This window comes from Acyrthosiphon pisum, chromosome A1 (assembly GCF_005508785.2).
Source record: "Acyrthosiphon pisum isolate AL4f chromosome A1, pea_aphid_22Mar2018_4r6ur, whole genome shotgun sequence".
In the NCBI taxonomy this organism is placed as follows: domain Eukaryota; kingdom Metazoa; phylum Arthropoda; class Insecta; order Hemiptera; family Aphididae; genus Acyrthosiphon; species Acyrthosiphon pisum.
In genome coordinates this window covers 144,283,748-144,347,216 of record NC_042494.1, presented here as the reverse complement: position 1 = coordinate 144,347,216, position 63,469 = coordinate 144,283,748, and the positions used below count along the sequence as shown (strand labels likewise).

Here is a 63,469-nt window from a genome sequence, read left to right as displayed (position 1 = left end):
TATATATATATATATATATAAACACAACATATTATATGCGCTTAACTAACTATAAAAATAATTAAATTGTTAATGCTATATCATTAAAATGCTATATACCCTTTTTTCTTTGCCATCATCAAACTACACAAACAGACCATTTTCTTAAAGTTGTTTATATTATGGTCAGTGCGGTTCACCGTCACGACTCTGCGAGGGTGACTATTTCGCCGATATCCAAACCCACTACAAGGGGAGGAGGAGGGGCAGCTTTGTCGTCCAGCACAGTTGGGCAATCTGTAATCGTCATGTTACAGCTTAACCCATAGCGGTCCTGCCTCTAGGGACACAGCTATATATGATATTATGTAATTTAATATAATAATATCCACATGTTATGTGGTTGCTGTAGAAAGGTATGTCAAACATGGTCCATGCGTCAATAGCATAGCTAAAATCCTTGCTAGAGCAAAAATACAAATTGAATATATTACAATTCAGACAAACCCAAAAATTCTAAGATGATTATAACCAATTGATAATAATTAATATTATATTCTTATTTAATATGAAAAATAACTTATTATAATCACTCGTTAAATTTTTAGCAAATGAAGACTGAATACGTTTTGAAAAAATAACGTCTTATCTCTTACCCAAACACCAATTAATAAACTTCACCTTATGCATTTGTGTTTGTGCATCATTAAGTCCCTACATAAATATAAGTAATATCAGTAATAAACCGAGTACAGACGTGTATTATTATCATATTTATAAAATGTAGAGTTTTCCAGAGAAGGGTCGTTCCTACCCATAGGATAAATAGGGATAAATAGGTGCTTTACAATATATAGATTAATGGCGTTGACACCGTATTTAATATTAAATTATTACTATAATTATAGGTCCATACTACAAGTACTATGATAAAATAAAAATATAAATAATCGTGTTCAATTAATTCGTTTGTATTTTTTTCTCGATCGTAAACCATTTTATTTCGTAGTATATATAAACATATTATATTAAACCCACTATTTAACATCTAATAAAAAAAACGTATACTCTTATTTTACACGTTTATAATGTGTTTAACACGCGTCTTTATAGCGTCATAAAGGCGTAGTCGCTCGCGTCGGCTTCCGTATGTATGCAAAGTGCGCGAAGTCGTCCACTACAGTCACAATATGGCCATTATTTGTGTAATATATATGTACATTATATAGTATTATAATACACCTACTAGTTGCTATTTTGCGGCATCTAAATAATAGTTAAAATAATAGCTATATAAACGGTTTTTTGTTTTCCAACAATTCTATATTATAGGTACCTACCTATACTGTTCGTTTCCGGATAGTAGAAGATATTATATATATATATATATATGAGTAGATCAATCCAACAACGCGTAATTAACAAAATAACACATATTATTACTATGATTATTATCATGATTGCTGTTACTATTATAATTATTATTAATAAATATACCTATTGCGTACAATATTATTCGTATTTTTTACGGTTCTTGCGATTCTGATAATTCTGTAGAGAAGCGCCGCGGACTTATACATATTATTATAATAAATAACATACATGAGGTAATATTATAAACCCGCGTGTAGGTACCTGTGTACCTGTATATACCTCTACCTTTTACCTATAGATATATTATTCGTTTGAAAGGTCAGTGCACGTTTTACTCTTCAACCGTAAATGCGTACACGAATGACTGGTAAGAAAAATCTAAAATAAAATATCTAAAAAATGAGAAATCGACCTCATCGCCTGGCACAATACTCGCTATATTATATACGTTGCTGCAGCGAGTTTTATCTAACACGCGCGCGCGAGCATAATATATTATAAATTATAATGGTGTGCGGCTGCAACGGCGGCGTCCTTGAGCCTGAGGCTTTGGAATGTGCAAATGACAGACGCACACACGTTTATAATATTACATATACCTATGTACAGAATAATATAATATGCTATAGATTTATGACGTCATTTTTGTATTTATTTTTTCTAAGAATTTTTTATGCAAATTCAAAATTTTTATTCCATTGATTGGTTCAAATTATTTTTATAATCTATTCAGAAATAAAATACATAGGTACTAATATTTAATTAAGAAATTATAATGTTTTCTATTGACAGTCGGAACGCAGAATTGTAATATTTAGCTATTGGTAGGTACCTATATAACATGCATAATTAATCGTTAGTGCAATTTATTATAATATGGACAGAAAATACCGAATTGTATGATACATAATATTTTCATCTCTCGGGTTTTGCAGCGTTAATTTAGTTAATTTAGGTATAATATATAAATTAATATGTAGACACTAAACGGATTATATGAATACTGAAATAAAAGAACGAACTTATACCTAACTATATATAATATAAAATCTAATGTATTATGTACTCATCTCAGATGTGTAATTTTCTAATCATGTCCTATAACAATATTAAGTGTTTGACGTTTCAAATTTCTAAGTGATATGAATAGACCACACAAATTATTTTCTTAAAAAAATATATATTATGTTTTTTATAATATATTATATATTATGCTATATAATATATAATATGGTCATACATGTACGTACGCGCTTGTGATTCATATTCAGTATGATGTTATATTAAAGCAATATTGTCACAAGCAATAAATAATCAGTCCTGTAAAGTATTTAAGTAAAAATATTTGAGTAAAAGTATTCAAATACTTTTTTAAGTATTGAATACATTTTTAAATACTTTCAGCATGAAGTATTTTGAATGGTATTTTAAATACTTTTTTTTGTATTAAATACTTTTTGGTATTGTATACTTATTGGTTTTTTATTTCGAACATTTTATTTTTATTCGAAATAATTGGTTGGAAAAATATTATTGTCAACTACAATAATAGAATAATAGTTTTATTTAATATTCTGTATTTCTGTGTTAGCCGAAGCCCAAAGGTCTGTGAAAACCAGATTTCTAAAAAAAGTTATTGAATAACAATATTCCCTTTAAAACTATTAGATAACTATTAGATTACCAGCTACTATACTTATGTGTTTATATTACGATAATTAGAAACCCACTTTAAAAACCAAAAGTATTTGAAAAGTATTCCAAATACTTTTTCAAAGTATTTGAGTAATATCTTAAATACTTAAAAAAAAAATTATTTGAGTATTTACTCAAGTACTTTATAAAAGTATTCTTTACAGGACTGTAAATAATATCATTTGATCGTACAACATATCCAAGTATTAGGCATTAGCCATTATAAGTATATATGTAGGTACTATTATAATGTATTATAGTCGTATATTACAATAATATAGATGCTTTACCAGTTATTACTATGTCAATTGATTTGGTTTCTGTTTTTATTTTTTAAATTATTATCGTGGAAGTATATTCTATATAATATATGTATAGGTCTATGGAACTTATACTGTATATATAACTGACCACCATTAGCTTAAATACCTACTATTGAAACTGCACAGTACATGTACTGTAATTAATATTATAATATAATATACAAACATGAAAGTACGAAATATCTAAACATTATCATTTTTATGACATCATATATTTTAGTTCAGTTCCAATATATTGATCAATATCGAGTGCTTAGGTTGAAGTACGCATTTGATTTTGAACTCCATTTTACCAAAACTGTATACAAACATGGCCTCCATGATTTACGTATATTATATGTAATGCATATTCAACACTACTTTATGGATACATATAACATTATATAATATCAATTGTACCTAAAAATAGTATGTTAAACTAATAGATACAATATACATATTAAATAAATATTGTCAAGTTTTGAGTATACATGATTTTTTTTAACGGTGAAAACCATTTAAAGGGTTTTTGGTAACATCAAGTGGAGTGTACATAAACTATTATATAATATTAAATAGGATCAACCAATCTTAACTTATAAAATATATTGGCCTTGTAGATATAAAGAACCTTGGAAGAGGTCAACGGTGTAATTTCTCAATAATTCTCGTTGCATGCACTGACGTGCACTGGCGGAGCTTATTATGCTTTATAATCAGGTTTTTGTATCTGGAAGTCCAAATGATTTGAGATTTTTGACTCTCAACTTAATAATACTGTCTGCATACAACTACAATTTCCATAATTAACAAATAGTTTAAAAATGTTATAAGGAATGTAGGAAGGTATAAGTATAGTCTTGTAAAAAATATTTTTAATGTCCATTGTATAACATATTATAGGAACTTATACCGACTACACCTATGTACAATAAAGTGATATATAAGAAAATCGAAAATAAATAATGTATATAGGTATATTTATACTAAATAAATTATATATATACCTACCGCCGAGCTTATGTCTCCATCAACATTTTTCACTATTTTACTATTTTTTACTCCATGTAAAACTGATCGAAACTTACAGCGTGATTAAATTAAAATATATAATAAAATACACATTCATGAATGTGCGCATCGCTATTTCTAGCTATAATAATACCTGTCGATAAAAAAATACCGCAGATGAATTTGAACCTAATAAATAATATACAGTCCCCTGCAGATTACGCATTACCCATATAAATAAATATTATGTGCCTATACTACCTACCTATAGGTATACATAATATTATATATTACAGATAATGCGATCATATTTTATTGTTATATGCTGTACTTAGGTATACCTATTGTAGGGTTTGTGTCAAAATCAAAAATTGAATTCAAATAAATAGCTAGTAGGATATATATAGGTAGCGATAAGGTTGTAAGGTAGGTATGAGTATAAACAAGATAATATATTATTATAGTGTATAGTATATATTATTATGTATATTAATATCTACACATGGAAAATATAACCACGGATATAGACAATACTGAATAATCTAACTGATTTCCCAAATAAAATTATTGCAATGTGTTATAGTTAATGTAGGTAATATAACAGTATAACAATTCATTAAGAACGATATTTTTAAGAATATATGATACAAATCGATTATGTCACAGGTCTCCCAATATAATATACCTACCGGAACTCGAAATTTGGATGTATATGTCTATAAAATATTATTAGCGAGTATAATATACTAATATTATTAGGTATATCATTATTATATAATAAATTAATACCCAACTATATCATAATATACATTACGCATATTAGGTATAATATTGTATTAGTTTTATGTTATATTAGTTGTTATATATCAGGGGTGGACAAACCGCGTCTCGCGAGCCGCATGCGACTCGCTTCATAGACTTTTGCGGCTCGCATCTTAACGTAACATTAGATTAACGTAAGAGCCAAGATGTAAAAAAAAAAGGTCATATTATTATATATTATATGACCTTTTTTTTTTTTTTTACATCTTGGCTCTTCAATTTTTATTAATATATTTGGTGGCTCGCGAGTCTCTCTTCTCGCTGGCCACCCCTGTTATATATAATGCGTAGGTACCTACAATATATCAGTCTGTAAAGTTTGTTAAAAATAAGCTCCCACCGTAGCCGTGCATATTATATATGCGGGTGAAATCAAATAAAAAACGTTCGACAGACTTGCTTCGTCAAAAATCGGAATTTTTTTAGCGGAAGAACGAAACAAAGTCCGCCGTCTCGACTGTACCATACACCAAATATTATATTATATATTATTATAAAATTTCAGTGTAAAACAAACGTGTAAAAATCGACGGGACGAATGAATAATATAATAATATTATAGTCAAATCGGACGCGCGCGCACACAGCTCAGACAGCGTTCATTGTTGCTGTAATAATAAAAATAATAATAATACACGTTCCCATCATTATTATCATTACTATTGTTATCGTGAACGTTGTAGCATCGATCCGCCTCTGCCCGGGAGGAAACATGGTCGCGCGCGCGTTGCCAGTGGCGACCGGGACCGAACAGCCGCGGAGCCCGACAGACCGGGCGCCCGGCGGTCGGAGGAGTGGCCGTCGCCACGGTTACCGCGGTAATGGCCGCCACGGGTGCGGGTCAGCGCGGGTGGACCAGTGGTATCCAAAATGTGGCGAGTGAGCAGGCCGCTATCGTGGTCCGCGGGCCCCGTGGCGGCGGCGGCGGTCGACGGCCACAGTCGATAATAATATTGTTGTTATTAATATAAATCCAGTCCGCCGGCGGCAACGCGCCCGCCGCGCAGAACCGTCGTCGTGTCCGACAGATACCGCCACCGCCACTACCAGATTCGGATTTTTTACCGTTTCTATCGATTTCCGCCGACCTTTGCCGGGGCGCTGTTTTTCGACGCTAGTAGGAATTCGCACCGCCGTAGTAGGCGGCTCCCGAAGGCAATAGTTCAGTTCTATATGGGTGCGAAATAAAAATCGGAACTTACGTCCCAAAATGTTTATATGGAGATTTTGAATTCTATTGTCATCGAAATAAAAACATTATTCAATTTAGCTACACCATTTACATAATATAATTATTAAAATAGTTATAAACGCCGCAAAAAAAAATATAGATAATATAATACAATATAATTGCGATTATAGCATAAAATATAATGTCTATAAATTGTCATTAAAATTGTCATTGGGTATTTGATAAAAAGTATAAATTGAACTATAATAGTGGTGTACCTACAATGCAGTATAATAGGTAGGTTACCTTCGATTATATTATATTAATCTAGCTGAACCCGTGCACTTCGTTGCCCATTAAGTGTACCAACTATATGTGACTCAAATTTTGTTCAATTCGTTATTTAATATTAGGTGTATGGTTTCAAAATTAATCTTAACTTTTCCGTTGCGCGGAATAAAAATTCTGCTTCGCAGCAGTACATTATCAGGTAGGCAATCTACCTACGGTAGTCACGGACCCCGTGCTGTATGTACGTTAGTGTATGATTTAACTCTAAAGTATCAAAGTTATACCAAGTTTGTCGTATTCTACCTATGGTGGTTGATATAATCAATTAATACAAAATCCTAACCTAACTTAACCGTACTAAAATCAGATGAATAAACGCAAACGCATACAAAAAAATTCAATCAAATAGGAGTTCAGTCACAACACACGTACTACAGTAGAATTATTGCGCTTAGCAACACATTCTGCGATTCATTTTTATATTACATGAAATGAACAAACATGCCCGATTAACAAATAGCAACCAATATAATATAATGCACTGTTGCGCCACTGTTGTAATTTTTACATACAGATTTGAGATTTCCTACCTTTCCGGTGGATTTTCCTAAAATTTTATTTCGTAAAAACCTTCTCCTGGCAGTTACGAACATCTTAAAAAAAATTTGAGCCAAATCGGACCAGCCGTTCTCGATTGATGAATTGTTATACATTTTTGTCTCCATTTTTATATATATATATATATATATAGATTGATAGATGAGCTGTGCCTTATAACATTTTGATAGTCGGAGTTCAATGTGGTTGGTATCTACATGAAATGTTAAATGTCCTATTTAATTAAGATATAGGTAATACTATATTTAGTATAGTATATAATATTAGTTTATTTGATGATTTATGTGGTATAATATATTGTTTAGAGTATGCAAATAATATTATTATATAAACAATTATTTATCATATATTTTAATAGTTAAGAGGTAACAACTAACAACACAATTACGAAATTAAAATTTCAAAAGTTGTAGTTATACACTAACACTATTTTTATATAATGATCATTTACTATAATATATAAAATGTAAACGAACTTATTGATAATTATTATATTAATTGTTATGTGTTAGATTATAGGTACACGCGTGTATGGGGAATTTGAGTACATATCATACGTTGTTCTTATATTATTATCGCCTGTTGATATCCGTTTTGACGTCACTTTTAAATCCTTATGAATAGTAACTACCTTTTATACATATATTATTATACTGTTGTGTTGCCGTTTTGTATACATATATTATAATATATTAACTGACATATACAGCACAAACGACTGTACAATATGTTATAATAAAAAACCAAATCTAATATTTTATTTGTTCACGTATGAATAATACGAATGGCACAGGTACCTACCTATATTCTATGTATCCAGAATCATCCGCAACAAATTTAAAAGTATATTCACGTGTAACCTGCAGGCTACAGGATACACGCATTGACCGTGGGGTAGCCGCCACTGAATTCGTACTTATTTAGTCATCGACAAGTTTGAGTATATAGCGTACTATACTATCATGTGCGTGACTTACTGATGTAACGTCAGTTACACTGACTTATCAAATATAAGTTATATACCTAATACAGTGAGCAAGCTGTATATACATGACACCGATCGCGGACAGACTTCGAACCCAGACATCACAATAACGTCATCGGTGTATATTATTGCTGCCTGCTTGTAGGTACTTAACATGATAACGTATTACACATATTATATATTTATAAGTTATAACGTATAGGTATATGTATAATAACGCCATGGCGGGCAGTTAATATCAGTTATCACGCGATCGACACAACAGCTAGTGGCTGCAGTAGATTATTAGGTATTATAATTATTTTAAAAGGGAAGGTTTTGGAAACGTCTCAATGAAGGTAATAACAATAATAATAATATATTTTTATATAAGTATACATAAACATGTTGAAACGAAAAATGTGTACAACAATATTATCATGCTTATAAATCGTTCGGGTTGTTCGGCGGCGGGCCGCCACGATACACGATAATGTATTGTAATAATTTATTATAGTAAATATCCCATTTATTCCATTTCCATCGTGTCTCTCGAGAAAATAATTTATACTCGTCTCGTTAATGGACGTTTTGGCCCGCACACTTGTGCGTATATATACATACATATATATAGGTATATATATATATGAGTGTACCTACATAATATTTTATACGCATTCGTATGTGCGTTATAATATACAAGACGTCTGCGCGTCGGAGCTGCGAATGTTTACGATAATATGTAATATTATTATGTAAGAAGGAGGATATTCTAAAATTAAAATGCAGCAAATATTCTACCGTCGTGTCGACTACCGACTTTTTTTTTCTGTCCCGCTGCTCTTATTTTATTTTTTTATTTATTTTTATTGCTCGGACCACACACACCTCACGCTGAACCCTGCACGGGGTTGTCTAAAATTAATCTAGGAGACGTGTAATACTGAAATACTCGTTTTGTTTTTCTGTGGTGGGGTGATGGTCGTACAGTTATACACGCGTATATAGTTGGAACTACGAATATTATCTATACGGTTCCTTCCTCACGGCACACAACGACCTCCATGCAAAGTCCATAAACACGTCTGCAATACATAAAATGTTTCATTAGAACGCGATGAGTATCTGTAGGTACTTGTGTCAATACCGTAATAAATGCATTCAAATGGGCCTTCACACTACACAATATTATAATATATGATCGTACGAATTTATACAATATATAATATGTTATATGTCTAATCAACATGTAGGTTACAAACGCGTACATTGAGCACACGCAAAAAGCCCGTCGAACATGATGCCAAGTGACACCTTATAATATATATATTGTATACATATTAACATAGCAACAACGGAGGCAATCGCAGTAAAAAGAACGTATGATGTTACATAACACCCGTAGAAAGTTGGGACTGGAATTTCGGTTCGGATCTTCGAAAAACATTATATTATTTCAATTCCGATTGCGGTACGGTTCTTAAAAATAAACGGAAATTCAGGTTCCACGGATACTTAAAAATTACAAATTGATGTTTCTGTACGGGGTTTACCAGGTCACGGAAGTCCCAATAAATCGAATAAAAAAAAATATCTTAACGATATGCAAGACCATTGAAAGTGAATAATGCCAGGTAGATATACTATGTATAGGTATTTATTAAAATATTTGTTTCAGTCTCTATATAAAATAATTGAATTAAGGGTTCCTATACGAAGTTCCTCTTCCAAAACCTGCCGCAGTTTAGGTGCATCACTGCAACTCGACGGGTCACTTCAGCCGGATGTTATATTATATTATTATACAAAATATAATAAAACACAATAATGAATAATAATGTAACATGCGATGAATGATCCCGCACGTGAAACTAAATTATTCTTTAATCATAATATAATATTATGGCTGACACAAAAGTCGAATCAGATAATATGTTCACACACTGAACCGTACGCATATAATAATATAACATAATATGATAATAGATTGTACAATAAAATGATGTCGACAATCGTTTTATCGGTTTTAAATTGAACTGGATTTTGGAAAAAATAGAAACAAATTATATTATTGTTACATTTTATTATTATTATTATTATCAATTTATTATTAGTCGTACAGATATGCACCGTGTGATTACTGCAGATACACTTACCTTTTTACTGCGTTGACATTAGTTTAATTAAAAGTTTAAAAATTGTGCCATTGAAATAAGTATTGTCGTAAAAGCCTAATAATAATATGTACGGTGGTAAACGATTTTGTTCGTTTTATTTCTATTTATTATATGTATACATATTACATAGTAACTATAGCGAAACATTTTGTTAAAACACAAGTTTTTTATGGTGACTGTAAACATAACTTATAAAAAGTAAAATGTTTGATAAGAATATACATTTTACGAAAACTGTAAAATATTTTATTCTCGATTTTAAGACTCCTGCACGTTTACCTTTACTTATTTAAAGTTTTTGAAGTTTAATTCTAATTATTCGAAAAACGCGTCTGGATTTTTCTTCGGTATATCTATACCTATATACCGTATTTTATCCTAAACATGAAAGTATAAAAACCTTATAAATATAGTACAGGATTATTACGCGTAGTGATGTAGTTTTATACATAATAATATATACCTACTTGCTTTTATGAAATATCACGATGAATATAAGCGTCAGTCACAAATAACAAATATAAGTGGCCATAAATGTTAAGTAACACAATATTATCTTACGATTTCATTATTTTTATAATGGTACGACTCATATTTCCTAAAACAACAGTACAATATTATAATGTCGACGACTGATTGATAAAATAACATTTAAATACACGGGCATGTATAATATTATGATATTATAATAATTATATAATGTAAATGATAGGAATTTTAGAATAAAGTATTTATAATATTTTTACTGCAATATTCAAATTAACTGGGTAGTAATATATTATGATACTTTATACATGTCATCTGAGGGACCTTTCAGTGAATCAAATTAAAAAAAAATACTTCTTTACTAATCTTGCTGGTGGATACATGTTTTAATGTATATTTATATATTTTTTCATGAAGTCGAATTTAGTTTATTTAAGTTTTATATTTTTATGAATAACTATATGGGAATTTTAGAATTTAGTATTTACTATTTTCACTGCAAATTGCAATATTTAAATTAACTAGTAATAAATAATAATATTTATACCTATAGGTATACACGTCATGTCGACTGAAGGAACTGACAGTGAATCAAATTAAAAAAAAACTTTTTTACCCAACCCTGTTAGGTAAACTTACATGTTTTAGTATATATTTCAATCAGTAAATTATTATTGAACAATTTTTATGAAGTGTAGTTTTACACTTTTACGGCATAATATTATAATATGCGCGTTGTATGTGTAATGTTTTTAATAATTCCACATGTAGATTATAATAATTATTATATTATATAGGTAGGTACAAGTTATCGCGATATCATATATAGTCTGGACATGATATCAAATTAAATTATTACGTACCTACCTATTATATTATGTTATGTTATTTTATTATACAATATAAAACATTTTGTTATTTCTTTACACAATTATTCTCCTAAGTACAAATCGTGTATAATACAAAAATATAATTTGGTCGTACTGTCTTACATTATAAATTATAACCAATAGCCTATAGGATATATTAAGTATTTAATATATTTTTTGTGTATAGGTACAAAGAAGTGTCTTTATTGAATCGTTAATATATGAGTGTAATACAATTTAAATTTAATTATATGTTTTCTTCTAGACAAACGATAATTAGCATTGTATGTGATGAATGATGATTTTATAATTTGTACCTATATAAAAAATATTGAGGTAATAAAAATATATAATAAATCTTTTGTGAATAGTAGTATAGCCGAGCATGAACAATAAAAATATAATGACGAATATAAAAAGATATTTACGACTTCATGCGCAATAAAAGAAACGATGACAATTAATTGAACAAAAAAAAAAAACAGCGGAAAAATGATAAATTTGAATGAATAATTAATAACGGGTTTACATGATAAAAGTCAGACTTAAGTAGTCGGCAATCACAAATAAATATAGGTACCTATAGTTGCAACCTGAATGGTAGATAGATATTATAGTTCAAACCTAATCAGCTACCTATCCCGGGAGGATTTATTTCGATACGATTTTTAAATTGTAAAATCTGATCGAATATAAATCGTTATAGTAGTTTAAATATTGTTGCGCGTTTATATAATATTACATTGGTCATATTTTGTTGTGTGCATGTGTGTAGAATATTGTTTCTCGTCTTGCACATAGTCGTATTATTATTATGCTGTTTTAATACGTATATTATGTACACAGACATAAAAATAAAAACGCAGTAAACCGATAAACCTGTCCGTTTAAAATACAATAAAAAATATATAAAAAAATTAGTCGTATTGAAATCATTGTACGCGGGATTTATGGTCGTAGTAGATATAATAATAATAATAATAATAAGTGTATACAACCAATAATAAAAATATAAAAAAAAAAAAAATGGTAATAATCTTAAACGGTACGCTGTAAAGAAAATAATAAAGTCTAGAAATAAAAACACACACACACACGCACCAGCTATTATATACGCGGTGGTGATATATATGTGTAACAATATATTATTATGTTATGTATGTATGGTATACAAAATGGCTCGTAATAACAACCGTTTAAACACTGATAACGCCGTCGTAAACGGGACATTTTAACAGAGCCGTTTGAACCGGTGATATTAATTTTTATTGCTCATTGTGCGCGGCTACATAATACTATTATAATTATTATTATTATTAGTGTAGTGGGAAAGACGCCGTCGCCGCCACCGTCGACTTGCAGCAAATCGGTCGCAATAATAATGATAATAATATAACAATAATAATAATAATTATTATTATATTGTTATTATCTTTTGATGACGTGATTTCCGTGTCGTCGCTGCGGTGGTATCCGCCGTACAGCTGCAGGTCGCGACGTTCGTGCTCCCAACAATCCATGATAATATTATATGATAATTTCCTCATTCCAGTGCGGTTGAGTCCCTGAAATCACATAAATATATTATACATATTTTACATGTGCAGTACGTAGACACTATGGTGAGCTATAAAGTTTTGGCCAAATTCAATCAATAATGCTATAGGTACCTATTGTAAATTAAAAAAAAAAAAACCATAAACAGGTTAATACTTTATAAATTATAATAATATATTACCTACGTAAAAAAATATAAAAAAAAACATTGTATACCGAACCAGTTTTGAATTTTATATAAAAAAAAATAAAATTACAAAAACAATAAAACGTATTGTCAGTAATAACTAATAATATGCATAGACATCATACAATAATGCAATCTCACGTCTGAGACGACCACAGGTAACTAATCGTTTTGGGTTGTAGACAATATTATTATATCTAAATTTAAATGGTCATAATATTATTAAAATATAGATAACACGCTCAATGCATTTACGCAAGACCTTAGGCTACAGCAGTTATTACATAATAATATTTAATATAAATTTAGCTAGGTATACCTATATGGTGTTATTTTTTTTTAATCATCCCGTATACTTATAGTTATTATAATTCCTATAAAGTTGTTCTATACAATATGCAATATACATAATATAGTATAAACATATAATTATTAAGGTATAATTGTCAAATGAGTAATGCAAACATAATTTACGACGTTTTATAATACATGAATTGTTATTTTTTCTATTAAGTATTTTAAAAATCTATACTTGCGATAGAATTTTTAGGCCAGCGGGGGGTGAGTCTGTAACGGGCAACTAGAAAAGTAATATATATATTACACGGCGTGCCCATTACAACTTACAGCTTATAACTTTCTATCGCCAATAAGTATATAAAGCTGCGGGTGCACAGCTATAATATCGTGTGTCGTGTTGTGTCGATCAAATTGTGATTGGACGTTACCATTTTGGTATCATGTGATAACCAAGTTGCAACAGAGTACCTAAATCAATGATTGACTACAGCTCAAATTTGGTAACCCATACCTTTCATAACCATATACCTAGTATTACCACGCGTCCACGGCCCATGCCCACGCTCATATGCGACACGATACACGATGTACCTATAACTAAGTGAAAATGCACCTTAATAAACACAATGACAGTAACCACATAAGCGGTATAATACGGTACAAAAATCGGTCCATGGTACCCATACATATATTATATATCTCGTACGCATCGTTATAAATATAAATATAAATTACTGCAGCACAGGACTACACGACGATTGATAATATACGCGCTGCATAGTTCCGACCGGATGTTCATTTTTTTACATGGTGTTTTTTTCTTTCGACACCTTTCGATCACGAAGAGTGTGAAGAAAAAAACTTTTTTTTTTTTAATAGTAAGCCATAATATTATATTGAAAATCCACAGAGCAACGGCCGAATCAGACGCAGTAGTTTTTGATCACCGCAATAAAATATATCTAAATATTATAATATTCTCTGCATATTTAATATTTTATCTACACTATACCGCGCGTATTTATTTTTATAAATTATTTATTTTAAATTTTTATACAAGCACCTAGATATTTTTATATATTATGTAGGGATACCTGTAAATAACACTCAATTGGGTACCAATATAATATTATATAGATATAAAGGAAGTGGCCGGTGCATTATAAGTACCATGTTAACTCGAGTTTTTTTTTACAACACTAACGATGTACCTACCTATGCGTATCGTGCATTTTTTTTATGGACTTAAATTTATCGTAAACTATTCGAATTATTCTCGTCATATTGCACGCCAGTTTTACGTATATAGTATAACGACGTTCGAATACACCTATATACCAATTATAACATTATATAGAAAAATATCTCATATATTATTATAATTTATAAGATATTTTTCTGTACGGCACGCCGTTCTTAAGTATATCAAAATATTTAATATATTAATATTATTATTTTATTATTCCGCCGGATACCTACGGCCGCGGCTATATAACGACGAATCAAAACTAAAATATCATGTACCTAATATTATAATATATTCGAAAACATAATTTTACATCATCCGTATAACATATTATTATATACCTACGCGGCGCATACCTACTGAGAATAAACACAGTTTGAACAAACTACTATTATATATTATACATTATGTTATATAGGTGTATTAGTAGCACCATTTATTTATATAATAATATGCATGAACCTATATATTATATATATATATATGTATATAAAACAATATATATTATAATACTAGTTTCGTAAAAGAAAAAAAAACAATAACTTATAATATTTTTATTACGCCGTTCGACAGATATATTATCACCGTAAAATACTCGGGATAAAAATATTTAGTATGCGGAGAAATGAAAAATTCGAGATATTATTATATTTATAAACACGCGGACCTCTGCTGCGCTGCAGCGGCAATAATAATGGCCGCTATATGGGTCCCGAGTCCCGCCCCGTATGCAGACACCGATGGTAATCCTATACGCTGTCGCCTCGTTATATACCTATATTAATATAATACACTCGCACGGACACGTCCAAAGAAATATATAATAATCAGACTATTGTTGTGCCGTGCACGGCGCGCATATTATTGTTGTTATTATCGCCCTTTGTGGTCATCGCCTCCCCCCTCCCCCACACCACAAACCAAACAATTTTTGATCCCGGACTTTTTTGTGTACTCGAATTTAGGTCGACTATTGTATACCTACAGCGCGCGGTCGATAGAAAAATAAATTACAAACCGTCCGTATACTATACATATTATTATAATATCGTATACAAAACGTGTTCGAATACCTGCGCGTGTGTGTACGTTCATGTGCGGATCCGATTTAAATAATTATCACTATCGTTACAATAGTTGGTACATACCTATTTCATAAAGTACATAATATATCATATTATCTAATATAATATTGCTAACGAATATGATAATCATAATACATAATGGTATACTGAAAATAATAATATGTAATGTCATTAAGTTCGAGGGACAATATATTATGTTCATCTATATGTATAGAGTGATGCTTATTTGAAAGTATGCGTCTACTAGTTTTCATTATTTTATTGAATATTATGTTAAGGTATATAAACATAATTTATAAATATCTCAATAACTAAATGTTATTACAACAATTTAACATTGCAACCCAACCATAATAATAATGCATATAACGCGCTGCAAAACACATATTATTATGTTCAGTTTACACTTTTTAGACAGAAATTATTTATCGCCAATAGATTATCATAAAGAATTTAATTAACGTGTATAACATTTATATGAATTTATTATATCTGAATAATATAAGTTTGAACGAAAATATGAACTATATGTGTCCTATAAGGGTTTAATAATTTATATATGCATTATATATACATATATATAATTATAGCTGTGCAATTTTGAGTAAAAATAACGCACATGTGCGAACATAATATTATATTTTCGAGCCATACATTTAAAATCAAGATATAGAGTCGATAATATTTTTTCAACTATAGTTTATATTCAATACACGTCACGAAGTACCTAAATTACAAATACTACTGTGTTATTTTATTTTATAGACTTAGGTATATGCAGTTACAATTTTGAAGTTTTAACATTTTCTCGTGGTAATATTTTTGAACAATGTGACATTGTGCGTACAATTTTGTTGACCTCGCTACAACTTAATTTAAAAAAATGTTTATGATATAATATTATTATGATGTGTAGTATAAGTTGTGTAACATAGTAGCTGCCGACATCATTTGGCGTAATAATATATACACATGTTCCGTCGTCGTCGACGCGTGGAAAACCATTTCCATTTATATATATAAATTATACTTAAGGCACGCAGCGTATACAAAAAGCAATTTTCATTATTAAACGTAGCAAATAGTAGTGCGCCGCAGTGGTGTAATAATAATAACCGTGACGAGAATTGTGCGTATATACAGCATGGCATCACCGGTCCTTGCACACACACACACACACACACACATATATATATATATACAGAGTCTGAGCCCGGGGGTGGTAGAGGTCAGAGAACGACCGGCGTCGGTATGGTGGCGGTGGTGAGGATGGGGACCGCGATTTGTGAGCGGCGTCGTGAGTACGGGGTGAGTGGGCACGAACCACTGGTGAAGACGATGGACGGGGGTGCAAACTTTGTTCAATTTCCGACGAGAGCTCTTGGGGGGAAAATCCATTGGCCGGGCGCTCGCGAAAGATACGAGTTAGAGACCGCACATCAGCGTTAAAACCCAACCCGCTGCAGCCTCCTTGCGGGCCGACCGATGGACCATCTGCGTCCCTCTCCCGCTCGCTATATATACCACTGTCTCCCTCTTTATCTCACTCTCTGCTACTCTCTCTCTCTATCTTTCTCTGTCTCTCTCAGTTTCTCTCCCTCGCTTTCCCTCGCTCTCCCTCTCTCAGCTTCTCTCTGCATCTCTCCCTCACTCTGTCTCTCCCATTATCTGCCCGCCCGCGCCGACGTGAGTCCCTCGAATTCATCCCCCGGGAAATACTGCCGCCGCGCCCCCGTGCGCACATTTTCCTGTGATGGAGAGTTTTAATAAATTAAACCGGTCGCGGGTCTGCTATACGACGTATATTATATTATAAGAGACGGATTTTAAACGGAGGCGCGTGACAAACCACAACCACGGACACGACACGTCGCGGAATATTAGATTATATTATTAACCACGCGGTATAATATAGTGCTGAATAATGTATAGGCTATTATAATAAATTGGTATACCTGCACTGCGCAGCTATACTGCGCCAAATGGCACACTACGATGGATAAGTGCTCGTATATACATAGGACACAGGGTAGTACTCTGCCACCGTCGGCTTACCGAAAATCTTGGCCTGGACGGTTTCGTGTAGGGGCGGAGGTGGAATAAAAGGACCGGGCGATAAGACGTTCGTTGTTAACGCGGTCGCCGCTCGCGTGGTATAACTTGCACGACCGTGAGCTGTGGTTAGGTCATACGCCCAAGTTTCGACGCTATAGTCTTACCACGTCCATTTTAATATTGTTGTTGAACAAGATGTCCGAGGGGACGAGTATAATATTAATAATATTGTATCTAGACTAAAAGGAACGGCACATAACATTTTTTCTTCTTCAAAATTAAGTTTTTTTTTATCGTTACCTGAAAAATTGCCTCTAAGTTTTAAAGTCTGTCTTTACATGCAACATAGTCGTCGAAATAAAAAAAGTTATACACTCAAAAGCCCTGCGAGTACAATACACGTTTACGTAGTATCCATACATACATACATAAGAATACACGTGAAACTAAATTTATTTCTATACTCTCCTGTTTACAATTTAGTAAAAGTTATTTGGTGACTTGAATACCCTGCAAATTACCCACAGCCAAACATTTTACCTTATTTCTTATTTCAGGTCATTCGTGGCGTACAAATAATCCATCCAAAGTCATAATAGTGATGCGTATAGGGCGACGTAGGTATATACAGGAAGTTTATTTATATACACATCATAGAGACATTGTTTGTTAGTATATATAATATTTAAATAGTTTTCCAATAATTTGACGACGACATTTTTAAAAATTATAAATTGTAATATTATATACGACATAATACCTATACATTGTATACCGAATGTAGTGCGTATACCTCTTGAGTCTTGTAGAAGAAAACAGAAAACAATTTTGTAGTTTTTATTTTAATTATTATAGGTAGCTGTATTTATTTCAAAGTTGGGCGTGCTTCGTTAAATCCTCAGTACTAGTATACTAGTAAGTATACTTACTATACTTTAACTTGATGGCAATATTATACTTATATTTAATACGTATAAACATTGTACACGTGTCTGTGGCTTGCTATCGTTGAAAGATTTTACGATTTGCGAAGATTCGCGCGACACGAAAATACGAAACAGTATAGGGACATAAAGTGTCAGCATATATAAATACTAAATACATAATATTCTATTATACTATGAAACAACCCATACACGATCGGAACAACTCGGTAATTATAATAATATGCTATTGAACCTATATTTTAATATTGCACTTAATCGATGTGTAATATCATATGGATATGAATAAGTATATTAACAGCGATGGACTGCAAGATGACTTTTAGCAAACAAAAAATATTTATCATTTTTATTATTATACGTTATTATTGTATAGCACAGCGAGCAGCAAGAGCTAATTAGCGCCTTTAAGGTATTGCTTGTTACAAATTTTGTTTTGATAGGTATGCGATTCTTAAAAATAATTTGAAGTTTTTGTTTTAGTTGGTGTTGGTACCGATTTATAACAGTTCTAATATAATGAATAAACGATTGAAAAAAAACATCAAATATCGCTCGGTCTCGGTGTCTGAAATATTTAAGAAAAATGGTTTTTTTTTTATTTCCAAAACAATGCTTATATATACCTTTTTAACTATATTATTGTACATATTGACTTTTAGAAATCATAGCAAGTAACCGTGAAAACGACTAATCGTTGCACGACGACGCACGTCACCAGCAACTGCTGTCAATGTGAGATTTTCAAATATTGTATACCTAATATACCGAAAATAAAACCGTCGTGAACGCGCCGAATAATAATAACAATAATATAGGTACACTCACAATATTATATATCTATCTATAATGTGTGTTTATTTGATTTTTTTTATATACATTTGTTTTCGTTTCCGAGAGAAGGAAACAAAAAACATACAGTTTTTACGCGTTGGCATACGACGTAACCGTATACCATTATTATTGTGGCCCTCGCTGGACTATACGTCCTACCTACAATAATAAATTGTCCGGTAACACGACACTTACGCATATAATAATAAACGTATATTATTATTATAATATAGCCGCACGAAATGTAAACAGCGTTCGTCGTCGGTCCGAAAAGTCGAAAAATCGATTTCGGCCGCACTGCACGCTTCCCTGCTGCAACGGGCAATCGGATTTTTTTTTGTTTTTTTCGTTTTTAATAACCTTAAAACAGTAATCCTGTCAACGTGAATTTATATCCGTGCGGCCGCTCGTGTGGGTAACGGTTGTTTTTTGAAGAAAAAATCTATACGCACGCACTACACCAATAACATATATTATTATAATATATATACTATACCTATTATATTATTATATAACATAGAAGTCTCGGGGCCGTTTCCAAATGTGTTTTCTAGTCACATCGTATAGCAGTGGGAAAAAAAAGTGCGATACCCGATGCTTTCTCGGGAAAAAAAACCTTCGGTGTACACATATTTTCTAATAATATATTATAAACATATTATATGGTTATAGCAGCGAGTGGAACGCGCACGTATTTATATACACACATAATAAATATACATATAGGTGTATATATATAGGTATAATACCTATATATATTATGCTTTATACAGTATTGATCTTCGCGGCGAAGGTCGGCGGTTGAATGTAAGACGAGGGACTTTCTTTATACGCGTTATTGTTATTGTACTCAAGATTCGAAAGCCTAAACTATAATATACATAGAAAGTGTATAAGATGCGCGAGCATATAGGTGTACTAAATACAGTGAAAAATATACTAAAAAGATTTACTTATCATAATATATTCATACCTAGATACTAAATGGTACTACTATACATACATATATATGAACTTTAATAATTGTTAATGTTGTTGTAGAAATATGAAAGCATATTATACCTAATGAGCGCGAATAAGCAACTATCGTGGAAATGTAGAAACTTAATATATAATATTCTGACGTGTCTGAAGAAATTGTTTCAAACTTTTAACCTTGAAACTGAGAAAACTTTAACTGTTTTTACGTTCAAAGTCTACTCATATAATATAAAACTTTATTTTGTATATAAACATAAATATTTGCATAGTATTATTAATTTAAACTGAACAAAATCTATTGTTTTTCACAGTTTTTAACATTATTTTAGCTTTACATAGGATCGACATTTCGGACACCACGTTAGATGTTTTTAAAAATGATGGCTAAACGCGGGATAAGTGTAATTAATTTAAATAATCATATATAGGTAGGTACCAAATATGAAAAATAATTAAAATCAACTTATAACATTTCTTAGAATAAAATGGTACAAAGAATGTTTATCTTTTCTGATAATATTATGGATATTTTAAAGACATTTGAAAATAAATTATGATATTAACTAATAATTTTATTTTGTATAATATAAAAGTCGATATAAAGTCCAAAACATAATTAGTGTGAAAAAAATAAGGGTGATATACCTAATACAAACACAAAACGATCTCTATAGCATAATACATCGACCGTGACTTTCAAATAGGTACTAATTATTATGAACAGATATCATATTCTGCAACTGCAACGTTATAATGTCGAGAGGGTCGGTCGGACTGGTAATTTAGGTGCATTTTAACTATATATTAATATGAAATTGTTTAAACACAACCAACACGATAGCATAACGTAGGTAACAATTTCCATTTCACTCACAGTTCGTATCAATTTTAAAATATTCAAATAAGAACTAAACATGTAATGCAACCATAATCGTTGAAATTAACCACGGTTATCTATTAGAGTATAGATAACTGCGAAATTAACATATTATAACAATATTATCAATTTAGAATTTAATTTCAAAATAATAACAATAATAATAATAATGCGTACACTTTGACAAGCAATTATTAATGTGAGGAGAAAAATATAAAAATTTGAGTAACTTTATAACTATATTTATTATTTATTTACCATAATCTCATAACACGAGCGTTATTGCGCGTATAATTTAACACGGGAGTCATATTATAATTATACAATTATGTCTTATATATAGAGATAAAAATTGTTTTTTGTAGTGTAACGACTGAGTGTATAATATTTAGGGACTAGAGAGATATTTTACCTCGATATAGATCATAGCAGATTTTAGTACAAGTTGCTACAGGGGAGAACGGGACCGTTATTCCATTTCGAATATTAATTATTATTGTTCATCACGGAAAAACAAATAAATTTTACTCGATAGTTAATGATTATAATATTATAATCTTAGTCCACATCTACGATGTTCGAAACCGAGTACCATGTAACAAGTACGCACAACCTTATCCTTAATCATAATACAATCGGCAATAATATTAAACAGATGTCACGCGCTATAATAACTATTATAATACAAACAATAAGCATATGTTTATACCCAAACCACGTCTTTAAAATGTACCTAACCTATATAGCCGTGGCGTGAAATGATATATTTTCCATATACCAGATACGCGTTTATAGCTCAGTTGCGGTACACCGTTAAGGTGTTATTAATGTTATCTATATATATAAAAATGGAGACAAAAATGTATAACAATTCATCAATCGAGAACGGCTGGTCCGATTTGGCTCAAATTTTTTTTTTAAATGTTCGTAACTGCCAGGAGAAGGTTTTTACGAAATAAAATTTTAGGAAAATCCAAAGGTAGGAAATCCCAAATCTGTATGTCAAAAATACAACAGTGGCGCAACAGTGCATTATATTATATTGGTTGCCATTGGTTAATCGGGCATGTTTGTTGATTTCATATAATAGAAAAATGAATGAGTCGCAGAATGTGTTGCTAAGCGCAATAATTCTACTGTACGTATGCTGTGACTGAACTCCTCCTATTTGAATCAATTTTTTTGTATGCGTTAGCGTTTATTCATCTGATTTTAGTACGGTTAGATTAGGTTAGGATTTTGTATTAATTGATTATATCAATCCACCATAGGTAGAATACGACAAACTTGGTATAACTTTGATACTTTAGAGTTAAATCATACATTAACATACATACAGCACGGGGTCCGCGATCTACCGCATGTAGATTGCCTACCTGATAATGTACTGCTGCGAATCAGAATTTTTATTCCGGGCAACGGAAAAGTTAAGATTAATTTTGAAACCATACACCTAATATTAAATAACGAATTGAACAAAGTTTGAGTCACATATAGTTGGTACACTTAATGGGCAACGAAGTGCACGGGTTCAGCTAGTTTATTATAATCAAGTATGTACCTAATTGTAATAGGTTCGGCTGAAATGGATAATGTTTTTCTAAATTCAAATATAGGTACGAACAAAATCTCTTTATTATATTTTTATATTATTTGTAAATTTAATTTTTAAATCACGTTTCACAGTTATTTGAATGCAATATTATTTATAAATTAAAATATCACATCGACGGTAAATCACATAATTTTATTATATGTTAGTACTTCTGTAGGTACTGTTCCAGCGTTTACGAAGTGCGGTTTGGAAATAAAATATTGCCGTCAATCACGTTGCGCAAATATAATATAATAATAATATATAGTTATGGTTCTATAGGCACACATTTTTCCAAGACGATTTAGAGAAGCGAGGAGTCTCGATCAAATCGTCGTTATCTAAATGATGCGACGTCGGTATGCGACCATAGTCGTCGTAATACAATATTATTTTTAAAAAAAAAGCCGCTTTTTTCCTCCGACTCGTCCCGTCGCGTATTAACGAGAGACCAAGGTGAGAGTGCCCACCGATACAACTCGCAAACTGGCGTTCGTCGCCGGATAAGTCATTGTAAATAAGAATAATATTATAAATATTATGATGTAATAATATTTAAACACTTACAAAGCCTCATCTTCATCATATAGTATTTTTTTAAATATTACCATAAGCTTTTAGTAAAATCGTGTTCGTCGGGAACACGTCGTGGTTATATATTATATATAGTGACCGTCTGCAGATACGCTCAGTGTATAAAGTTGGCCATTAGTTATTATGAAAAAAAAAACATCCGAAAATGTCCGCTTCTATTACTAAAAATGGAAATGCGCGTAAAAATATTGGTTTTAACGTATAATTTATGTCTCGGCGACGACCGCTTCCAAGGCTATATAATATACATATAATGCGTGTCCCATAACGTTGTATTATTTGCGCAAATGTGTATGGGACGATTGGACGAACATCTCCAAAAATCGTTAAACACATAATTTTTCGTCTCGTTTATATTATGATCATCTTAATATACGTACAAGCTATTATAATATATTATATTATATACGGGCACCTATGTCACAAATAATTACAAAGACATTATAATATTATCTGCGAAGTATCAAGTAAGTAAAGGTGCACTATACGAGACGGTCTCGTTTTATACTATGCTGATGTATAAAATATAATATTATATTCGTCATGATTAAATTATAATTTTATTTTTCAATAGACAATTATTAATAGTGATGGTCAATTAACGAATGTTTTGGACGAAAAAAAAGAAACAATAATATGATATTATCTGCTGACTTGTACGAATGTATTACGAAAATGACGTGACTTTAGATCGGAGCGATTCTATTATTCAGTAGATTTTGTCAAAAACCTATTTTGCGTAAAAATTTCCCTAATTGTTATGTTGTTTATCCTGGCGCTTACGAAAATTATTGGGAATTTTAAATTTTGACATCCCGAATGTACTAACTAGATTTACTTTCCCATCAAACAAGTTACTGTTGAAGAAAATCGAGCAGTTTTACTGCTCCAAATGGTGGTGATAGATACAAAAATAAAAAAAAATAAAAAAATACACATCATTTTATAATCAATACATTCATCGCTCCGCTCAGAATCTAAAAATCATATTACAGCATAAGTTTTAGTCTTTTAGACATTATACTATTAAAAAAAATGTATACGGTCTACGAAAAAATAAAACGGTTATGCTGCAGATGTAATATGTAGTAGGTAAAACAATAATAATAGCTATAAAACATGTGATAAATCGTAGAAAATCCTCATAATATATTATGTATTATATACTATTTATCGTCCAGTAACAACACGCGTTCGGAAAATGCTGGTAGAGCCCCTAGGATTTACGTTGTCGTTTTGCGTATCGTATAAATTATGGTATAAATTTAACACCGCAGCGTATATATATGTATATACACACGTCTTCATCCCTATGAGATTTGTCTGCGGGATATCAGAGGATTTTTCTGTTGGGATGTGCGCAAGTATATATAATATCATCGTGTGATATTACTCGCACACAGATATATATATATATATACGTCGTATGTGCGGAAATATATCTTTAAATAATAAAAAAAAAAAAAAAATGAGAAGAGAAAAAACCAAATCCCCTGTGACCCAGCCGAAGCGGATGAGCTCGCGATATCTGCAGCAGTATATTATATACAATCGACGATATTTTATTATATACATATTATCTTACATAGCTTCGTCTCGAACAGTATAAGATTGTTATATACACATACATGTATACTGTATATATCCATTCTATCGGATTTTTTCGCCAAAACTTCCATTGTGTAAATCACGGGCACACCGCACGCACGCCCGCGCTCACATATCTATAAATAACGCCGAGTGGTCGTCGTTATATTATTTCTATAGTATGTTGTATATTATAAGCTATACAGTTGTAGTTGTGCTGCGTGAAAAGACGGCCCCGGCGGCGTTTGAGGACGGAAAATCAACTATATATATATATATGTGTATGTGTGTGTGTTATCATTTATATAATATATATATATATTTTATCATATATTATACATGTGTACTTATCCGGCGGCAGCCCCGCTGGGTCGTGCATATAGTGTATAATATTATGCGCGTAATCCGTTTGCAGCCGATCGTCGTCACCGGACCACGATTTTATTTTTTACCCCTCCTCCGGATCGTCGCACACACCTACCTACCCACCGTCTCGCCAGCGGACCTCTTTCGTATTTTCAAACCACCACACGCATCGAATCATCGAATCCCGCGTACACGTCACATGTTATAATATACGCACGTATATATTATAATAATATTAAATCCAAAACGCGAGCAGACCCCCTCGCTGGCGCGTGTATCGGTCGAAACGCCCTTTACCCGCGTTACCGCACTGCCGATGTATTATAATATGATAATAAAATAGATTATAACAATCTGTCAAAGCAACACAAACAATAACTCCACCAAGCACATCGCCGTCCATACTGCCTGCTGCAAGGCATCAACAAGGCCAGAAATTAATTTAACATTCCGGACAATATTTGTATACGAAGCAATCGTTGGTCCATTTTCAAACCCCCTCGACATAGTTTCTCATCTCATAAATATTGAAATAAACAGTGGTGTATATAATGTATAAATGTAAATATTTATGGGAGCTAATAACCTTTGTAGTTGATGCTAAAAATTAAATAAAGAAAGAACAATTTATTCTGATTATATTGTAATACGATGTATAGGTATAACCTATACACTGCAGTGCATATAAAATAATATATTCCATTAAAAACGTCTACAAGAAAATATAGGTGTGACAAGAACAGGTACAGTAGTCGCGAAATGCAGTAGGTAGGTAGGTATTATAATATTATACCAGCCCTGCTCATTATCGATTGTCCCGGTCGTTTTATGCCGGCTTGCATTTACACCAATATATCTTGTAATATTTATTTTTATTTTATTTTTTTATTTAGCACCAACTACAAAGGTCATAACTCTTACATAAATATTTTTACATTTTTGAATTATATAATACTGTATATTCCAATTTTTTTTTTGAAGATAAGAAATTATGTTGAGACTTGAGGGGGCATTTTAAAATGGACCAATTGCTGCATTTTCATAATTTGTCCTCAATGGCTTCGTTGAAGTTTGGCCAGTAGACGATGATATGCTTGATGGAGTGTTGTATAATGTGTTACATTTTGGTCATAAGGGTCGATCTGTCTTTGCCATAAGGTGTCCATGTGTAAATTTAGTGTAGCCGATTCTTGCATCGAGTATATAATATGTGATGAATAGGTACTTATAAGACACCTCAGTATACACAGAGTAATATATTATTAGTACCTAGTTGAAATCGCACAAACACTTTAAAACACGCTTGAATTTAAAAAAAGTGTTTACTTGTGCTCGAAATTGTTAATGAAATATCAATGGGTACGCTGTACGCATCATTATTGATTAATCATATGGATCGCGATTCATCACGATTCATCGAGAATTATTGATCGTTTTACCACAATTTTTCATTCAAAAATTAAAAACACGGAGAAAACATCATTAACTATACAGATAAAATATATATTGATACATGTGGGGGGAGACTAATATATTATAATATACAAACTGCTATATACGTGTTATGTGTATATTTTCGACAACCGTTTTTTCCATATACACACACAAATATATATTATACATAGGTATATAAATATTTGTGTTTGCGCAGCATCAAATGACGGTTTACAATACAGGTATATATATATATATATTTAATACAATACATACATATATATATATATAAGTACGAGAAAACATCGCGTATACGAAATAATTCAGAATTTCCCCCAGGAACAGTAATCGGACTCATGAAAGTAAATCGTCGTCAATGAACGGTGTATATACTCTGTGTTGCAGTATAGATAAAACGAGAGGGCGGAAAATAGTATTGCCGACCTTTAGCGGAATTGCGAACACTGCAAGTCTGTGATGGTACCTATACAGTAATATATACCCATATGTGTGTGTGTCAGCATAACGAGACCCTTTACAGTGCTGCTCATAGTATATAAATATATAAGAACGCGTTCACCTATTCCATATACATACGTCATGTATTTGGTTTTTGCCCACGCGTGGTCCAGAAGAATAGTGCCGATTTCTCGCGAGAACGTAAATAAACGATTCGCCAGGGCCATCTACCGGAATAGCTTTTACTCGGAAGCTTGAAATACGTATATATAATATGTATACGCGAACACATGTGTATAATATACAATATTCCCATGCGGCTACTGAACAGTAATTTGATCGTCTCGCATTGGCAAAACGAAATTTCCGCGCGTGTTACACTGTAGTACCCACCTATATAATATATACAGTGCCAATATATCGCACCAATCGCACTTGTATTATATATATAATAATATCGAGTCAAGTTTGGGATGTCGCATTTTCTGGAAGGGCGACCCTAGACTGAGGGGTGGTATGATATCAAAATTCGGAAAATTCGCTTTGTAATTTGTTCAGAATTAAGTTTTAAGAGTGTGTTTTTTTCGTAGATTGCGTTTGTACCATTGAAGTAAAGATTGCAGTAGGACACATCAAACCATGTGAAAATATATAGCTGTATACAGCTATAAATGCATTTAAATATTTAAATAAATCTATTTATTTATACATATATTTTACTATTATAATAAATAATAATATAACAGATCTTATAATCGGTGAAATGTCACTATATATTATAAACTTGGCAAAAGTTGAACTTTTCATAGTGAGCAGAATATGAACGCGAACGCTTCAAAAGCTGTAATATATAGCGGTATTTATTCAATATCTTAGACAATAAATTCTTATCGGTCAAAAATATACTGTGAATCGTTTTAAGCTGATATTAAATAGAAAATTTGAGCACTTATACTTAACCATTTTGTATTTTAATTATTACCTAAATTAACGTGAGATTAAATAAATGTCATCCAAACGAGGTATAAGGTATCGCTTGGGACTCTATAGCCCCTCTCCCACAAAATCTATGTAGTTACGGCGCCTATGTATATACCACTCCCTTGATAAGTCTACATGGCAGGTAACGAATTTATTGCGATTTCAGTTTTCAAAATCTTTACGAATTCACTATAATATGATATTCTTTTCACTTATGAATGCCGGGGACCGTTTCAAACGAACAGGTTTTTTTTTGTTTCCCTACAGTTGGAAACATACCCCTCCCCCTCCCCGAGTTTATTTCATTACACGGAATGCACGGATATAATTTCAAACCCTCTTGGATGTTGCACGGAGCCCCCTTGCAATGCCATTCAATATTCTTAACTTTACACGCGTGCCCCTCTGAACAACTATATGACGTGAGTACGTGACGTTAACCCAGGTGCGCTATGGTAGATGTAAAAGCAATTAAAAATAAGGCACTCGAAACGTTCTTTTCAACTGCCCGTGAAACGTCCTAAATTTGTCGTTGTAGTTTTTTACGATTTTCGCCGATATTCTGCTGCAACAATATAATAATATATACAATGTCCATTACTCATATCATGTGATGTTATTATATGATACCTATAATATGGAGCGGCCATGAATCGTCCGATTTGATGGAAAATACTATTTACGCCGTATCGCAATCGTATTGTATATACCTCGGTTTAACAGATTTATACTTCTGAAAAGTATATTATGATAGTATACCTAATGTTATTATCGTCTGTATTGTAAATAAGCGGGTATGATATTGCAGTGTATTCCGCGGTGATTTCTGCCTCTATCATACTATAATAATTTACAGTCACCTAATAAGAATATTGTTTTTTCACAGCCTCCTTCACTAGGCGATAAATTAACCGATAGACGGCCCAATGGGAAACCCGTTTGTCCGGATACGTTCGAAATATTAAAAACTCCGGACGGACGCGAACGATATTTCGACGACTCCCCTCCTCACGCGCTCTTCTCCGCCGCGCGGTAACCAGCTATTCCGTTTTTTTATTGGTCCCCGACAACGACGGCCGTCAAAGTCGTAAATTACGCAAAGCCTAAGTATTCATAAAACTGTTAAGTATATTATGTTTTGAATGTCAGTCCTAATGAGACGAGCACACACTATGATGCTGCTGCCGCATCGGGCGCACATAGCGGGACGGCTGTATAGAACTTTGGACTATTTTTTTCACGCCGTTTTCGTTTAGTTTTAAGACGTAGGTATGCCTACCCATATGAATAGTCGTTCGGAGTAATTATTTTGTCGATATATCGACTTCTTCAATCGTTTTTTTTTAGCACTTTTACGTACGACACCAGGCTGGGTCGGCTTGTATAAAGATAGTACCTATAGACATATAATAACGCACTCGAGTTATTCCACACAATAGTTTTAAATTTAACGCTACAAAAATCGCGACTTTGATTACGTATTCGATTAATTCCTATCAAATTAATCAGACTGAAAATTATTATAGTATGACAAAATAATTGATATAGTTTTGGTAAATTATTTTTGTTTAACGCTTATCACGACGTATGTGATTACAGTTATTTCTTCTTTGGTTGTTTTTTCGCAATTATAAAATTAAATATATATATACGGATATATAACATATTTTATACCTAGTGCAGCCAGTTTCAGAAGTGTTATAAATTAAAATAGATTATTAGTGAACAACCGATAAATGTTGTATACAATTTTATTTTATGCGGCTTGATGACTACATGAATGTACGCAAGCATATTAAATCGTTACCAGAAAATCGTTAAAGTCCTATAGGTAGGTATGCTTTTGTAATTGATAAAAAAGAAAAAAGCGATGTCGTTGTAACTGGCTATAAATTATATTATAGTCTTGAAAACAGAGTTGGTAACAAAAGATTTTTTCGTTATTTTTTAATATATACTTTTTTTATACCTATATAGCCATACATCTGCAGGTCGCCATATTGTTATAGGCTATCTATGATTTTTTTGAACGGTCTTAAAAAAAAAATTATCGTTTGATGTATACCGGCAACAAGGATACACGCGTTTCAATTAATCTTACTGGGTACGGTGTGTTTTGACATTTGGCTTTGTCCAAAGGATAATGGCAGTTTTTGTGTTGCGAAAAATTAGTTTTTTACTGCGCTTACCGGGAGGGGAGATATTCCTCACATGCGTAGAAAATCCTAAGTCTTTTGTGAGATTTGTATTTGTGTGGAAGGTACCTCCCATATAATAATATGTGATATGTGCAAAAAATATTAAATTCCCGGCATCGGCGTTATTGTTATTAAAAACGAGAGAGAGACACTATTTTTTCATCCCCCAGACCCCCAAACGTCTTATTTTCTATATAAATACCTAAAACTCTACCCTCGGGAAATTAATGTATTTTATTACCATGGTTGAATGTTTTGACAAGCATCGGTTGAAAAAAATAAATATAATTCATATGTCATCTGCTCGTTATATAGGTACAAATGTCTTCACCTTCGTACGTTTTTATGTTTTAATTTTATTATTAGTCCGTACAAATGATATTCCAGTAGGATTTGATTTATAATATATTTTTTACTGCGAAACAATACACGTTAGATTTGCATGCATCGATTTTTCACCGTTTTGAGTATAGCTATATAGATATGATATATAAGTGTTTTATATATTCGCTGATCTTAAATACCGTAATGGTAAAATAAAAAATGTTCTTATACGTTTCGATTATACTATAAAAGTACTACCCATATATGGCTACATGTCTACCTTTATATAATTCAATATTCAATTATAATTATTGTGACCATCGCATCCGCCAAGTAAAGTTGAAATGATAAATACTATGTGCGAATTAATCGTTCGTTGTACGATAATAATATAGGTAATATAATTGTATAGTGCACGAACGTCAAACAAAGATCGAACGTCGACTGTTATTAAAAATGTTTGAATTATACGTATTGCGTACATGTGAATAGGAATTAAACGCCGATACATACAATTATAAACCTATAACCTAACTGCAGTAACCGCAATTCGTTATAGCGGCGTGTGAAATATATAAGCATAATATTTATTACCGTCGACATTTCGAGAGATAGGACATAGGTATAATACATTAATATGTTCAAAATGTTTAATCCAAAGAAAACTTCTTAGATCGTCGTAATATATGTGGTTCGCGATATTTCCAGTGGAGTGTAATAAGTAATAACACTTGTTTACTGTATATACTAATTATTAAATATTTTACATACGATATTCCGAGAACAATTTATGCTAATTGTGCGTCTGATACGTGTATAGACTACACGAAATATAGGTAGGTACCAGAAACATCGAAATATCGTAAAATATATTATACAAAGTATAAATTATTGGAAAAATATTCTAATCGGATTTCGTATCGGCGTACGAGCGCAATAAAAAAACAAAGTTTAAAAAAATGGGACATTTCAATAAAATCTTATGATATATGTTATATGTGTGTGTTATGTATATGTATTATACATGGATACCGCGTGCCAACAAAAAAAGTCGAAAACAAACGTTTGTAAAAGAAAAATTGTCTAAATTACAGCGTTGTTTGAAAATATGTTCTTACGATTGCGTGTGTAGTGTGCTCTGCAGCGTGCGCATGCTCTAGATATTTCAAAACAATTTACTATATATTGTTATTTTATTCGATAGAGCATAAACTATAATATCAACCATTGTATACAATAATGTATAAATTATAGGTATACACAGTATGATTTTTTGACGAAGAACACTCGTTACTCCAAAATCGTTATTTTTGGTACATAATCTGAAGTCAAAAATTTTTTTATAGTTATAACTTTTTGAATTACAACAACTTTTTTAAATTTCATACTCCGAAGCGAGGAATATTTTTGGAGTATTTTGGAGCTTAAAAATCAAACTTCAAACAGGTAGTTAATTAGGTAACTATAGTTTAAGTTCGAATGAGCCGCTCATAATTATAAGCGGAGTGGATTGGCATAGTGGTACCCCCCCCCCCCCACCTACTCTGCTCCAAAATTTTTTTTTTTTTATTTTTATTCAAAAGATGTTAACTTATAAGTTATAAAACAGCATAAATGTACCATAAGCGTACCTACATGTTGAGTGTAATATTGACTGATATTTAGGTACATGAGAAAGTAGTCACTAATCAACAGCACTTCCAACATGGAAGGAAAAATATTTTTATATAGATATAATATGTATTTTATTTTCATAAAATTAACTGCTCGTTCAAAATTCGATTTTAATACATCTTAATATTCTACTTAGAAATTTGAAATCAAAAAAGGAATATTGTCTTACGAAAAAGTAAAAATATTAAATAATAATAATGAATAATAGAAAATATAATTTTTATTATACATAATTTTTTATTTATGTTGTTAATTAATGAAACAAAATTATATAAGACAAATATTTTCAAAAATGTAACTTTTCGAGGCAATGAGTGTTGAGTGTGATTATTATTATTATTCATATTTTCATTAACATTTTGCAGTGTCTATATATTATAATATAAGCATGGGAAAAGGAGACACTTATCTTACATTGAATATTTTTTGCTTCACTTCTATTACCACGCGTCCGAGGTTTTTGATACATGGTTTTGAATTAAGACTTAAGAGACCAGGATCGTCTTCAGTTTGATTCCACGAAGGGGAGACAAATAAACCTCGAACACATTAAAGAGATTTAAACATAAAAAATGCACTTATATTAGCAGCAATAGGGAACATCAGACGTATAAGAGGGGGTGATTGCCACCTACGATCCGTCTCTGCAGGGACGCGCCTACTTGAGGCTTGAAATAAACAAAACATAGATATTTTCTATTGGTAACATAATATAATAATAATATCATTAATAGGGTCCGGAAGTTTATGCATTTGCATGTTTTTTTGAACCATTAGATTTATTGCTAAGTGAGTTAGAAATGCATTTCAAGACACTATGAAAAACATATCTAAAGTTTATAGTGCATATTTTTGTTCATCCTCGATACACAAAAATATTAAACGATTCTTTTCATTCCTCTTTGTCGTCGTCACGTACACAGGAATAAGTGCTTTGCAAGTGCATTTTAAATATATACATACGCACTGTTTGAGTACTGCGATCTGAAGTGTGTGCGAATGAAAATAGCCATCGGGTGGATTGTTTGAAAAAAAAAAATAAAACTAATTTCCGTCGAACACACGCGGCATAATATAGTGGTTGGGGGGGCTTCTCTTTACAGAGACATATATATTTATACCACATGGATCGCGTGTCGTAAAAACGACGACTTGACTCACGTTTCCGGTTCGAAAATATATAAGTGTGCGTGAGCGTGTTATACATATATATAAATATTTAGGTTGTATGGATATGACGTTCCGGTATATGATGTGTCCTGAACCATCGGCATGCTTTTATAGGCCATAAAGGTATATTACTGCAGATCTATCACTCGTTATTGCGGTATAACGCGGAAAAACTGTCATGCGGTTCAGGGCGCAGTATTTACTTTTCCGCTATAATGTAATACGTCGTCGCGAATTGTTCTTATCACATAAACGATGACGAGCGTATATTATTATAATATTATGATGATATTATCAGCGTTGGCACAGCGCATATTGTATATTATCAAAGACTGAGTGCAAGCACTCCGACTATCTGCACTACGCCGTCGTTTGCATTATTTCGCCGCAAATGGAAATCTTCGGTCCGGGGGGAGGGGGGAATAATAAACTACGAAATACCCGAGTGTATATCAGGGAGTCGAGATACTGCATTATAATATATAAATATATATATATATATATATACACATTTTTGTACTCGTTCAGCTCCCTATTTTTTACACAGAATATATATATATATAATCATCGTGACGTTTGCGTCCGTAATGCTTTATGGCGCACACTCGCTTTTTCGAGTTATTTTCTTTTTTTCTTTTAAGTGCGTATACTTATATATATACTTATATATATGTGTGTGTGTGTGTGTAAATGCGTTAGAGGGAATAACGTAATGGAATACCGTAATGAGCGTTCTCGAGTCGAGTCGCAGCAGCGCCGCGTGTCGAAAACGACCGCCCGGAACAGCTGCGTGGCTCACCGCCACCGTCACTGCCTCGTCGACAATGAAAACTTTTCTACGAGTATAATATAAGCACCCCTTGAAAGTCGAAAATTACTTTGAATAAAAAAAAAATTCCTCACTCGCGTATCGTATGAAAACGAAAAAAATAACATGGCTAATATATATATGATGTGCTGCACTTTCTATGTGTAACGTAATTATTTATAATAATATGCATTATCGAGAAAAAAATAATTCCATTGCACTGCATCTATCATTGTGTGTCGACCTTACATCACGAGTTCATGAGTTAATGAAAAAAATATTTACATAATATGTAATTATATTATAACTACAGGCGAACTTGGTTAACCCGAAATCGTCGACACCTTGAACTTTTTCATTGTCCCTAGAATTTCATATTTTTGTACTGTCCTTGGATAACTTTTATACCAGTCCCTTAAACTTCAAGTTAACCATGTCCGAGGGTCTGACTGTAAATTATATACAGCATACACTTCATTATTTTCGTAATTTTTTTAATTTGGTATTTTTGTATAGTTATAATTTTGGTATAAACTATTATAAACAATCGAACGGCTATAGAACTATAATACTTAAAATCTTAAATAATTATGTATAATTTGTTTTATATATAATAGACGGTTTTTCGTATGGTATAATATAAGTCCCTGCAGCGCAGTGAATATGGTTATGAAACGTTTTCAACACTGTAGTTTTATCAATGAATTATTTACCAACAGCTTGACATAATATTATAATATTGTATGTGTATATTATACCTATTTGTATCAGTCCAATTTTGTCAGTGTCCTTAACGCTTGATGATAACCATTCCTCGGATAATTTCACACTTTTTCGACGGCATCTGAAAACAGATAAATACATTATTTTATTACTCACTCATTGGATACTATAGTAAATACACAGTATAAACATGCATAATATATACTTATAGTGTACCTAATATATTATATATTATTTATAGATATAATAATATAGACAAACACACGCAGCGATCATATTATACACATCCCATAAATTCTGACCCACTCAAAAAAACGTCATTTAATAAATCGAAAATCTAAGTATATTATTCAAGTATGTGTTTTTTTTATTTTAAAAATACTCAAAAATCTTCACGCACTCGTCTTTCCAGGCCAGAAAAGAATACGCCCGGTTACTTAAACGGGTTTAATTTTCCCAGTGTTTTTCTTAAGTGTGATCCGTTTTAAAAAATAAATCTATAGTATGTGCGATGTATGTGCGTGTCGACAGGGGATCCATTATCGACATCGATCGACAACAAGTCTTGTGTAGCTAAACTCAATTTATTATGTTGTATATAAATATGGTTGACCTCAAAATGCTATTCTCCAAAATCATTCGACTAAAATTATTCACATTCGAGATTATCTCGACTAGTAATAAACTAGGTAGTCGAAGGAATCACCAGATTTTGTCGAATGATATTATATATAGCAGTAGACAAAATTTCAAACGTTCACCGTTCGAGAAATGTACATAATATGACGTCATACATTATTTCAAGAATCCCATGAAACTAGGGATGGAAAATAGGATTTGGTCAACGTGTCAATTTATGACACAATTATTCCAAAAGAAATGTCAGCTGTGTGACGAATTAATTTCTGTTAACACGGAGAATATTTATACAAAATGTAAATTAAAAATTAATGATAATAATGTAGAAAAAAATCAATTTTTATTGATTGTTAGAAACATTTTACTTCATATTGCTTGGAAGATTTTTTGCATCTGGTTAATATGCTGTTGCTTGCAAGGTATATTAATTTAGACACATGAAAGTCTCTCGGGTGCCATCGAAAATTTCTCCTGTGCCACACTTGCCACTTACTTGCCATCCCTGTCATATACGATGAATCGATCGAGTTCAGTTTTACGTCGAATACCGCAAATATATGTTTTGACCGAAAAGACGTACCTGTAATTGTTCTTTCACTGTTATATAATAATATCTAGGTATACGCATTCACAAACCAGTAAAAATCGGTCGGTGATTCGTCGAGAATATAATTCGTTTATACAAAAAATAAAATGGCTGACGTTTAAAATGAAACCGGGGACATAATATGAGATCGGAAAATCGCATATGTATAGGTGATTCCCGCGGGCAGCAATGGTGAAAGAGACATAGACAATATTATATATTATAGAGTCACTGCATAATTTTCCTAGATTTCCGAAACGGCTCCGGTTTGTCGTATACGTGGATATGATATATCTAATACGTGATTCTGCACATGATATATATATATACATAAAGATACTGCACATTGGCTGAAGGCAAACCACCGCGAGTCTCCTGGGGAATCCGCGGGAGGGTACAAAATTTGCATCCAGTAATTGGCTGGGATTCCACGAACTGGCAGCGAGGAAATGACTACGAATTGCACTCATCCCGCGAAAACGTCTCCGAGCTGCAGATAACGAAAGGGCGGTTTCGGAATACTAATATAGTAATATAATATACGTCACGTGCTGCGTGTGTATGCTCTCGCGTAAGTCGGTGGTTTCGCGCGTGCATGCCAAAGTACCCCCCGGGGATAATATCTCTATTATATATGTGCACCACGTGGATATAACGTCAGAACGCTGAGCGGGGTAAATATTACACGTATACCTATGTATAAGACTTATATCTTGTGCGCGCGTGCATCATTATTCGCTTCTCGATCCCATGCCCGAGGCTGTAGCAGCGTTTTATCGGGTTCGAATATTAGGTTTTTTTTTTCTTTCACGTGTCATGTAAAAACTAAAGTCGTTCTCGGCGTAAAGCTCAGCCGTAGCTGCGGAACACTGCAACAATTCTTAGGGGTCTCAGACCCCGCTCGCAATCGCACTATATATAGGTATTTGCAGCCGACCTATCCGCGACATCCACGGGCTACTGTATGATGCGCGATTATAAAACCCTCTAAATATATGACCCACCTCCTGCAGGCAATTCACTTTTTACCTTCACAGCAACTATACATGTATACCTGCCAATTTTTGAATACTTAATGAAAATCGAAAATACTTAAAACTTATAATATGCTTTTAAAACATTTGAACTGCACGTGGGTACTGATTACATACCGGCTGGCCGGTGCTGTGTCTACGATTCAAAAACATCAGTTTATATAAAACAAAATTTAACTTTATTGGCTGTGCGTTGTTTTCTCATTCTGCATATTAAATTATACAGAAGTTATTTTTCAAAATCACATTTCAAAATTACAAATTGAAAACAAGTCATTGCGACGGGCACACAAATACGGGTGTGAGACACATCGCACTACACTATTATTTATAGATATTCACATATGTACATATATTTACGAGTGCAGACCGTTTTTGTATATAATAATATGCGCAGATGATCGTTATCGCATATATATATATATATATGTGTATATAGGAATATTATTAATGTTGTTCGATGTGATCGATATCGCGCGGTGGTTCGTGTCGATCCGAACGCGGAAAACGAATTAAAAACACATTTTGCGTGACGTGATAACAACCAGATACATCCATATTAGAATAATATCTATATATATAGGTACCTATATTATATTTTATATTTTACAAATGCGGTTAAGAAATTGACGTCGTTCGCTGCGCGTAACGCGTAGTGCATGTATAATTAATAAATTTAATGAACCGTTTAAAGTCATGTGTGCATCTATATAATATTATCACAGCTATGCTGCAGTGCACAAAACGGGTGTGTATCATAATATATATATCTATGAAATCGATAGCGGGCTTTTCTCCAAGCAGTAGATTACGTACCTACCTGTAGATAAATCTATAAAAAACTAAAATAAACAATGCGCGCGTGTGCTGCAGGTTATTATAATATATACACATATATATATAGTTTGTGGCGTATAAATATATCGAATACGATTTAAGTTAGGTAGGTATGAAAATAAAAAACCATTTCGCCTTTCGAACGTATGTAATATATACGTGTATATTGTATATATTTATATACATACTTATGGTGTATATAATTATATATATATATATATATATATATATGTATACGCGTCGTTAACGGGCACATTACAAAATGTATTACTGCCGCGGTGTTACGTACATAATATAATATTATTAGATATCATAAAGTTAACGACGGTTTAAAAATGCATAAATATTTACTTAACAACTTTTAAAACATCTATGACCATAAAACGTGATATTTTTAACGACCGACGTCGCAATTATATTTCAAACGCGCGCATTACACACACGCGTTAATATAATAATAATAATAATACTATAATAGTAATATACATCTACGGCCACGTAATTATACAAATATATAAGTATAAACTATAATATAGGTACGCGATTAATGTCTGGGCGGCCGACGACGTAGGTATGTATACTAATGCCCGGAGCAGTAATAGTTATGTGGCGTAAATTTCGCATATTTTAGGAAAAAAAAAATTGCACTTTCTGTATAATACCGCGCTATATTTAGACAAGTTATGATAATATTATTGTATACTACATCACTGCTCATCCTTATCGCAGTATCTTTGATCACACAAGTTTTGCTGCCGTACATTGTATAGGTACGGTACATAAATAACCTTTACATAAAATTATTCAATCATTATTTATTCACGAATGAATCTCACATAAACACGACAATTTATTATCATTCTGAACCACAGTTCGTAATTATTGTATATTTTGCAGTATATCGAAATATATTTATTATTTAACCCAATTTGATGGGTGGTCATACGATCACCGACGCGTAAATGCGTACGTGATCAACGTTTATCCATACTGCTGCAGGAACAAATTCTAATAGTCAGTTATACAGGGCGATATAATCAAAATATATTAATATTGTAAACCTGTACGGCTCTCTAGATAGACTTTGATAGTTTAACCGTAAGTCAAAGGGGTGTACAACGTATATTATAATATAATGTCTCTGAAGTACAAACGATTTAAACGTTCCAAAGACAGTGTTAACTTAATATGAAGTTCTGGTTCGAATAAAAACTTCAATATCCATATTATACCTAACTACGGTATTCGATTTTTATTTTATTTTGGAGTCCAATATACCTGCATGACTTCCCCTGCAGCACCTTAACAACACATTGATTATATACCACGGTTACCGCTGGTTACACGCAAAAATATATGAAAATGTACGGTTACAACACTCTTATATACGTCACGTATAGGATCCATAGTATAGGTATAAAAACGTAGGTACAATGGTACAAACGCCTGTACGCCTTGTACTGGTATTATTATGGTATACAATAAATTATACGATTTATTCTGTTTTATTTATTTCGTTCCAAATTTCGCGCACCGACGGCCGCCCGACAAGCGTAAATGTATAATTTGTACCGTAAAATACGTCAAATTTCCAAACAGACGATTCGCGTGCGTCGCGGCGTTAAATCATAGGTATAAAACCTCTGTTTAATGTCGTATTGTGTTTATTATATTATATTATGATTTTTTTTTTGCCGCTCTTTCCCACGCGCGGTCAACGTCTGTTTTCGTGTCGATTTGATATTCTACACGTTCTTCTATACCTACTATTGTTTACCAGATACATAATATATTATGACCACAAGGTAAATGCAAGCTGCGACCAGCGGTCACATTTTTCGCGTGAAATCTCTAACCGTTCTGGCTACACCACGCGTGGAGACAAAATGGTTCCGAATGAAACACGACGACGACGCAGGTACGGTTAAAATACGATCGCGACAATACCCCAAACGTTTCCTATGATAATAATAATATAATAGGTGTATATACGCGTGAGGTAAGAATAATAATAATACGATTACAATATGTGTATCCGAACAAATGAGATACGAGTGTAATATACAACACGCGTATATAATATTATTATATATGGCTGCAGCCGTCCTCTTCGAAGTACGGATGACTGCTGCAGTTCCTCCCCTAGAATATAAGACGCGGTTCGACGGGTAGGGGTTCGAGAAAAGAAATCTCGAAATATGTTTTGACGTGCATTGTCGCCGTTGGGTCGTAAAACGCGAGATCGAGTTTTCTGCGTCAAAGGGACGCGCGAGGGAGTTGCGTATATAATACGGCCCGTAGGTAATGGGTACAACGATTTTGGAATATTTCAGGAGACATTTTTGTTTTCCCCATCCAAGAACGCGTGAACTGAGGCGCGCTAAACGATTGTGCCAGTGGTATGTTAATAGGTAGGTACCAATTATAAAATGCAGACTTTAAATGATAGTGTGTTTGAGGCTGGTATTTTTGGCGCACAAAAGTCGCGAAAAATTTAGGAACTCTATAATAATAATTAATCGTAACAAAATACAAGAAAGACTTACACGTTGAAGTATAAAAAATGTTTTTTAAACAACCCGTTCTAATAATATTATATATTATATTAATTGATTATAGATAGCACGTGTAACGAATTACGAATGTTATGGATAACATATATAGGTAGGTACGACTGTAGAACGATGATATAGATCAATAAATGATCATGATTAGACGAATATCGTTTTTTTTTAATAATGGGTGTTATAAAATAAAAGAAACTAGCCCTTTCCGTCGAAGCTATTCTTTATCGAAAAACATTCTGATCAATTATTATTATTATTATGATATGACAGGTGAAACATAAGTTTTTATTTCAAAATGATGCTCATAAAATTCTCTACTAATATTAGTTGTAGAAAAACTATAGATATAATTAGATAGATATAATTATATCGACATTTGTGACGAATGCTTTCGAAGGGTCGAAACATGCAAAGCATAAGATTGCATTAAAACGACCTGTATCACGATTCAAGGTGATCCGAAACACGTTTATGCATTTAGGTTTACCCTTTTCCACGCGAAAAAAAACAAAAATTATCCCCGAAACGCCATCCCTATAATAATAATAGTTGTGCAGTCGACCGTGTTCGGATATACAAGGTATACATGATATAATAAAAAATAAGATTATTTGGTCGTCCGACGCCGATAAATAATACATACCTACATAATATTTTACACTTAGAGGTTCGATTTTTACGTCCTAACATTCAGTGCCATTATTACTTGGAAACAAAATAAAACAAGTATGCTTCGATGTCCCGTCACCATTTGAATATTATTCATTACTCTTATTTATTTTTTATTTATTTTACGACTTCAAAAATGTATTGCACACATATGCAATATTATTAAGTGTCAAATCCGAGACGGTTTCAATAAAAGTCTAACACGTTTTTTGGCTATAAAATCTGAAAATATACCTACGTGTTATTTTTATTCAGACGATTTTCTCGGATTAATTCGTCAGGCAATTTGTCGTGTTTATAGTAAGTTATTTCCGTTTCAATCACTCGATTTATGTTTGCTGTACGATACGGCCAGACACAAATAATTCTCCTCGCGCAAAAATCCTAATTAGGTACATAATAATATTTAATTATAGGTGCATAATAGGGAAATGATTAACACTATTTTAATATACATATTATTTAAACTTCATCCGCATACGGTTGAGGCATGTTTAATGTTTATAAATTAATATTTATAGTATTTTTATGTATGTATAGTATTAGATTTTAATTCTATAATAAAATTAGTATATGGTTTGGATTTGAAGGTAAAATATAATGCTTTTTTCAAGGGGAATTTTGATAGGACATAATTCTTGTACTAAAATGTGTTTCACTTAATTGCCTTGTTAATGGGTGTTGTCTAAGTTGACCTGGCAGGGTTAGTATAAACTATAAAGTATTAAACAATTACAATAACATTATTTTTGTATTTTTTTTTACCTATAAATGCCTTTTTCTCTTTTTATATTTAATGTAACATCGTGTCAGACGATCACAATAATTTTATACGTATTTATGGTACAGCCCCCCCCCCCCCCTAAGGGCTCGCAAAAACAATGCTTTGTTGGTGTTTTGTTTAAAATTACCTCTAATATGACTAAAAACTATACTCACATTATACATGGCTTAATTATCGGTGATAGAAGGATCGGATAAAGTATTGATTAATAATTTGTCAGCGCAAGTTAATTATGTTAATTATGTCAAAGTTAAATTTAAATTAAATGCTATTTTTAACCTTTTTTTAATTTTAAATTTCAAGTGCTTTTTTTATTATTTATACTCATTGCCTTCAAATCTGAACTATAATAATGTTTTTATTGCATCAAACATGTATTAAGAGGAAATTTAGAAAATAACACAATATCTAGTTATAGCATACTTATGAATTGAGAGAGTATTTATGCGGCTTTTTACACAAGTCATTTAAAAGCACAAATTATAATAAATTAGATACCTAGCTGATTAAATTAATTTTTTAAAGAAAAAAAAACTGTGATTAAGATAGTTATAATTTATTATGAGTTTTAGTAAATGCTCATCGATTCATATAACGGTCGGCACATATACGCGCAATAACAGCAATTAGTTAATGGCGAATAAATCAAGTTCGGAATTATTATCGTCTCCGACGAATATTGATGGCCAATTAACTCGAATAATAACATAAATTTTTTATTGATCTGACCCAAATGTAGTGATTTAAGTACAGTCATTATATAAGTACATGGTTTATATTTATGAAATATTTCTCTTCAAGACGTTACAACGTTACAAACTGTTACAGCTCGCGACAATATCGTATATACAATCAATTAAATGTTTATTGAACAATAATAATATATTATGATATCAATGAATCCACGCTTATAATCGTAATAATATAACAATAATAACGCGTTTATATATATATATATATATATATATTATATGCTGTACACTCGCGTATAATGTATATACATATATAAGTATTCAATATTGTATTATTGCAATGCCGAGAGAAATAATTAAGTTTCGGTATTTTATAGCGTCTCTGTGTTTTATTTTATTGATGAAGACTGCACTGTCGTAAGTCGTTTGACAAGGCCGTACATAAATATATACAGTGTGTTAACAACTACATAACATATGCAGATTTCCGTACGTGTGTTGATGTTTGTATTTTTTCGTGCCGTTCGTATTAATTTGGTCGGTGAGTTTTATTACGGCGTATCATCGGTATTGTATTGTTTATGAAAACGATGTAAAACCGATATTTACTGCTATTTTTTAAATATCAATGAATCTATAAAAATATATTATATTATATCCATTTTAGTAGTAGTCAACGCATTGGTTCGAAACGATTGGAAACAATTATTGTTTTATATAGTTGTGCGAACGAATCTATATTATTGTGCACAAAGAACGTAACGTTTAAATTAATGAATCTGTAAATACCAATATAAAATATGTCTCGTATTATATTATATTAAAATAAGACGTACACGCCGTATAATGCCGCACTCCAAAATATTACCATTATTATACATTAGCTGGCGCCTATGATTTTGGGACAATTGATTTAGTGGCATGATATTATATTATATAGACGTTCAAAATAACGTAGTTACGTTTACTTTTTATGAACATAAAGTTAAGTACGACGTTTTTAAGTCTCCAAATCACATTTTATGTATAAATATACGTAATATTTATGTTCTTTTTTAACTAACTACATTATAAGCTAAGTATTTAAAATATTATTACCATTTGTAATGATCCTCATTATTACCTATAGTATATAAAATTATACATGTTATTTGCATAAATGTATAGTCACTGACATTCATTGACTTTGCTGTAATTTATATTATAGGAAAGCATAAACTTAGATCAAAGGTGATGACTAGGCATAGAACGCAACAACTCAGATAGTACTGAAGTGATCATAACAAGGTGACTCCTTTTAACTTAAATAGGAATTTCATAGACATTTGAAGGGAGTCTGAGACTAGAGACGTCTAGTGTATGTACTTATAGATCAGAACTGGACGTTTGTTATTATTTATGAAATAACTTTAGTGTTGCGAAAATTTGTGAATCTTTATTATACCTCTAATTCAATTTCGAGTGCTGAAGCGGACACGTTACAACACCATATAATACGTGTGTACGTCTATTTTGATTTTCGAGTTATCAGATCAACTGAGTGAAAATTCTAAAGCAGTAATTAATAAAAGACATATATTTTTACTGTTATCACGCAATCACTGATATGTATACGTGAGACCGCCTGCAGGGGCTGTGATCCATTACCATCTGCCGGTGTCAGTATACCTATATTAATTATTTGTCAAATAACAGATACTAGATCGTCGTCAACAACCGCCGAAACATGTACGACAATAAACCACTAAATCCAGACTTATGCCAGTACTATATATAATACATCGCATATATCACTCACGATATCATGCTACCACTACGGAGGAGTGGTATGTACTATAATATATTATAATGAAGAAGCGGGCACGAATTTATTCGTCTCGTGTCCCGATGGAAATTAAAACATTATATACATGGTACATTGTATACGCATATAGTCCCAATATATATGTACAATAATATTTATTATGTGGTATAGCTGCCGGTTCGCTCTGCTACTGCTGCAGGCACGTGAAACTCATTTCGTTCCGGTCGAACGACCATCGAAAGTCGTCTAGTCGTCGGACTGGAAAATGGACTGTGCTCGGCATACGTGCGTTCATATATATTATTATCATCCAAACGCACTGCGATATAATATGTGATATATACCGCTATATATATGTCAAGTATAAAAGAGCTACTGCAGGGTCATGTTCAACGTATACTGTGACGACTGATGAGGGTGGAGAGGGTGAGATTTGACTATTTGAGGGCAAAAGGATGCGTAGGGTGCTCGCGACGAGGGTTATAATACATGTATATAGCGATGCAGCGCGCTATTCTCTCCCCAAGCGACGACATTTCCAAAAACGCCCAGTTGGGTTGTTTTTTTTTTTTTGACTCCCCTGCATACACGTGCATATATACATATATATAATATATTATACGTGAGTATACGTTTATACATATATGTACACACGACGCATATACTCACATCGTATGATAAGATATCAGATGTATATACATTTATGATATATAATATCTACCTTTATTCAAGTATGCGTGTGCGTTTCCGATGAGGGGAAATCAGTCGAGCTTATAAGCCCCTCGCGAGTGACTTAGATCGTTTTCCCGCTACACCGAAAGACGACCAAATTTGTCGTGCGCACGCTCTGTCTCATGTGTGTGTGTGTGCGTGAAACGGCGTAGGAGATAAACATATATATATATATATATATATATGAGATAGCTTCAACAATTCGATCGCAGAGTTATTTTTTTTATGGTTTCGGTTTGATATATATATGTATTTGTTGTTGGCGTAAATGGCTTCCTTTTTTCAGACTGACATCGCGATCGGTGACTTTGAACGGTTTTTTTTATCTCGTCATTCGCCTGCACGTTTCTGAGTGTTCGCCATAGGGCCCGGACGAGATTTTCGTTCGAGGTCGTTTGTTCGTTTTTTTTTTTTAAAGAAACGCGAGAGAAACATTTTTTGTATACAATACGTATACAGCAAACAGAGAACGAAAACGTTGCCGTCAACCGTTTTTGATTTAACAAATATATATATATATAAAGATCATAATAATAAATTTCTGTATAGCACATCCCGTCGTTCGTGCGGTATACAGACGAAATCTATGAACACACCACGAACGAAAATTCTCACGAAAATCCTCATATTTGTAACCGTAGACGAATTTTCTTTTAACTATACAGGTCTAAGCGAACGCATTTTCCCGTTGTGTTTAATGTCATAATATGCTCATATTATTATAATAATTTTCTCTGTTATTATACAGGTCGTTAACAAAAACTGCGAAACAGAAAACCGCGCACTCGCTTTTCATTCATCTTGCCGCTTGTGTAAAAATATTAAATATTTTATGTGCATAACTAAAATGTAAGTGGCTATTGTTTTTAAGATCCGAGTTTGATAGAACGCGATTTTCAAACCTACTTGCTTTGAAGGGACGAATGTATTACGAGCCTACAAAATATTATTATATTATATATTATTATTATAAAACGACCGCGTTATCTCATCTACCCGCGTGTTGCATGCCTCGTGGAAAACGGGAAAACGTAGTGAAATACTGAAATGTATAATAATATATACATAGAAGCCAGTAGGTATATAATATACTGTATGGTCGTCGAACGATCGAAACATGCGCCGAAAATTAAACATAATATTATAATAATTTATCAATTATAATGCACTCGATCATGAATGGTAATTATTAATAACGCGTCTGTATAATAGTTATATTTAACACACCTTTAATAATTTAAGAATATATCTCACGCTCGGGGTAAAAGAAAATCATGTATATTTAAATACGTATTTTTTTTTTAACGAGTCCCCTGTAATAGGTACCCATCGTACCATCAATAGTTCCTTACACATCGTACATCATATAATTATGAAAAAGATATACACTTTGATACATTATATAGGCACCACGCGGACACGTACACGAACTACGATAATAATTGTTAAATCGATACAACACAACAACAGCAATACGGTAAAACGACGATCGTTTCGACATAATAATATAATATGAAATAGTGATTGTTTATGCGTATAAACAGTTTATAATATTCAACAATTATTATTATAAGCCATAACGGCCACCAGCCGCTTGCGAATATTATTTTATCGTTTTGTTTATGCGTAGTATTATTTAATAATTTTATATACATATATGGCACCGTCTCTGCAGCACATTTGTATAATAACGTATCGTCGCGAATCGCGAAACCCATTAAATCCTTCGGCTCTGCGCGTACAGCTTATATTATGCGTTTCGGCCGAATAGATTTATATTATATTATTATTATTATGTGAGTACGACGCGTTTTGAAGTCTCAAAGTTTGTACGATATTCGTGCGTGCGTGCGTACGTGCGTGTGTGAAGTACTATCGAGTCGAGGGTATTATATATATATATATATATATATATATATATGGGTAAAAGCTGTCGCCTCTCGGTGTATTTATTATAATGAGAGTTTGGAGAGAAATGTATACGCAATATACGTATTGCAGTGCGAATAATGTGGTACGGATTTCGTAAGTTTTCGAGGAATTTCTTCGGAATTAAAGTTTCGCAAAGTTTATTTGTATACACTGCGCGCCATTATAATAAGATGTATATGCCGAAACAGTGGCAGTTCGTATATTATATATAGGAGCGATTCGCGACGATGTCTTTCGATATATTATTCCAAGCCGGCCTCGTACTTATAAATATATATATATATATATATATCAAAGTGATATGAGTGCGTGAAACGAGTCGAATAACCTAATGGACTGTGTTTGTATATTGATGATTTTCCCGAGTGGTTTATAAATTATACCGGCGGCGCCCATCTTCGGACAAAGTGTTTTAAATCTGTGTGACTGTGTGTATACACGAAAAATAGTTTATTTCTAGTTTCGACCATGGTCGTTTTGCCACGCCCTGAGCGGAAGTCTCACAGCAGTGAAACAATTATAATATATAGATATACTGCAGCTTTCTTCGGAATAACGACGTCCAACGTCGTATTATACATACTATAATACTATAGATTGTCCAGGGGTAACCTCCAATTGATACGAATGGAGCCACATTAGGAATTTAGGAAGTTTTCGGGGACCATCAAAATTGAATGTCCACTTTTCTAACCCAAAGAGAGTGAATGAAAGTCAAAAAAATCAAATTATAAATGTAATGAAAACTTAATTTAATTCACCATTGAAAAAAAATTCTTGGTTATGCGTAAGATTAAATTCGTCTACAAATCGCCCATTTGATGACACCCTGGTATAAGCCAGTACATCTATACAAATGGAGAAGTTTTTACCGATTTTTCTTGTAAATTTTAACATTTTCATACTTTGTTTGATTATAAACCATATTATAAGCACACACTAGAGTATATATATCTTAAATCATAATGTTTTATATAAGATAACTTTATACGTGCACACTGCACAAATATCATCACAAATTATACGAAGCAAACTTTGTAATTTTATGTCGATTTTTTGTGAAATTGAATGATGTAGTGGCGATATAATTGTATAAAAAATAATTAATATCCATGGCCGGACCAAAATCGGGGAACCCGTGATTCACCCCTCCCATAATATTTTTTAAATTATTTTTTGCGTAAACTGTATGGATTAAGAAGGGAACATTGAAATGTTAAGGGATATATCGCGTATATTTATATATTTCATACTAAGAATATTATGTTTTGGCGATACAGATTGGCTAATATTTCTATAATATATTACAAAACTAAGATGTTTTCATTCACAGTTCATTTTCAGTGATTAATTCTATAATCCACTATTCCTCCCGTCACTGCAAAGCACGGGCAATATTTTCACGACCGTTCCGACGGACGTCGGTGATAATAAATATAGACATAATATAGTATTATAGCTCTGAAATACGGACGCCGACTGCAGCCACGAACCTGACCTACGTCAGGTGCGTATAAAATATAATAGTCGCAATCGGGGCGCATCGTAAAAACCGTTTTTATCGTGTCCGTGACGTCACCGAGCTAGCGCGATTTCGGCGTCATTGCAGCACACATGCCGCGGCGTTATATGAGTTCTATACTTTTATATGACATTGTGCTGCACAAAAGACCCATAAAGATCACATGCTTATAAATCACATGCGTGCCGTTAGAGGACATTCACCGCGACGACGGCGTTCGTCCTGAACATTAATATATTATAATATACGTTATAATACGAGTAGATGACTCACCCGCCAACATGGTACACTCCAAATTCAAATTAATAATTAAATTATTGAAAATTTTAATATCAGCCCGACAAATTTTACTTTCTCGTTTTAACCCTATGTACTCGGAATCCTATATAAACGTCTCCGATGTACCTATATATAATACAGTTTTCAGACTGGACGAATATAAAAAAATATCAATCACGCAAAGAAATAGAGATATTGACAGGGATAGACACCCCGTATATTATATTATTATCAGCTGTACCTAATATTTGTAATGAATTGATTTCCCGCAAATGTGATTTAACGAGTGTTGTATATTACATTTGACGTCATAATATACGCGTATTCGCATGACCCATCTTTCGGTCATAAAAGTGGCACATCAGCATTGAGACTGCACCAGAAAGTCTCGACGGGGCGGTGTTTCCGTTCAGAAAAACAGACAGACGATGAAAATATTCCGATTTTCGACACCCCGCCATCGGCCGTACGGCAATAATAATATTGTCCGATGCAACCTCAGGGGTCAAGGCCAAAAAGTATATAAAACCGAGTCGTAAAGGACCGACACGAGTATAAAATTTCGCGCCGCCTACCCCATGTACGCGGTGCAGCACCACAAGATATTATTATAACATCGGCAACGATTTTTGCATGGAAAAAGATTTAATTCCTTCGAGGAAATATAATGAAATTCGAAATTTTTTCAGAGAGTATACGTATTATATTATTATGACATATTTTATCTACACAAATTAATATTATATATTAACTTTGCGTCCAGTTATACATTTTAACACTTTTAATATATTATGCTGTTCGGGATGCTAACGCACTGCAAAAAATAAAATTCCGTTAGACCTTATAATTATAATATAATAGGCGCAAATAGCTTGAATGGGTAGGAAAACGTGAGGGGTTCAGAACGAATTTGAGGGAATTTAAAAGAGAGTTGTCCGTAATATCAAAACAAACGGAATTAATTCTAAACTATATAGTATAATATGTGTATTGTACAGGAGCAACGCAATGTTGTTGTGCGCCTGGCCCATACGAATATTATATAGGTCGGTGCAAAATATTGTCCTGTGGATTGATCGCTTCGAACAGCAGCGTCCAAATAAAGAGCAGTGCAGGTCTTTGATTTGTGCTCAAAATCTACTATGACAAATACTCTGCAAGTGTAAGAGATCTCGTTATAAGAGCGTGCGGAGGCGTAGTTTCGGAAAAAAAAATTACATCCAAACTTTAAATCGTATCCGTATCTCCGTATAGTGTCTCTCTACTACGATTATTTATCACATCGCCTGCGTATAATTTGAATAAATATGATACAGAATAAAGATAAAGTCTCGTGTATATAATATTATACCTGCTATATAGATACAACGCGCGTATTATGTACAAAGATAAGAGCCGAAGTCTGAAACCATGCCCTCGGAAATGCGATGTCTCGTAAAAATATATTTTACGACGTCATTCGCGTACAATGCGATAATAATTTATTATGTTATGCAACTGTATTATTATAGACAACCCGTTATTTTATGACGTTTGTATATTATTATTATTATTATTCGAAAAGGCCGCGACCGCGGGCCTTTGCCGCGTCACGTCTTTGTTGTATACACCATATATCTTTATGTCTTATCGATCTAGTTTAACTACGTTTGTAAGTCAAAGTCATAATGTAATACACCACGGACTAGATGTACAATATTATGTATAATATATATATAACTATATAAGTACCTACCTGTTCCGGATATGCAGCCGGACGATATCATCTAAGGCGATAAAATATATTGTCCATGTGCGATGATAGTATAATATATATATTATATTATTATATCTTTATATCGGTGTCTATACCTACAAATGTAGTTTTCAAAATATAAATACAAAATGCGCGTAGGTCGTAACAGTCTATGAGTACTTAACTCGTAACTGTAAATACGTAAAAGATAAAATGTTTTTTTGCGATTCATATCGATTTGACTGTGTTTAAATTTATAAACGATAAATTTCAGAATACTAAGAAAAACACGAACTATTGAACTGCGCTGCTAAAACTTAGATACGATGCGTTTAACTTATAACAAGTACCAAGTCAAAATACTAATGCTAATAAACGATAAAAAATAAAATAATAATAGATAGAGGAATAAAATATTAGTCATCGTTATGGTTGGAATGAGGATTTTTTCGTATAAAAACTTTTAAAGAAGATGGAGAGGATATATATTTTTTCTCCGAACTCATATAACAAAAGAGAGATACAGTATAATATACTTGAAAAATGTACACGTATCAAGCCTTAAATCAAATTGTTGCATGCTATACTTTTCCTCTGAAAGCAAAATTGAGAAATCATAGATGTGTTTTTGGTGCAGTATAAAAATATCTATAGTCACATGCTACATTTTGTTAGGAATTTAAGTACATTTTTTTAACATAAATATGTTTTTAGGCCGAAGGATACACGATAAAATGTTTCTGACCCATTTTTCATAAGTATTTCGATGTTTTGGTAAACAAGAACATGTTTATGATTTATATATTTTCCTTGTAGAGGAAAAAAATCGATTAGCGTACCATGGTTTTTGTTTTTATTGTTGATTTGCGTTTCTATGGCAATAAATACAAAGCGTTAAGAAAATCGGTTAGAATGAAGAAAGTTTTACCCGACCCTAAAGGCCTAAAATATATAGATGTTTAAACAAAGTGGTGAATAAAAATAAGTACCTGAGCCAACTATTATTTTTACGAAAATAAAAAAAAAATTAAACAGTTAACATTTTGTCGTTTTATATGTATATTATTATAATAATGTTTTAAACGTTTAATACGCGATCTCAAAAACGACGCCATTATTATAAGCTGTATTATTGTACACGTACCCGAGTTTAATTTACAGTTGCCGAACAAAAATGGGATTATTTCCCCCTTTGTTTACACTACTATGACTACCTATTGCAGCAGCAGCTGCAATCTTATATAACTACTACTAAACTTTCGGGGAGAGGAGTTTTCGCGTGTATTGAGTGGCGGTGGCGGCGAACGTGGTTCTAATGTATAACCGAGATAAGGGCTATAGTCCCATTGACCAAGATGGTCCGGGTGCGGTATTAAACTTTATTTCATCTGATCTATACACGTAAATATAACATGAAATTACCACTATACGAATGAATAAAAACCTGTAAAATAACAAACAACTAAAATATGATTCTGTTACGGCACTTGAATCTTTTTTTTTCCTTCATTGAAATTTCGTTTGACAATTGTATTATGGTATTAACCTAAATAAGTACAGTCTATGACGAAACCCGAGTTTGCCAGAACGAAATAATTGAGTTATACGGCCTATACATATATATATATATATATATATGTCTATACTGCAGGAGTATATTAAGAGTTTGTCTGCAGCAGGTCGTAGAACCAAGAAAGCTCTGAAATATCTGTGTAGAGAGTGTATATATTATATGTATAGTTAATTTGTAAGGTAGGTTTTATAATTTAGCTAGGTTTGGACTTTGGAGTACAAACGAGAATAGTAAAAAGTTGATATAATATATGTATATAGGTATGCGTAATAATTATTGTTGAAATGATACTTGATGCGTTTAACAATTGGTTAGGTATTATAACATTATTTGATCTATGTGACTGTGTGCAAAGTGCATGGAGTTTTTATGAATGGTATAACACATATTAACCAGCTGTAAGTTGTTTGTTACAGCTATAACACGAGTGTAATAATAGTTAATAAAAGTACTACTTTCTATATCATAACATTTTTAAGTAGTTTATTTTTTATCGAAGGAATACATTTAACCCGTTTGCTTGAAACTTAGTTGACCGTATATACATAATGTATATTATGTTTATACTTTAGACGTAAACAATATTATGAGTTATTTCGTATAATATAGGTGTACCATTTACAATGTATTTAAAAAATTTGTTTTATAAATCTGAACGAACTAAAAAATTGTCAGTGAAATAAATGGCCTTTCCTACAGCCATTATCTATCTATGTATATAAAAATTATAACTTGATTTTGGAGACGAAAGAAACCGGTTTGTTTGTTTATAATTGTTATTATTATTATTATTTATTTATTTGTTTGCACTTGCATTTTTCCATTTGAAATATATATTATTCATTGAACAAATAACTTATTGTTACATTTTTTCTACCTTATCTCTTTTCTATAATAAAAATAATAAAATTTACCACTCCAGTGGTTGAATTGAAAATGTAGGATATATAATTTTCAGAAATTAGCAATAACAATAACTACAATATGTAATTATATGATATTATTTGTATAGCCAAAAAATAGTCATATGTTTTTTAATTAAATTATAAAAAAATAATGAGGAAGGTTAGGCAGCTAGTTTGTGTATATATAGGTATATTATTTTATTCGTACAATATTGTGCACAAATAATAAAATTTGAATTATTTATGATTTTTAGGTGACGGCAAGTTCGGTACGCGATTACGCGTGAAGTGCGCGGTCACGTGTCGCGAGTGAAATATCCTTATCGCTGGATGGTGCCGTGAAGTGATGATACAGTGTCGTGACGTATCCGGAAATGTTGTGGAATTTTATACGAATGCATGCGCCTGCGCCGACACCGTTCGGAATAATTTAGGTAAGAAATAAATACAAAATTTACTGACTGTTATATCGCAATTATTGGCGAAAAATAATAGATTTCATATAATATTAGGAGACACGATAAAAATAAATTATATTGTATCTTTCCTAAGAGTCTGCTACACACAACTGCAGTGTTACAACTGATCGATACAGCTGGAAAGAAACAATACTCTGTGGTGTGAAAGTTTTAACCATATATTACAGTTCTAATATGGTCGTATACAGGTGTGTGAGGACACTGGTGACATATTAGAACATGTAAATAGTAATGTGCATGTTTTAAATCCAATCAATCCGTATGAAAATAAAAAGTACAACACTATATATATAGAAGACGTATGACAACATTTCTTTCTTATAGTTATAAGAAAATATACAATTTATAAAGTCATTTTTTTATTCGATAAACATATACTACAAACTGGAACCTGAGAATAAATTGAACCAAAGAAGGCCCCCGCTATAGCAAGAGACTGCAAATGAACTTTTTATAAGCTTATTTAAATACTTATAAACATACTTTGCATTATGACTTCATTAAATATTGTGAAATACTCTCTTGAACCCAACAAATTAGATTTACGGCATTTTAAAAAAATGTATGTGAATGGGAGACAACCATATTTTGAAAGGTGGCAGTAAAAAATGTCTATTTGAAAATACATGACTGATGTTTTTCATTATAATATAAGGTTGAAATAATATCGCACAAATTATGAAATTCCAAACCACCACAACATTAAATATTGATGTTATGCACTCCACATATCATACGAAAATGAGTTTTTATTTAGCATAAGAACGCCACAAATTGAAATAAAGCAGTCTTGAATTTTGACTTCGGAGGTTAATATTGGTTAAAATGTTAATAACATACGCTGCATCTCTGCAGCCATATAAAGTAAATATGGCTCTGTTGCTTTAAAAACTTATCTAAAAATTGAATAATTTGACTTTTTAAATACATTTTCTTTCAATACTGACACATTATTTTGTTTTAAGAATCAAAAATAATATCAATTTTTTTACTATATCTGAAAGTACCTACAGCCATTTATTAATTTATTATCTAATTTCCAATTGTCGCAGTCTTGTTCTAGAGGTGCGATTATTATTAAATCTCATGGGTAGGTACTTGCATAATACGACATATGCGTTACAATACAATATGTTATACCTATTATATATGTACTATTTAAGTATAAGTATTGACCTGCAGCAGTTGTGTACCACGCACGTTGTAGGATGAGAGTCAAGTATACGAACTTTGATCATCAACCGCAACTGCAGCGGCGTTTACACTTCATAATATATACGTATATCATGTTGTATATATTATTATGTCCGATGTGTATTATATATATATATATGTGTGTGTGCGTGCATTGACTGCGCGTAAACTACTCTATAAAAACGGTCGTAAAACGACGACCGACTATTTTATATATATATGCGTCTATAGTGCGCGGACTTTGGAAACACCGTTTATAATATTCAAATGACTTTACGGTCTGGCTATGTAAGACCCGTGTGCGCCGCACTCGGATCGCATAAAACTGTTTTGTACGTGTCGTCTTGCAGCAAAATAATATATTATTATTATTATTATGTATATTATATAATATTGTATTTATGTTGTGCGTACACGCGATATGTAGGGGACAGGCGTGCTTCGGCCGCGACTCGTCGTCAATCATCGCAGGTATATAATATAATATTATTATTATATTACGTACCTATATAGGTACCTGCTGTATTGATACAAACTTTATCGACTTAAGCTCCTATATATCCATACGCCTGCAGCATGATTGTGTGGGTATGTTGTATGGGTACATCCTTCACCCCATGTTTTCATATACCAACGAAATTTAACATAATATATAGGTGTCAAATAAATCGAAACTTGTTTATCAAGCTTTGAAAGAATTTTTGCGACGCCCAAATCGAATTAGATCGGTCCGTTATTACCGTAGTCATTGTTAGTCAATAACAAATAAATACATATGGAAAGAAACCACATAATCAAACAATTAGTCATGGTTAAGTTATGTTAAGAAAGAGACCAGTTGGATATGTGGAATATTATGTTATTTTGAATATAGAAATACATGTTTTATACTTTTTTGCAAGGTGTACGTTATTCTAAGTTATTTTTTAAGCCGCAAGACAGTCAGTTGGATTTATGTTTACCTAAATACACTTGTACAATTTTCAAGGCATTTATAGACTGTCATCCCAAACATATTTTCTCCCTATTTTTATGCAAATTTTCAAGTGAAAGATTTTTTTGAAAAACTTCGATATATCGAAATCAAAATAAGTAGGTAGTAGTTTCTGAGTTATTATTATAATTTACAATTCCAAGGATAATAGGTTACGTGTTATATTATATATAAATATAGGGAGTCTATTAAATATTTAAACATATAATATAATATACATTATAAATAGATTTAGAATCGATATGGACTATATATAAATGTCATAAAATGTATTCGTCAGTAATATTAAGTCAAATTTATTTATTTCAAATCATATTTTATCTAAAACTATTATATTACCTATGTATAGATTATCCATCATACGTATTTATAATATAATATTATTAGTACCTACCTACTTATATATAGGTAATATATTAGTATATGATATAAAATAATTCGACAACTAAGTGTTGGAATTTCAATTCCAGTAGATACTAGCCACTAGACAAATTAATTTTCACCATAGTCAGTTCTTATATACCTACATACGGAGCACAAAATGAAATGTTTGAAAGCATGATGCGATTTTTTAGTAGTTATGTATATGATATGACGTAGGTATATACAGGTTGAATAAAATGTGTTTAAGGGATGCGCCTGGAAATGGAATGATTATAGCGTGTACCTGACACTTGCCTATATTATCGTTTTAAATCAGGGGTCAGCAACCTTTTTGACGACAAGGGTCAAAAAATAAATATAGAACATTTTTCACTGCATGGTTACAATTTGAATATACCTTATTTTATTTTAAACAATATAGTCATATAAAATGCAGTTTTTTGAGTTCATAACTGTTTGGTTTATCAATAATTTAACTATAGGTATCTACAAATAAACAACGTTTTAATTTTCAGTTTCCAGTCCACATATACTATCTTAGTTCGTGATTTTTATACAAATTATAAATTCTACTCGCCGCCACATAAAATTTCAACTAGGGCCACATGCGGCCCGCAGGCTGTAAGTTGCCAACCTCTGCTTTAGAGTATATCATATCATCCGAAAACGGAATCGCTGCGAAAAATAAAACCAGAATATTGTGATATCCGCGGGACGTCATCGCGATTTCGAAAAAAAAAATAATCATGGCGCAGACGGCGGCCGATCCTTCAGTCGTGTTCGCGAAATTTCGGCGACGGCATCGCGCGATGGGCGACGGCGACGGCGGCGATGGCCAGGCCGGGCGCCATGCCGGATAGGAGGAGTCGCGCGCAGGTCGCGAGGACAATCATGGTAGCGGAGCCACCGCCGCGGGACCAGCCCTCGACCCGCCGCCGCGGCCGGACGGCGAGCGCGGACGCTGCGCCACCTTAATTCCTTTCTCTCGCTCTGTCCGCCAACTACCCCCGGGGATGACGGCATTTCCGGTCACCCAGATGGCGGCATAGTCGGCGCCGCGACGGGTAGGAATTCGCGCGAGACCCACACGCACGTATCGCTACGCCCCGGTGACTAAAATAATATATATCGTACGATTATATTTAGGTAAATTATAATAATATATTATGTCGTAAAGGGTTACGGTACCATCGCAGTACACGTACGCATATACGAACGCGATCGCGTTTCTCGGACTCCGCCTGTAGCGTGTCTCCTCAGTGTGACTTCGGCGCGCCGAGGGACTATAAATTATAATATAAGACTACCAGGACGCAGTCCCCATGTCAATTTTCTGGGCGCGAGTCGAGTTCAGCCGAAACGGATCTATTTATAGGGTACCTATATATATATATATACTGCCATACCTATACACGCTCGCTACAGAAAGCCAAAGCTGCTGGTGTTATACATTAGGTATGTGATTTTCGAGCGGGCCTAATCGTTAGCGAAAAATGTATTACATTTACCTACGTCTAACGCGAGCTATAGTAATATTATAATAATTTTTATCGATAACCATACGTAATTTCACTCACCTTTGGAGGGTCTGCGACGACAGGCTGTGCGGCGATGTGTGGTTGTATGTAGAGTGCCGTGTGAGTGGAGGTCCAGCGATGATATGTTCGGCTGTAGTGTCGTAAACGTACGATCGGTTTAGCGTTCTAAGAGGAGCAAGCAACGGTCCGCTCGAATTCCAAATGTCGAATACGCGACAATCGGTAGTGAGCTGACCGAGAAGGGCTTTGCAGGTCGTGTGAGAATAATATGGTATATATAGGTAATAATAATGGTCATCGCGATCGTCGTTTACCTATACGAAAAACGCGAGACGGTCGCCGATTGGTCGACGACGACGGCGGACTGTCGTTTTCTCTTGACCCACATAATAGTATAGGTATTCTTTACACCCGAATCGGGTTTTTTTGGAGACGAATTTATTCGTTTTTTCTTTTTAAACGTCGCTCCCTCGTAATAATGACACTGCTGCAATAAACATTGCGGTGTGGCCCAGTGACCCCTTTCTCACCGCGCACATTACGTGGACGCGTGCAACTGTGGGGTATATACCTGCAGCCACCAACCTACACCTATATATGTACACCTCCGACGACTGCATTGTCTTGGGAGACGTTTCAAAAGAATTCTTTAACCCTTTTCATCTCTCACGTCCGAGTTTTTTGCTGTGCACTCCGAAACAATGACTCGCAGCGTCGCGACGGTAACAAAAAACTGCACTCCACGCTACGCATTATGTTATATTATTACTATCGCCTACATATTATTATTGTTGTTGTTGTACTCTATGTGTGATACGTGTGTATATATTTCACCGTGTATAGGAGACGCTCCGTTACGGTCATAACGAAATTAGGTATATCACGCGTTCGAGTCCAATCGCCGGTCGAGTTTTGCTGTTGTAGGTATGTACTATGTACGTATAAATATATATATAGGTAACCGCAACACACGCCCGCGAGTGGGTCGTCGTCGTATTATATTATGTTTTATACATGTTTTATACGTCTCGAGTTCTCCGAAAAAAAACAGCTTTTGTCCCCAAAATCAGGTCATTGCGGTGATAAAGTGAAAATTCCCCCATATTCCGAACACGATCTGCAATCATCGCGTGGGGGTAGGTTTTAAAAAGCGATGCTAGAGTTCCATTTTATATCAAAGTTATTATACCAAAATGTATTTCGAACCAGTTTTTGGTGTAGGTACGAGTGTGAAAATCAAAATATCATAATATTATGGGTATTTCACAAAATCTGAGAACCAAACATATTATATTCGTTAGAGTATGTGCAGACGTTCAATTGAATTATTAAAGATATATTTTATACTTCACGTGGCTATCATTATTTTTTATCTATATATACACACTCATAGACTTACAGGGTGGGATCTGGAAATTTATAGAATAAATAATAAAACTGCAGAACGTTTCACCCACACATTCCCTCTGTGGTGCACCGAACGAGTGGAGTGAACCTACTGAGGTACCAAATTTAAAGAAAATTCTTTATTTGACCATCTCGGTCGAGCCCCCATGCCCCGCCCTCACCGATAAAATAATTATGGTTACAAGTTACAACACACGGTTTTTTGTTAATGGCACAACATTTTTTGTTTGGCACCAAGCAATTATATTATAATACTATAGACTTACTGATTGTACAAAAATAAATAATACCTATATTAATTGTAGAATTCTCATATAAGATAAAATTCAATAAAAAAAATAACTTAAAACAAAAAAAAACATACATAATTAAATGTTAAATACCATAGATCAAACAGAATATACCTTATATATAATATTATATCATTATGTTATAACTGTATAAGGTCTTAAATCGGTGATTAATAAGCTCTCCTATCCCCCCCTCACAAATACTTATTGCATCTATATATTATATACACAAGTTATCTCAGTATTCAAATATGTCGTAATATATTATATACCTTTATGTACAAAATATATAAGATACTTTAGATTTCATAATGCCGAAGCTATATCATTGAAAATATAACTTTTACACATATGTAGGTACATTACATTAAATGGTAAAATTAACTGATAATTAAGTTTTAATTCAACTATAGGTATACCTATATTATTCAACGAATATATTCACGCAGATACGATATATGCAAATCTACACCCATCATGAATTGCACTGCGATGATGACATATGTAAGAAAATATATTATAAATAATTAATCAAGTTATATTGTTGTTATATTATATAATATTTATTATGTATAATAAGCGCGCTCAATATTTTTACGACGTTCTGTAAAATATGTTTTATGAAAACTGAAGCTGATTTCGAGCCTAATTGGATTCGTGTTTATTGCTCGGACGATTATTACGTACGTGTACATAATACATATTATCATGTATACCTAGGTTTAATATGTATAATATAGGACAGTTCTATAATTATTACAGGTATACGCACAGGTGTGCCTTCGTATAAATTTTTGACGCGCTGCAGAGAATCTCTGAAAACCTTGGCCGTTTTACATAAAATATATATACGGGATTAGGTGTCTGAGGTGTTTTAGAATTGCGCAAGTACTATATAACTCATATACATACAGAACGATCACTATATATACTTAGTAGTACATATTTCGTGGAAATAACTATTTACCTGTGCCTATATCATAATGATGTTTAGATCACGAATGTATGTTTATCTAAACATTTAAACAATAGTCGTTATTTGATTTTCTTAGCAGTTTTTCCGAGTGTCTACATGCATTAAATTGTTAGAGTAAAACCCATTTAAGTACCTATCTAAAATTATATGTACCTACCTATAATTCTACTATATAATCTATATTTTAATTATTCGTAATTTCTGCATCAGAAACCTATTATATAGCTGTTATAACCCGGTAAATAATAATTGTATAAAGTCTTAAAATTTAAATCGATTATAAAAATATTAGTTGTGACCGGTTTTCCGAGTTTTGCTGGTATAAAACAATAGATCGATTTTTTTTTTATATATTTGAAATAACTTATAATTTTTAGATATAAATTGAATACATTTGAATTTTAAGACTACTTGAGTGACATTTGGTACAAAGTTAATATAATACCACTTCTGTGACTGATGTGTTTGGCTGCAAGTACAGCTATATATTGTAGTGTTAGAAAATATTATATTTTTTTCGATAATTGAATAATTTTATAAGAAAGTAAGCAACTTTCATTTTATTTAAATAAAAATATATTATATATGCACTATTTAAATAAGATATCTAAATTGACTCCATTCAAAATTTATCGTAATTCTGATGCTTGATTTATCAAATATTGTAATATATGTACCTAAATTTAATTTTTACACAATAGGTACAAATAATATAATATAGGTATGTTTCATTAAATCAAAAATATATTCGTTATTATTAATAACTTCTTAATATTTATGATTAAGGCGGATTATTTATGATACAAAAAAGAAGAACCATAAATAACTATACGTAAATTAAATAATATTATAGTCATTTTAAATATATTTTATTCGAAAATAAAATTTCGTTAGCACAGTCAATAAATTATTAAAATACATACGTATTAAACATATGTATTATTCATTTTTATTATCGAATATAGCTATAGGTAGGTAAGTAGGTACCCATAAGTTGGTACGCAAATGGTATAACTTAATTTTTTTTTAAATTAAATTATAATTTATTTAGTTCTAAGGACTGCATTGATAAATGCACATCAACATTAATATTTATTGTGTATAATAATTTATAATATATGTTATATTACCTTAAGTAAATCATATGTGTATCCTCTACCATTATACTTTAAATATAAGTATGAATGTATAATGTATCGTAAGTGATGTATCGGTAATAATAATATTTCAGTCTTCGGACAGTGTTTAAAGCATTTAATTAAAAATTGATTTATTTATTTGTAATTGGTATCTGTTATTTATATATTATATTATAAATATAAAATTTATATTTCATATTTTATAATTCCTAGAAAAAACAACTATCTAGCATAATGTTATTAACATTATACAGCATAGTCTTCGTATATATTATTAGGCACACGCGTTAAGAAATCCTTAACAGTTATTACGAGTTTATGGAGGCCGTCCGTGTTCAATTTTATTTATTTAATAATTTATAAAGGAAATACTGTGCATTATAATTTAAAATAGTTGACGTATTGTACGTATTATAATATTATATACCACCCCGTTCTATACCAAGATATATTATTATAATATTTGTATTTACTGATATTTGTGTGTTTCCAAAATTGTTATTTGATGTTAAATAATGGATTTTTCTCTCACACTAATAATTTTATCGAAGGTATTTACGGACATATTATTTCTAGAAAACTGGTTTGAATAATTTGTATTCTTTAGTACCTATCAGTTTATATATTATATAATATTATATACACCTTTAATTTACCAGCAGTATGTGTGTGACATATTGTATTCAATTATATCTATATAAAATAACACAGTCGTCGTCTTATAGGTATAATATATAGGTAGTGTTCCGAAAAAAAAAATGATTTCTTACCCATTTATATTGCCACCGCGACTCTCTAAATCCGAATAATAATGAGTAAAATATTATATTTTCTACCTTTATTTTATTCATAAAATCATTATATTATGCAACGCTAACACCTATATATTATACGATTTGTAAAATGTCTTATGCACGCGTGCGCGTTTCAATTAATATTTAATAATGTGTCTTAGACTTTTTGTTTAGTAATCGAAGGTTTAATTATTTACGTTACTACAAATATAATATGCGTATACATAATAAATACATACTAATAAAT

General features: G+C 32.3%; 1 long non-coding RNA gene across 1 annotated transcript; it reads right to left on the bottom strand.

Annotated features, from left to right (window-relative positions):
* Positions 1–12,482: 12,482 nt before the first annotated feature.
* Positions 12,483–60,150, bottom strand: LOC100571319. The gene is made up of 3 exons (XR_510709.3): positions 58,656–60,150; positions 35,773–35,858; positions 12,483–13,324 (listed from the first exon to the last, which is right to left on the bottom strand). It is a non-coding gene; the product is annotated as an uncharacterized LOC100571319 (long non-coding RNA).
* Between the last annotated feature and the right edge of the window lie 3,319 nt (positions 60,151–63,469).